Source organism: Nicotiana tabacum, chromosome 23 (genome assembly GCF_000715075.1).
Source record: "Nicotiana tabacum cultivar K326 chromosome 23, ASM71507v2, whole genome shotgun sequence".
Lineage (NCBI taxonomy): Eukaryota > Viridiplantae > Streptophyta > Magnoliopsida > Solanales > Solanaceae > Nicotiana > Nicotiana tabacum.
In genome coordinates this window covers 66,522,942-66,595,030 of record NC_134102.1, presented here as the reverse complement: position 1 = coordinate 66,595,030, position 72,089 = coordinate 66,522,942, and the positions used below count along the sequence as shown (strand labels likewise).

Below are 72,089 nucleotides of genomic sequence, written 5' to 3'. Positions count from 1 at the left end.
ATTTAAAATTTATTTCGCTTTCTTATTTATGTTGTAACTCTATTTAATGACTTAATAAGTGGATTTAATTATTGTTATTGGGTGTTGGCTAGCCTAGTAAGCAGGTTACGATCACGATCATTGGTGTGATTTTAGGTCATAAAGCTAAGTTGTTGCGGAAGTCAAAGGCTAGCATTGAAAATGTACTAGCGTTTATTTGCAAGATACCATTTTGTTCATGGTAGTTTAGTACTTGTTGTTACGACCCAAAATCCCACAGGAGTCGTGATGACACCTAAGATAGTTTGCTAGGCAAGCTATCAATCAATAAGCAGAAACAAACTTAACTAAGAATATTGAATAGTCTCATCAACGGAATAATCATAAATAACTAAAGTCAATAGCAACAATACAACTAAAATCATCCCATAATCTGGTATCATCGAGTACATGAGCTCTATAGAATACATAAATACAAGGTCTAAATCAAATAGAACACTGTCTGAAAGACTAAACAATGTTAACATGAATAAGGCAAGTGACTTGAAGGCCTGCGAATGGAACAACAGTGCTACCTCGAGATATCTAACTAATCTTGATCTGGCTGATGGGCAACTACCACGATCAACAACACCTGGATCTATACACAAAGTACATAATGTAGTATGAGTACAACAAAGCCCATATACTTAGTAAGTAGCAAGCCTAACCTCGGGCTAAAAGCAGCGACGAGTTTGGCAAGGTCTAATGCTCACTTTTGTCCCGACCCGCTAGATTGTATTGGGTATTTGCATTCAGTTAGGTGGTTTGAGGTCTTGAGTAATTTCATATTGTGTATTATGACTTTTCTGTATCATCGCTTTTGGTTTTCGAATGGTTTGGGATTGATTTGGACAATGATTATTATTTTAGAAGCTTTAAGTTTGAAGAGTTGACCAAGTTTGACTTTTGTATATTTCACCTCAGATTGGAGTTTTAATGGTTCTGTCAGATCCTGATGGTGATTTTGTACTTGGGCGTATGACCGAATTTGTATTTAGATGTTTCTATAAGGTTTCGGCTCTATTTGGTGAAAGTTGGCAATTTGAATGTTTTGAAAATTTCATAGGTTTGACCAGGAGTTGACTTCGATGTTAGCAAGTTCGAATTGTTGTTCCGTAAGTTGGAATATATTCGTTATGTCATTTGAAACTTGTGTGAAAATTTTTGTTATGATCCGAGTTGGTTAGGCATGAATCGGACACTTGGTTAAAAGTTTACAAGTTTATGAACTTAAGAGAGTTTAACATGTGATTTGGACTTTGATTTTTTGATGTGATGTTTCCGTATGCATCTTGAGAAGTTGGATAGGTCCAGATAATGGTTATGGACTTGCTGGAATGATAGGACGGGGTCCCGAGAGGTTCGGGTGAGTTTTGAACAAGTTTGAGAATTTTGGCACTTTGATGATGTTTTGGAGCTGTAGGAGTGCTACTGAGGCAAAGTCTCAAGTTCTGCAACAAACCCCTGAGTGAGGAGGCAATAGCCAAAGTGCGGACCGTGCTGAGGGCCACAACAGGAAATCTTCAGGTTTGTTGGTCTGACTTCGGAAGCTCATATCTCTCAATCCATGAGGAATTTGGGGATGATCCAAAGACCAAAGTTGTATTCCTTGATGTCTAGTTTCCAAAAAATTAAACCGTTTATCATTTGGATATTTGTACAGAAAGTTATGGTCAATTTATGGAAGATAACTAGTGCAATTACTGCTGGAGTGCGACCGCACAATATGGATAATGGCCACAAAACTTGGGAGTGCGGACCACACTAGGAAAAGTGTGGTCAACACTGGGAGTCCGAGAGTCTAGGTGTTTGTATACAAATGAGACTTTTGGGCTTTTATTTTATTCTTCACCACTTTAGAGACTTGGGAGCTTGAGTTTGAAGGGTTTCAACCTAGACCTTCATCTACAAGCTTGAGGTAAGTGATTATAACATATATCTATGAGATTTACATTGATCCATCACTGGATTTAACATCAAAATATGTGAATTAATAAGAGAAATTGAGAGTTTTTGTCTAAACTTTTCTAAATTGAATAATTGAGTTTTGAATATCAATTTGGAGTCGGAATTGGATGATTTTGGTATGGTTGGACTCGTATTTGAATGGGTGTTCAGAATTTGTGAGTTTTATTGGGTTCCAGGGTGCAGGCCCAAAGTTGACCTTTTGATTTTCATTAAAGGTCGAAGCCTTATTATTTGGAATCATTTCCTATGACTTTTATTTTTGATATTAAGTTATTTTTGCTAGATTCGGGTCGTCCGGAGGTGGATTTGCGGAGGAAGGGCTTATTACTGGATTGATTTAGCTTGTTTGAGGTAAGTATCTTCTATTGTTGAGTTTATTCTCATTTGTATTTGGTTGAAGTTATTATTACACATTATATCTTTCATTGTTGACTTTATCCTTATTTGCATTTTGTTTAAGTTGTTATTACATGTTATATCCTTCATTGTTGAGTTTATTCTTATATATATTTATTTGAAGTTGTCATTACATGGAATATCTTTCAGTGTTAAATTATTCTTCCGTTTGTTGTGTTGTTGTTGAGACTCTTGTATGCTTTGTTGTTGAGCCGTGGGCTATGCGTTGTTATGATATTGGTATTGTTATTTTGGCAATGTTATGGCTTATGGGCACGTGTGGTGCAAGTTGCTATGTTGTGTTGTTGTGATTTTGGCACATGTGGTCTTGTTGAGATGATTGTCGGGATGTTTGCATGAGGTTCTTCCGTACTATTGTTATTATTGATATTGCACATGCAGTGAGACAAGGCGGGATATATATATATATATATATATATATATATATATATATATATATATATATGGTTTGCGTATGTGGCGAGACAAGGCAGGAATTTACTTTATTGTTGCACACGCGGCGAGATAAGTGGGCTTATGTCAAGGATGATATGTGATAGCCTGGGGGCATAATCTTAATGATATTCATGTGGTGGTGTGACTTCCTTGTATGTTTTATGCATATTACGTGATTTGTTGTGTTGTTTCCGATGTGCTACTCGGTGTCTCTAATGTTACTTGTTAACTTGAGCTGTGATAGTACACTTGCATATGCATACACTGTAATGTGTTATTTATACTAGTCCAGAAGTATGAAACTTGATGTTCATGGATCATGTACATATATTCTTGTATATCTGCTTTCTCTGCAATAAGGTTGGACTGGTAGCTCGTGACTATGGCGGACTGATTGGGATATTGAGCCTGTGACTATGCCGGGTGGATTGGGATATTGAGTCTGCGACCATGCCGAGCAGATTCTGATTTTGAGCCTGTGACCATGTCGGACGGATTGTGATATTGGCACGTGAGTTATCCGTGCAGCACGTGAGTTGTCCGTGTGGTTGTGATTGTTAATGTTGGCACGAGGCACCGTGTGTATATAATTCATAATTTGGTATTCGTTACTTATGATTATGAGGTGTGGTACATGTGTATATGATTCATGATTTGGGATTTGTGACATATGATTATGTGGGGTGGTACCTCGGGGTGATTCTTCCTATACATCTTGTGTCGGAACGGTTTGATGATTAAAAATGTTGTTATTTTTCCTTAATTTCCTTCACTTGTTTATTATTTGTGCTTTGATTATTTTACTGTTTTATCACATGATTACCCTTTATTGCCTTTTATTTACTTTGCTTTCCCGTTGTTAACTTTATATTGATATTCCGCACATGTTATTTGAATAGTAAGCGTCTTGACTTGAACCTCGTCACTACTCTATTGAGGTTAGTCTTGATACTTACTGGGTACTATTGTGGTATACTCATACTACGCTTCTGTATATTTTTGTGCAAATTCAGGTACCTCAGAGCGTGTCGGACGTTAGTTAGCTATTGTGTTGTACTGCAGAGACTTCAAGGTAGACCTGCCATTTGCGTTCGCAGGCCTCAGAGTCATGTCTGTTGCCTTTCATCATTACTTTTTATTTCCATTTCAGAACAGTATCGTATTTAGTGATTTCAATTATACTCAGTATAACTTATGACTCTGTACTACAAATTTTGAGAAATATACAACTATTGATCGTTTTTAGCTATGTATGTCATTACCGGTTTTTATTTAATGATTGAGTAGTTTAAATCTATTAATAACTCAATATGTGTTAGGCTTACCTAATCCTATGGACTAGGTGCCATCACGATCCTTAAGGTGGGATTTTGGGTCGTGATAACTTTCCACAGCCAACAATAGCAATAATAGTAGAATAATAAGTAAAATAGCTCAAATAATAACAGGCTCCGCTTAACACAATATGAGGAGATAGACATGCTTTCAGATATACAGTCAAGGCATCCACTTCCACAGAATTCACTTAGACAGATATTAACAAGATTAAACTGTAATATCAAGCTCTATCAGGACCCCGTCTGAACATAAAAATAAGTCTTAAAACATAACACAAACCTAGCCGAGGTCTCAAATCACTCACAATAATATTGAAATCAAGAATTGCACCTCAAATCAAACTTAATAAATTTTGGAACTTTCAACTTACAAAATTCATGCCGAACCATATCAAATCAACTCGGAATGACCTCAAATTTTGCATACAAGTTCCAAATAACATAACAAACCTATGAAAACTCCCAGAACAACAATTCGAACCCGATATTATCAAAATCAACTATCAGACAAATTTATGAACATTCCAAACCTTCAATTTTTAACTTTCGCCAAATAGTGCCAAAACCTTTTAGAAACATCTAAATGCAAATCTGGGCATACGTCCAAGTCCAAAATTACTATCTGGAACTAACGGAACCATAAAAACTCCGATCTAAGGCCAAATACACAAAAGTCAAACTTGGTCAACTCTTCCAACTTAAAGCTTCCTAGTTGAGAATCATTATTCCAAATCAATTCTGAATCACCTGAAAACTAAAACCGACGATTCAAACTTTTCATAATTCATCATATGAAGCTAATCAAAACTTTAAAATAGCTGAATGAAATGCAAGTGCTTAAAACGACCGGTTGGGCCGTTATAGTACTTCGCGGTTATATAAGATCCGAGTAGATCTTAGGTTATTATATGCCTTGTTTCCTATCATGCTTCTTTGATATCATATTTCTCCATTTGTATGACTATGTGAGTGATTATTCATGCTAGAAATCATGGCTAGCTATTTGCTTATTTGTTTGAGACATGATAGGGCTATTTTTGCTATGTTGAGCTATTTGCTTTAGTCGTAGTAATACTATTCTATCATGATATTATATCCGTATATTATATCTCTATCTCGGTGCACTTTTTATATATTATATTATATGTTGTTAGTGTCCATATGCATGACTTGAGTTTGAGTTGAATTGTAATATGTTGGCTTATTCCGTGTGGTATATTAAATAATGTTTCTGTGAGATGTTGGCATATAGTGACTTGAGCGGATAGATAACTGATCGTGGGCCATAGAGTCATGGTGGTTTCGATAGTCAGGTGACGCATGCGCTAGACCTTATGTTGGGGATGAGTAGTAATGATATTTAGGTGACGCGTGCGCCAGGCTCCATGTTGGGCTAAGTGATATTGATCGTTGACTTAGATCCGATCAGTACTTGGGCAAGGACCCACCCCTTCGGGGTCATGTTTTAACCGTGGGTACAGGTGCATGGTCATATACGTGCTTGGTGAGGGACTTGTGTCAGGACCGTTAGCGTGTGTATGCATGTGTATGTGTGTGTGAAGGTCCATGAGCTTTAAGCCACGAACCGTGAGCATGCTTAGAGTATGATTGAGGGGTACTTTGTACCAGGCACTATGAATGTGATGAGATTATATATACTTGATATTTAACCTGTGATTCTTTATTGATTTGGCATGTATAACTGACATGCAAGCATAATGTTGTATTAACCCTCATGCTAATTGGTATTTGATGACTCTACTTGATGGTTTGGGGCTAGGGTGAGTTTCGGACGAATTTGGATAATCTTTGGAACATGTTGGTTATGCTGGTTTGGGTGAGACCTGGTGTGAACGCACTTGCGAAATTTTGGGCGCAGGTGCAGAGCCTCAGAAGCGGAAGAGCTGGTGTAGAAGCGCATTTTGGGAAGGTCAGGTATGTCCGCAAATGTGGAGAAAGGGTCTCATCTGCGGAGCTGCAGAAGCAGAAGCAGAAGATAAGGCGTAAAAGCGGAAGGGCTGCCTGGTTAGGAGTTTTGTAGAAGCGAAAGTTTATCACACCTGCGCTATCGCAAAAGAGGGATTTTGTCTGCGTGTGTGAGTGGTCGGAGTATTAGTGATCTTCGCAGAACCGAGAAATTTTTTGCAAAAGCGACGCTGCATAAGCAGCCATTTGTTCGCACATGCAAAACGGCAGGTAGAATCCTATTTAATCGACAGGTTTGTTCATTTTTGAGTTATGGAGCTTGGATTTGGGCACTTTTTGAGGGGATGTTCACCACATGGATTGGGGTAAGTATTTTTTACTCGATTTTGATTATATTCCTTGATTTCATCTTTGATTTTGACATTTTATTAGTGATTTCAAAAGAGAAATTGGGGTTTTTTGTCTAAAGTTTCCTAAAGTGATTAATTGAGTTTTTAACATCGATTTGGAGTCGGATTTGAGTGAAATTAGTGTGGTTGGACTCGTAACTGAATGGGTTTGTCAGAATTTGTAAGTTCTGTTGGGTTTTGAAGTGCGAGCTCAGGTTTGACTTTTTGGGTTGATTTTGAGTTTGATTAAAGATTCGACCTTTATCACCTGGGTTTGTTTTCTAAGGAATTATTTGATGTTTTTGAGTTAATGTTGGCTAGTTTCAAGACGTTCGGATGTTGATTTGCGTGAGATGACATTTCTAGAGTATCGATTGGCATGCTCGGTATTTGATTTGGCTTGCTTGTAGTAAGTATCTTATCTAAACTTGGCTGAGGCACTATTTTCCTGAGTTATTTTTGATAGTTACATTCTATGGGTACGCATATGTGTGGGGTTTGAGCACATGTGCGAGCACCAGGGTATTTATCCATACTCGGGGTAGTGCTTAGGCTATGATATATTTTGAATTGATTGTTAAGCTTTAAGCTGTGACATTTCTCATACTTGTAATCCCGTTGTGAGCTATTTGATTCTTGTTTTGAGGTTATATAGAAGCTAAATTTCCTGATTGAAACTAATATTTGTTATTCTCGTGATGAAATTGCCGATTTGAGATATGATAGCAGACCTTGCACATGTTTACACTTTAGCATGTCACTTATACCAGTCTAGGAGCAAGAAATTAGATATTCATTGATCATATACATGTGTTGTTGTATATTTGCTTCTATGTAATATGATTTGGATTGGATGCCTGTGACCACGCCAGGCGGGTTGTACTATTATGCCTCTGACTTCACTAGGAGGTTTGTATTACTGTGCCTGTAACCACGCCGGGCGGATTGTATCGTTATGCTTGTGACCACGCCGGGCGGTTTGCATTATTATGCTTGTGACCATGCATGGCGGATTGTATTGTTATGTATGTGACCACGCCGGGCGGTTTGTATTGTTGTGCATGTGACCACGCCGAGCAGATTGTATTGTTATGCCTGTGACCATGCCGGGCGAATTGTATTGTTATGCCTGTGGCCACGCCGGGCGGATCCGTTATATTGAGTCTGTAATCACGCCGGTCGGATTATCATATTGAGCCTGTGATCACGCCGGGCTAGTAGCACGTTGAATTGGCCACTCTTACGTGTGGATATGGATCCATCTCCATTGGGTCACCCTCTCATGTTTCTCTCTTTATGTTTTACACGGGGATTATGAGAAACCATCGAGTTTCTAGTTGATGTGAGCTCTGGAAGAGAAGGTTACTATTATTTGAATCGGGTTACACACTACAACAGGACTTATTGGCATATTGTTATTTGGATCAGGCTGCGCGCTACAACATGCTGATATTTTGTTATTGCATTTCATCTTTACTTGCAATTTCCTTGACTGTTTACCTGATTTACTTGCATATCTTCCTTATATGTTGGATTTGACTGAGCAAAATATTTTAAAGTAAAGAATTATGAGCACCAATGTGGTTTTACTTGGGATTTCCTGATTTGATCATATATCTATTCTATAATTATTAAAATTATGAACTGTACAGGTGATAGCGAGTATCATTTATAATTCTTGCTTCTTTTACCTCGCCGGGGTTAGCTATGATATTAATTGAGTATATGAGGTCAGTTGTACTCATACTACACTTCTGCACCTTGCGTGCAGATCTTGGAGCCAATGTTACTGAGAATGGAGAAGCTGGCATTGGAGACATACCTGACCTCCAGACATAGCTATCACTTGTTTTGGTAGTTTAGATTTGAGTCCTGTTTATGTATATTTCAAACAGATGTTGTAAATATTATTTCATACTAGATTTGTAAATCTAAAATCTTAGTGGCTCATGACTTGCACTACCAATCTTTGGAGAGTTGTATAAAATTCAGTTATTTCACTTTCGACTCTTATCTTTATCATTAAATTGTGGTTATTGTTATTAGACTTACTTAGCGGGTGGGGATATGTGCCATCACGACTGGTTGGATTTTGGGTCCGGCATTTTCGCAAATACACTCATCACCTCATATATATGTCACCCCCAACATATAACAAATATCACAACTAATGGGGAAATTACCATCAAACCAAGCTTAGGCAAGATACTTACCTCATCCGGGCTAGTCTTCAACCTCAAATCGCATCAAAACTTTGATCTAGCCCTCCAGTCGCGTAAATCCAAGCCAAACATCTTCCAAGGAAGTCAAAACTTCCATAGGAAACAATGCCAATCTATAAAGCTTCGATCTTTTAAGAATTATTTAAAAGTCAACCCGAGTCCATGTACCCGAAATCCAAAACCAATATCAAAATCTGATGATGCATAACCTGCCGAGTCCAAATATGTAATTAGTTTCAAAAATTGAGTTCAAATAGGTACTCGAATCCCCAAACTACACATCTTAAAGTGTAGACAAAAACACAATTGTTTCAAAATTCCAAGCTTTGGGTGTAAGAAACCATGGGTAATCAAGATATCATGCCAAATCTAAGTAAAAATTTCTTACCTCCAATGTATTAGTAAAATTGCTCTTCAAAATCTCCTCTTCTCGAAGTCTAGGTCTCAAAATATGAAATAATGGGCAAAGTACCGAATTGGCAACTTAAATGCACTGCCCAGCAGTGCCCTACAAGATCGTAGTAGTACCCTCGCAATCGTGAAGGTCATACTGCCTCCTACCTCCAACTATGCTTCGCGAATGCGGAGCCTCCTATGCAAATGCAAAGGTCCACACTGCTGAGGCCCACACGAACGCGACACTGCCCACGCGAACGTGATGACCAAAATCCCGTCTGACAACAAAGCTACATGAATGCGGACACTTCATCGCGAACACGATGAATAATTCACTAGTCAGCCAAAACCTTCTAGGCGAACGTGACACGTTGAACGCGAATGGGAAGAATATTGAAACACCAAAAGATCGCTATGCCAAACATAACCGAAATGGTCTGAAACTATCCCGAAACTCACTCGAGCTCTACGGGGCCCCGTCCAATCTAACCAACAAGTTTCAATACATTTTTCAAACTTATCCAAAGGCTCCAAACACTGTAATTAATAGCAAAACCAAGACTCATCGATCAAGATCAATCTCTTAATTTCAGAAACTTTTAACTTCAAACCAAGCGCTCGATTCAAGTCTAACCAATCCCAAATGAACCCAAACTTTGCACACAAGTCCCAAATGATAAAACAAACCTATTCCAATTCTCGAAAAAACAATCCGACCTCGATAGCCTCAAGGTAAACTCCTGGTCAAACTTTGGAATATTTTTATTTTTTAAATTGCCAACTTTCGCCAAATAAAGCCAAAACCTTCTAGGAACATCCAAATTCAAATTTGAACATACGCCTAAGTCCAAAATTACCATATGAACCTATTGAGACCATCAAAATACGAATTAGAGATCATTTACTCCAAAGACAAATCTCGGTCAACTCTTCCAACTTAAAGCTTCCCAATTAAGAATTACTCTCCCAATTCAACTTCGAAGATCTCAGAAATTGAAACCAACCATATACGCGAGTTATAATGCGTAATGTGAAGTTACTCAATTTCTCAACCGTCGCACGAAGTACTAAAGCTCAAAACGGTCGGTTGGATAGTTACACTTGTATTTCTATTTATGTATATTCAAACAGATGATGTATTATTTTTTATGTCAATGTTGGAATCCTAATTGTAGTCGCTCATGACTGGTATTACCAGTACATGGGATAGTTTGTTTATTTTTTTGCGCTCATGACTTATGTTACTAGTACTTGGGATAGTTTTGTATAATTATTTTGCGCACTTACATTATTATTTATTTGATGATCTTCATCTTGAGTTGTGTTTATGCTGGTTGGCTTGCCTAGCATATTAGGTTAGGGGCCATCACGATCCCGGTAGAAGTTGGGCCGTGACATCAACTCTCAAAAGTCAACAAAAGGCCAACCCGGACTCACATGGTTACAACTCGAGTCTAAGGTCATATCCCATTGATACATAGCCCCACGAGTCCAAATATGTCATTATTTTCTAAATTCGAGTCCGAATTAGTATTTAAAACCTCAAAATACGCTCTCTTAAGTTATATACAAAAATCTCAAATTTCATTCTTTGATTGCATATTTTAGGTGTTAAAATCCATAGGGAATCAAGATATATGATCAAATCCAAATAAGGGTCAAATCTCCTCTTCCCGTTTTTCAAAACTCAAAAATAGTAAAAATACCGAAATTTGGATAAAATATACCCTTGGGGCCAAAATGTGCATCACGATCGCGACCCAATGTCCATGAGTTAAAGAACATCAACTACGCAAACACCTATGCGACCGCAACCATAGACCATGGACCGCGAAGAAGGCCTATGAATAAACCTATGCGATCGCAACCCTCTACACGTGACTGCAAAGAGCAAAACCCTTGGCCCTCAAATCCTTTGACATGATCACGAGATTCAGCTCTGCGATCACGATTCATTGCTGGACACCAGAAAATCAGCAATTATAACTCAGCCTGAAATCACTTCGAAACTCACCCAAGTCTTCTAGGGCCCTGTCCAACAATCTAACAAGTCTGTATACCCTATAAAACTTGTTCTAAGGCTTAAAACACTAATAACAATATCAAAACCAAGAATCTCAAATTCTCTTATGTTCAAAATTCTAACTTTCAGCTAGAACTGCCAAATCAATTCGGGCCACCTGAGACACAAACCGAATATACGTTCAAATCCAAAATCACCATACGAACATATTGAAACTTGAAATTACCAATCATGGGCGTTTACTCATAATATTGAGTTTGATCAACTCTTTCAACCTTAAGCTTCTAGTTAGGAACTAAGTATTTCAAATTACTCTCGAACCCCTCGGGAATCAAGCCATTCATAACTACAAGTCATAAAATATCAAAGCAATCTATGAAAAGCATGAAATAGGAGAATGAGATTCTAAAACTCAAAGCGATCGATTGGGTCGTTACAAGGAAGATCCAAGAGGAGCTTGCCTGAAGTTACCTAAAGATGGGGACCCTTTAGTTTATTTTAGGTCCTCTTTGTATTTCTTGTGGTCAGTAATAATGTATGAACACTCTGTAATAGTGAAGAGGGGGATGCTGGGATGGGGAAATATGTGCTAATTGCTATTTGTGCGTTTTATTACTTGTCTTTATGTTTTGTGGTATGCTTAGATATTTATTTTCGTTTAAAACCATTAGATACAATGAAGGACTACTTAATAAACAATCAGATTTCCTATGTGCCAACTACATGGTAATAGAACTGGTTAAATTCTTGATCCCAAGTAGCAATGTAGACTTCCCAAAGTATTTTAGATTTCTAGAATTTAATACCTGAATTCTCACAAGTACTATTTTAGTCTATTTGGGTTCTATTCTAGCGCTGAACTATTTTGCAAGTACTTGAGTCTATTTTTTAAAAAACATTTGTAAGGATTTGAACTTATACTGGTTCTCACTTTATTTCTTTTTTTGCAAGCATTTTAACGCTATTTTCCAAGTTTTCAATTTGAAATTCTCTTTACAACGTTTTGGATCAAATAGTCTAACGACACTTTGAAATCAGCTTTTACAATCATTTTGACGATTTGGATTTTTAAAATTGTTTTGATCAATATTATGATTCATTTGCTACCATTTTATATTTTTTACTTTGCAAATAGGTCTTATTTATAATCTGAAAATTTTCTTTAATAGAATATTGGGTTCTATTTTTATCAACTACAGCATTCGTCTCTTGAATATTATGCTTTAGGCTTTGAATATTTTTCAGATCTTTTGGTCTACCTTAGCCCATTGATTATTTACTATTTCAAACCTTACCTTCTTTTTATACTTTCTCATCGAATGGGTGGCGTAAAGTTAGTAAGCTTAGTATATTCAAGGAGCTTGGGTGACTGTAATGATCCAACGGTTATTTTGAGCTTTAACATTTTATTCGGTGATTTGAGACTTTGAGTACTTCATATGATGTATTATGACTTGCGTGTATAGTCGGTTTTGGTTTTCAAGAAGTTCAGGATTGATTTGGAAGAATGACTCTTGATTTGGAAGCTTTAAGTTGAAGGAGTTGACCAAAGTTTGACTTTTGGGTAAACGGACTCGTGTCACGACCCGAAAATCCCACCTAAGGCAGTTGTGATGGCACCTAGTCACTAAGACTAGGTAAGCCTAACATTCATGAATAACTTAACAGAAATAACGAACTAAGATAATAAAATAAACCGATAAAACTCATAATAACTCCAAGCGGAACAAGAGAAATAAGATTCCCAGAACCGGTGGAACTGAGTCATAAACTCTGCAGAAATGTACTAAAATATCTAATACAACAATGTCTGATAAAATGATAAGCAACAGTAAAGGAAATAACAGAAGGTGACTACGAGGCTTGTGGACGTCGAGCAGGTATACCTTAAAGTCTCCAGAGAAATAACTGAATGATCACTGGCATCCAACACGAGCAGATCTATCTGGATCTGCATAAAAATGCGCAGAAGCATAGCATGAGTATACCACAACGGTACCCAGTAAGTATCAAATCTAACCTCAGTACAATAGTGACGAGGCCAGGTCGAGCGTCACGACCCAAAATCCAACTAGTCATGATGGCACCTAACCCAACCCGCTAGGTAAGCCAAATAACAGTAAACACAATTAAATAATAAAAGTAAGAGTCAAAAGCAAAATAACTGAATCTTTAAACAACTCTCCAAGGACTGGTAGTACAAGTCATGAGTCACTAGGACTTAGATTTACAAAATCAAATGAAAAATTATATAACATATGTTTGAAATGTATATAAACAGAATCTCAAATCTAGAACTACCAAGAACTAGTTGTAGCGAAAATTGGAATGCAGGTGCATCTTCAATGTCAGCTCCCTCCATACACAACAACATCAACTCCAAGATCTGCACGCAAGGTGTAGTATGAGTACAACCGACCCCATATACTCAATAAGTATCCTAACTAACCTCGGCGAGGTAAAAGAAGCAAGAACTATAAATGATACTCACTAACACCTGTACAGTTCATAATTTCGACAAGTATAGATCAGATATATGATCAAATCAGGAAATCTAAGGTAAAACCACCTTGATGCTCACAATAAATAAATCAGGAAAGCAGTCAAAGATATTACAAGTAAATATGAAATGCAATAACCAAATATCAGTCTGTTGTGGCACGCAACCAGATCAATTAACCATAAGCCAATAAGGCCGGTTGCGGCATGCAACCCAATCCAATAATAGTAACCAGCTCTCCTAGAGCTCACATCAGCCAGAAATCATCAGTTTTTCACAATCCGCGGGTACACCATCAAGAGAGAAACATGAGAGCGTGACCCTAGGGGGGATGGATCCTTATCAACACGCAAGCACGGCCAATTCAATGTGCTACCAGCCCGGCGTGGTCACAGGCTTAATATCATAATCCGCCCGGCGTGGTCACAGGCATATCAATACAATTCGCTCGGCGTGGTCACAGGCATATCAACACAATCCGTCCGGCATGGTCACAGGCATAACAACATAATCTGCCCCGACTGATCACAGGCATAACAACACAATCCGCCTGGCGTGATCACATGCATAACAAAATAATCTACCTGGCATGGTCACAGGCTTAACAACACAATCCTCCTGGCATGGTCACAGGCATAACAACATATTCGTCTGGCGTGGTCACAGATATCCAGTCCAAATCATATCACACAGAAGCAAGTATACAAGAACACATATATATGATGAATAATTATCAGATTTCATGCTTTTGGACTAGTATAATAACATGCTAAAGTGTAGGCATGTGCAAAGTGTGCTATCATAGCTCAAATCGGTAATTTTATCACAGAAATAGCAATTACCAAGTTTATTCAGAAAATTAGGCTCTTCGTAATCTTAAACATGGCTCAAATAGTTCTCAATAATGATACAAATATGAGAAACATTATAGATTAAAGCTTAACAGTCAAATCTAGGCATATCATAGCCTAAGTAGTACCCTGATCAGGGAAAAATACCCCGCTGCTCGCACATGGGCTAAACCCCACACATATGCACACCCATAGCACGTAGCTATCACAAATAATCCAGGCAACTAGTGCCTCAACCATGTTTTGATAAGATACTTAACTCAAATGAGCCAAAACAAATACCGAGCAAGCCAAACAATACTCTATTAATGCCATCCTGCGCATATCAAACTCTGAACGGCTCGAAACTAGCCAAAAACAACTCAAAACATCAAATAATGCCTTAGAAAACAAACCTAAGGGGTAAAGGTCGAATCTTTAATCAATTACTCAAAGTCAACCAAAAAGTAAAACCCGAGCACGCACCTCGGAAGCCAACCAAACTCATAAATTCTGACAACCCATTCAATTATGAGTCCAAGCATACCAAATTTTACTCAAATCCGACTCCAAATAGATGTTCGAAACTCAAAAATCCCTATTTCTCTGTTAAATTCATAATCCAAATGCCAAAATCGAAGATAGATTTATGAAACATAATTAAAACTGAGTAGAAAACACTTATCTCAGTCCATGTGGTGAAAACCACCTCCAAAATCGCCCAAATCCGAGCTCCATAGCTCAAAATATGATAAAATGACCAAGACCTTAGAAATAGAGTACTTTATGCACTGCTCCAGAGGTACCCTTCATGACTGCGGTTCCAAAATTTTCCAACACAGTTTTTACCCTGCGATCGCGGTCATTTCCCTACAAGCGCGATGAACAAATTTCCATTAACCCTTCCCAAACTCTTCTCAGGCAGCCTAAAGTGTATCAGCAATAACATTTTGCACATAAATCTAAATGACAAACTGTTTAACTTTAAGAAAACTAGAAACAAAGGGCTACAAGTTTCACTTTTAAATCATATCAAAATTCCTTATAGATTGCAAGATATAAGCTTCTGAAGTCAGGTTAGTGACAACATAATTTCTTCTTCGCAAACACGAAGCTCCCTCCGCGAACGCGATTCACAGCTCCATTTTGTCCATTTTTCTCTCCGCGATCACGACCAATTCTCAGCTATAGCGATGTACGCCCCTGTAGCCAAAAATCAGCAGTTGAAAATGGACTAAAAATGGCTTACTCGAGGCCTCAAATCACGCATAACAATATCAAAACCACGAATCGCACCTTAAATCAAACTTAATGAACTTTTGAACTTTCAACTTCCAAAACTCGTGTCAAACCATATCAAATCAACTCGGAATGACCTTAAATTTTGCACATGAGTCCCAAATGACATAACGAAGCTATTCCAATTCCCGGAACCACAATCTGTACATAGTATCATCAAGATCAACTCCCGGTCAAACTTATGAACATTCCAAACCTTCAAATTTTCATCTTTCACCAAATAGTATCGAAACCTTCTAGAAACATCCAAATGCATATCCGGGAATACGCCCAAGTATAAAATCACTATCTGGACCTAACGGAACAGTTATTACTTCGATCCAAGGTCAAATGCACAAAAGTCATACTTGGTTAACTCTTCCAACTTAAGAGTTCCTCGTTGAGAATCATTCTTCCAAACCAATGCTAAACCACTTGAAAACCAAAACGGATGATACAAATAAGTCATAATACATCATATGTAGGACCTCATGCTCTAGAATCACCAAATGGAATGCAAATGCTCAAAATGACTAGTCGAAGCATTACATTCTCCACTACTTAAACATGCGTTCGTCCTCGAACATGCCAAGAGTCGTTCATAAGCCACCAATTCATAGTATAAAATCACGATGCACATACCCACGGGTGATCCCACGTCACCCCAATCCATATAAGTATGTCACCTCAACATAACCCAAGATTCTTCCTTCAACCTTAGCCTATAAACCTTGGAACCCAATTTCCAATATCTGAAATTTCTTAAAAGAAATAAAATCTCACATCTACACACTGTATAAGTCTGAAAAAGCTGTATCAAGCCATAAGCATAACCCAAGAAGTAATTACATGATATACCACATAACTCGCATACTCGTAGAAATAATTCCCGATCACAAGAGCTACTCAAAAACTAACCCGGTACCGATAATAAAATCTCATATCAAATAAAACCTTGTTCAAAACCTCGGCACACTGTCGAAGATGAAAGAAACACACATAGACTCATAACCATCCCTCAAATCAACAAGTCGTTGATATCTCTCGCCAAACAAGAACCTAGCCCCAATTCTAAGCTAACTAGCGACATCATCACATCTCCAAACATACCTTACTCAATCTCGATAGAGCTTACTCTAGATTCAATAACCTCATCTCACTCAGTACAAATGCTCAACCAGCATGCTACACCAATAACACCTAGAGCCACATACCATACAACCTGTGCACCAATAAGCAACAACTCAAATGCACCTAAACATGGAAAATGATTAAAATGAGAGAACTGCACCGCAAGCTCAACAAGTACCACCACAAACGCAATGCTATGAACCCATCACACATAGTAGAACCAAGACACATGAATATATAACAAAGGATCATATCCCAATATAACCCCGCTGCAATGCGTGACCCTTCCAAACACCGGTCCATATGAAATACCTCAAGCCATAATGCTCAAAGTCAACAACCACGCGCAATTCGATATCAAGTACACAAATTGTATGACCATAACCATAGAGAATCAAATAACACAATATACCACAGCCCGAAAAGACCATAACCAAGGCACAATCAATTATTCAACACCCAGATAACCATCTTGCTTGAATTTTGCCTCAAGGCCCAAACAGAAACACATCTAGTATGTAAATAACCAATAGATCACAACCCATTGTAGCATAGAAGAGTAACACATGGAACATATGGAAGCACGAACATGCTTAAGTCCAATTGAATGACATATCCCTCAACAATAACGGTGATGAGTCAACAAATCCGATCCGGTGTATAATACACATCCTCATTGGGCTTACCAATTGGTCCCCAAATCAACTCCGATCACACACAATAAGATAAATAACCCCTGAAATTCCACAATAACCTAACCATAAAACATACTATAAGCTGTCTAACTTTGGCTATACATTCACAGTCCGCAACCAAGGAACAATCTGCCTCTGAGAAATCTCCGTCTCCAAATCCCTAGAAAACCAGAATCACCATATCCGATCGCAACTCGACCACTCAAGTGACTAATACATCCTTCATACACAATCATTCCACGAGAAATACATCAATAATTCTTTCATGCCACAAAGCAAATTCTAAACACTAGCAGTCGATCAACCATGCGCAATAATAATGAAGCATCCGTAAGTCAAAACACAATGCACCTTCTGAAATGCGCGCCTTCTCAGGTAATACCAAGTAGTAATAGCATTCATCTAAACATTTGGTACCGTCCATGCTGTCTAAAAATTCATGACCTTCCTTTCAAAACTGAACCACGACCTTGTACATGCAAATCTCAATCACACACAATGCACCACATCTATCGTGCCATCATATGAAAACATAAGAACCACATTATCAACCATTAGTCATAAGTAGAATAAATACTCGATTAGTTAGAAACCTTCTACTTGATCCCATCCAGGATAAAATTACAATATGCAACATACTCCTCATGCCGGTAGAAAATATCCATCTCAAACCGTGGTGGAAATCATCTAGAACTCAACGAAGCCCATTTGCACATAACCAAGCCATCAGAACTGAATTCCTCTAACTCAACCAAGTCACGCAGGTCGCCAAAACTTAAGAATATTGCCACAAAACATCGGTAAAGCCCCACCACATTATAAGAACCAAAAGAACTGATCATATCACTACTATACTGATCCAACCTACTACTAAGCTGTCATATTTTCTCTAAGTTCCTTCTGATTTGCTTCAAGGTAACACTCCTCCTTGCCAAAACACCACGATCCTCAACTAAAGCTTTCCACAAAAGATCCTAGCATCAAACCACGTCATCCTAAGACCATAAGCCATTGTATTCCCACTTCAAAATCCAATAGTACCATAACCAAAATGTCCCACTTTGGAGAGACTTTATGTAAATCAAACGAAGTTTCCTTAACCTCTTTGATACTAAAATGTAGAACCTATAACGATATAGAAATATTGCGAGTCCTAACAACATCCAATGCAATCTCATATCTTAGCCTTTTACAGATCCAAAAATTCCTCAAATACCATATTTGAATATTGAACTCGTCAGAACCTTGGGGAGACTCATCCACCCTATTCAAATCTCAATGCACCACCAAAATGAGCTGAACGACCCGTGCCCCATTCGCATACCAACACCCAAAGAAGTAACCCCTCGCCTTAAGGCAACCGAATAAATCCTTACTCCATGCACACTACATCCATCATGAATAACAAACCCAATTTATCTTATGATTTTCACTTACCCGTAAAGTGTAATATATCATGTATCCAAATATTTCCTTACTCGAGTCATCCTTGCAATCTGCCTCTTCAAGTCATAACGATCCACAAGTATGCCTCAGACCAGAACTAATATATAACCATGCAATCCAATTGTCGATAGTAGACTCCCCCACTTGGCTCGAAGCCATAGAACAAAACATCTGATAACCCATAATAACCATACTCTATTACTGCCATAATCTCGCACTGAAATTCAACTAAATCCTTCATAAGCTCATGTAACACAAATCATAAAATACCTCAAATCATCTGCTAAGCTCGTACTCATCTTCGTGACAATCAAGTCAACTTTATCAACCGATCCAAACTGAAATCGCAACACATGTAACCCGCTGGTAGAAAGAAACTCACCAAATAATATCATTAGGATCACACATCCGTAAATTACCCTGCAGGTGATAACCCACCTGCTTAGCCTCAAATTGACATCTCTCTATACCCTTTCACGGCCACAACTACTACGCAGTCACTTAATCTTCCCGAGTCTAAACTCGTCAGGAAGACATGAGAATCTACATCGTCCCACAAATGACAAACATGAAAGAATCCCTCAAAACAATCATAACTCAAGATTGTGTAACACATCCACATAAATCGAGCATTTATAGTCCTTTCACATCCCAAGCAAAATATTCCCATCATATCAAAACCATCCGAACACATCTCACAATAACAGCATACACATTATATAGCTACCCAACCACGCACCGAGCAGTAATTTCCAATTTTGGAACACCACCGGACATATGAGTCCAACAAGTGCATACTCGTACAACTGAAACCACCGTGCCCAAGCTACGGTCAAACCCGGCCTCAAGTCCTCCAGACTGGCCTATTACCAAAACATAAAAAACACATCTTTCACCTCACCCATGGAATTGCACACCGTCGATGCACAACCGATACTGAGTGCTCACATAGCACACGAGTGAGTGGAAGGAATTCAAAGAGATACACTTCAAGCAGAATCAACGTTGAGGAAAGAAAGATGGGAAGTTTTTCCTAGATGCCCTGTAGCCTCTCGAAGATAGGTATGGACGTCATCATACCGACCCGCAAGACTCTACTAGACATTTGCTCATGACTCGTAGAAGCTATGAACCTAGAGCTCTAACTAGTCGTGGTAGCAAAAATAGTAAACACAATTTAATAATAAAATTGTGAGTTAAAAGAGAAATAACGGAATCTTTAAACAACTCCCCAAGGGATGGTTGTACAAGTCATGAGCCACTAGGTTTTAGATTTACAAACTGAGATATAACATCTATTTGAATTGTACATGAACAGAATCTCAAATCTATAACAACCAAGAACTAGTGGTAGCAAAAACTGGAACGCGGGTGCATCTTCAATGCCAGCTCCCCCCATACACTGAAGAATCAACTCCAAGATCTGCACGCAAGGTGCAGAAGTGTAGTATAAGTACAATCGACTCCATGTACTCAATAAGTATCCTAACTAACCTCGGCAAGGTAGAAGAAGCAAGAACTATAAATGCTACTCACTAATACATGTACAATTCATAATTTCAACAAGTACAGAATAAATATATGATCAAATCAGGAAATCTCTGGTAAAACCACTTTGATACTCACAATTCTTTGTTATAAAGTGTTCTACTACGTCAACAATCCAGCTTTTAAAGAAGATATGCAAATAAATCAGGTAAACAATCAAAGAAATTGCAAGTAAATATGAAATGCAATAATCAAATAGTAGTCTGTTGCAGCATGCAATTAGACCAATTAACCATAAGCCAATAAGGCCTGTTGCGACGTGCAACCCAATCCAATAATATTAACCAGCTCTTCCAGAGCTCACATCACCCAAAGACCCCGTCGGTTTCTCATAATCCGTATGTACACCATCAAGAGAGAAACATGAGAGGGTGACCCTAGGGAGATGGATCCTTATTGTCACGAACCAACTGGAGGGTCATGACTAGCACCCGGGCCATACTTGCCGAGCACCAACGTACATTTTATCTAATCTTTCTTATTATCTTTAAGGGCCGACAAGACCAATATAAATGGTAGACATGGATCATGAACATCCAACAATGAAAGATAATGTCATGAACATACGTAACATGGGACGACAAGACTGTCAAGAAACTATATATAAGGTACGAGCTACCATGGTGCCATGAAAGACTATACAACAAAAATCAGCCGACAAGGCATTCCAAACCATACATGAGTCGACACCTGTCTATGAGCCTCTAAAAGAACATAAGTGCTACAACATTGCCGGAACAGGGCCCCGACATACCCATAATGTCTATAACAAAAATGCATACCAAGACCACGGCAAGTCCGGAGAAGGGATCTCGCCAATAACTGCTGAACTGGACAGCCTACTGTGGTGGGGGAGCTACGTCTACCTGTCTATCAGGACCTGCAGCACGACATGCAGCGTCCACAAATAAAAAGGACGTCAGTACGAATAAAGTACTGAGTATGTGAGGCAAGAAAGCATAAGTAAGAACAGTAATGTAAACAGGGATAGAGAATATACAACCTGTGACATCTGGGTACCTCTGAGGGCTACTGACATGAAATACATGATACATACATATATATACATAAACTTTTAAAACATACACCTTTGTGGGCATCACCATCATCATATCGTACTGGGCCATAATAGGCTTGGTAAAATGTACCCGGCCATCATAGGGCTCGGTAGAATCGTACCCGGCCACGTGGAGCTTGGTAAAACCCAACTGATCAGCGGTAGCACAATAGGTGCCATACCCGGCCGACTATAGCGCGGCTCGGTAGAGTAAAATAGATACATATATATGATGCATGCTGGACTCATTGGAATCACATTTTGAACCTTTCGGAGTGATATAAGGTTGGTATCCTTCGTACACGTTATTAGGATTAACTCTTCATCAAGAATCTTATAAGAATCAGGAACTACCAACAACATTGATAATATAAGAATAAGAGAAGTAACATCAATATCAATCGTTTCATAAGAAGGGCAGCAATGTAAGTACTGCTAGCTTCTAAGAGTAGAGTATCTTTGGGAGCTCGTTCATTACATTATGTACAATCGGAGTCGTGCAAAAGAATGAAGGGGATAGCCTCACATACCTTGTATATACTGCCCAACCTCAAGCTATGCAAATGTCACGACTCCTTAGTCTACAATAAGACAAATGACACTATCATTATCGTTTAAGCGTCGTAACTATTATGTATCGACCACAACCTATTTTACGATGAAACGGACAGCACTTCCTCTATTTATATGACTTCCCACAAGTCAATACAATCACCAAACAGCCCAAACAACATCATTAATAATCATATTGAGCCTCCAAAACAGTCCACCAACCAACAACATTACTACCAAGCCTTTCGATATATATTTCACAAGTTCTAGCTTCAACGACTTAGCTGAAACTTGGATAATCTTAAATATATATAGAGTAAGAGGTTCCTTACCTTTAAAAATAAAGAACAACTCCAATTTGACCTTAATTTTCCACGAAATATCCCTTCAATTCTGCCACAAGAACAAGGAAGCGAAACTAGCAATTAATTCGGGTTTTTCGGCACTAGAATTACTTTAGAAGACTTGAAATCACCTAGGGTTGATATTAAAAACTTGAAGGTGTATTTACAGGACATAAAACACTTAAAACAACCTCCCACACGAGCTGCAACAACACAAAAATCAGCAACAACATGAAGAACAAGAAACTTACTAGCGCCACGGGATTACCGACATTTGATTTGTGTTGTTTGCCCTTTGTTTGGGTCTTGGATCATGAGAGAACCTTGAGAGACTGTTTTTAGGGTTATAAGGTCTGAATATACTGAAAAATAATGACTTAAAATGGGGTTGAGGTATCTTATATATGTCCATATGTCTTAAACCGCCTTTGTGGGCCCCATAGAGAGCAGCTTGGCGTACTCTCGCGAAAATGCGAATATCTCTCTATTCCCAGATCGTATCGACGAACGGTTTAATGCGTTGGAAAGTAGACTCATAGATATTCAATTTGATAGGTAGATCACCCCATAATTCCAAGCACATTGGGAGAAAAATGCAGTAACATTTGACCTAAAGTTTAAGTAAAATTATAAACCTAAGTTGCGACAACTTTTATCGACTTTTGTTTCATAACTCGCTTGACTTCAAGACTTATGATGCGGATATTATATGATTCAAATACATTAAAACAAGACCTCTTGGGACAATTAATCACCTCTAGTGTTACCCAAAAATACGGGTTACAACATCCTTGATTCGTTTAACTTCAAATACTTGTTAACCACTCTTATACACCCTTGTATCGTTTAAGACCAATAGGATTAACTTCTTATCATCTCAAAGATAATCTCTTCTTGGATTTACGTTGACTAACTTACGGCGTGATCTATGGTATGCGAATTTGGGTTGTAACACCCTCTCCCCCTTAGGAACATTCGTCCTCGAATGTTAGGGTTTATGGGGTGTCTAACTCATTGTGGATTCCGACGGAGATTTCCGGCTGAGTTTCCCCTATAAAATGGACACTAGCCAAACTTACAAGCAGTTAGACCTAACCTATGGCCTTACAAGACTATAAAAAGCATTATGGATATGTATATTATCTGCATATTACCATTTTGTATTAAAAAAAAGAGTATTCACAAGCTATTGCTTAACTCATAGAGCCGTTTCACCTTATAATGCGTCCTTTCCCCCGGCATCCTCGTTATCTTCACTCTGGAATATGTAAGGGTATTTAGACTTCATCTCCTCTTTTGCTTCCCATGTCATTTCTTCTATATTCTTGTTCCTCCATAATACTTTCACGGAAGCTACATCCTTTGTTCTCAGCTTGCGGACTTGTCGATCTAATATAACAACTGGCACTTCATCATATGATAGATCCTTTGTAACTTGTACATCTTTGATAGGGACGACCCGAGAAGGGTCTCCAATACATTTCCTCAACATAGATACATGGAATACCGGGTGGACAAATTCCAATTCAGATGGCAATTCTAACTCGTAAGCAACCTGTCCAATTCGTCGAAGAATTTTGTACAGCCCAATATACCGCGGACTCAACTTACCCTTCTTCCCAAAACGTATAACACACTTCATCGGCGAGATCTTCAGGAAAACCCAATCACCAACCTCAAATTCCAGATCACGACGCCGGACATCGGAATAAGACTTTTTCCTGCTTTGTGCCGTCCTCAGTCGCTCTTATATCACTTTCACCTTCTCAATGGCTTGGTGAATCAAATCTGGCCCATATAATTCTGTCTCACCGACTTCAAACCATCTAACTGGTGATCTACATCTCCTCCCGTACAGTGCCTCATATGGGGCCATTTTAATACTGGAATGGTAGCTATTATTGTAGGCAAATTCTATAAGTGCCAGATGGCCATCCCAATTCCCCTTGAAATCTAGAACACATGCTCGTAGCATATCTTTAAGCATCTGGATGGTACGTTCAGCCTATCCGTCAGTCTGCAGATGGAATGCAGTGCTGAGATTTACTTGTGTGCCTAAACCCTTCTGAAAGACCTCCAAAAGTTAGCTGTAAATTGAGCTCCTCGGTCTGATATAATAGATACCAGCACACCATAAAGCCTAACAATCTCCTTGATATACAACTTCGCATAATCTTCAGCCGTGTAAGTTGTCTTAACTGGTAGAAAATGGGCAGATTTTGTAAGTCGATCAACTATCACCCAGATGGAGTCAAACTTATGATAAGAGCGAGGTAATCCAATAATGAAGTCCATATTAATCACCTCCCATTTCCAGGTCGAAATCTCTATATTCTGAATTAATCCACTGGGTTTCTGATGCTCAATCTTTACTTGTTGACAATTAGGACACTGGGCTACAAATTCTACAATAGACTTCTTCATGTTATCCCACCAATACTGCTCCTTAATGTCATGATACATCTTTGTTGAGCCAGGATGGATAGAATATCGGGACTGATGAATCTCAATCATAATCTTCTCTCGCAACCCTGCCACACTAGGCATACATAATCGGCCCTGGTATCTTAGTGTCCCATCTCCTCCGATCTTGAAAGCTGTAATCTTACACTGCTGAATTCCCTCTCTCAATCTTACTAAGGTAGGATCTTCATATTGCCGTTCTTTTACCTCGGCTACCAAAGATGATTCTGCTGTATTCTGTACAGTAACACCTCCGTCATCAGAGTCCAACAATCTGATTCTCATATTGGCCAGCTGGTGAAGCTCTTTGGTCAACCCTTGTCTACCTGCCTCAATATGTATTAAGCTTCCCATTGACTTACGGCTGAGAGCGTCTGCCACAACATTGGCTTTACCGGGATGGTACAATATCTCGACGTCATAGTCTTTCAGTAATTCAAGCCACCTACGCTGCCTCAAATTCAACTCCTTCTGCTTGAAGATGTATTGTAAACTCTTGTGATCTGTGTAGATGTCAACATAGATGCCGTATAAGTAGTGCCTCCATATCTTCAAAGCATATATTACTGCAGCCAATTCCAAATCATGAGTCGGGTAATTCTTTTCATGCTTCTTCAATTGTCTTGATGCATAAGCAATCACCTTCCCACGTTGCATCAATACGCACCCCAAACCTATACCTGAGGCATCACAATATACCACATAACCTTCTGTTCCTTCTGGAAGAGTGAGCACTGGCGCAGATGTCAATCGATTCTTTAGATCCTAAAAACTATGTTCACAAGCATCAGACCACTGGAACTTGGTAGCTTTCTATGTTAACTTAGTCAATGGTTCTGATATAGAGGAAAACCCTTCTACAAACTGCCTATAGTATCCTGCTAGCCCCAGGAAGCTGCGGACTTCTGACGGTGTTGTAGGTCTCGGCCAATTCTTCACTGCATCGATCTTCTGAGTGTCGACACTAATACCCTCATCAGATATCACATGGCCTTGGAATGCTACTGAGTTCAGCCAGAATTAACATTTAGAGAGCTTAGCATATAACTTATGATCCTAAAGGGTCTGTAATACTATCCGCAAGTGGCCCGCATGTTCCGCCTCTGAACGAGAATACACCAGAATGTCATCAATGAATACGATCACGAACACATCAAGATAGGGCTTGAATACACTATTCATGAGATCCATAAAAGCTGCTGGGGCATTTGTTAGCCCGAACGACATCACCAAGAACTCAAAATGCCCATATCTTGTCCGGAAGGCCGTCTTTGGAATGTCCTTCTCCTTAACCCTCACCTGATGATACCCTGAATGCAAGTCAATCTTGGAGAAATACTTGGCACCCTGGAGTTGGTCAAACAGGTCATCAATTCTTGGAAGTGGATACTTGTTCTTTATTGTAAACTTATTCAACTGTCGATAATCGATACACATCCTTAACGACCCATCTTTCTTCCGCACGAACAAGACTGGCGCACCCCAAGGTGAAGTGCTAGGCCTAATAAAACCCTTATCCAGCAAGTCCTTCAACTGTGCCTTCAACTCTCGCAACTCTGCCGGGGCCATCCTGTATGGAGGGATAGAGATCGGTTGAGTGTCAGGCAACGCATCAATGCTAATCTCAATCTCCCTTTCAGGAGGAAGGCCTGGGAGTTCATCTGGGAAAACATCTGGAAATTCATTGACCACGGGGATTAATTGTAGAGTAGGCGGCTTCACCTCCGCATCCCTAACGCGAACAAGATGATAAATGTAACATTTTGAGATCATCTTCCTTGCCTTAAGATAGGAAATAAACCTACCTTTCGGCATAGCAATGTTCCCCTTCCATTCAATGGCGGGTTTACCAGGAAATTGAAACCTAACCATTTTCGTACGACAGTCAACATTTGCATAGCATGAGGCCAACCAATCCATTCCCATTATCACATAGAAATCAACCATTTCTAACTCAAATAAATTTGCCGAGGTTTGACGACTACAAATCATCACAGTGCAACCTTTATATACCCTTCTAGCAATCACAGAATCTCCTATCGGAGTGGATACTGCAAGTGGTTTACTTATCAATTCAGGTTCAATGCCAAACTTATTAGCCACAAAGGGTGTAACATATGATAAGGTAGATCCTGGATCAATTAGCGCATATACATCATAAGAAAACACAGACAATATACCTGTAACAACATCCGGAGATGACTCGAGATCTTGTCGACCTACTAGAGCATAGGTTCGATTTTGAGCACCACTCGAACTCGGCACTGAACCTCTACCTCTACCACGACCTGTCGACTGTTGAAAACCTTGTGCTGGAGGTCGAACTGATGAGGAAGAACCAGACACAGATCCAGTCGGCTGAGCCATACCACCACCTCCTCTGTTAGGACAATCCCGCATCATATGGCCAGGCTGTCCGCAAGAATAGCACGCATCGGAACCTCGACGGCACAGTCCAAAGTGGGCCTTGCTGCACTGATCACAACGAGGTGTTGGGGGTCTCGTCTGACTAGTATCTCTATGAAATTGTGAGCCTGATGCCCTTGAATTCTGACCTGAACCAGAATAGGTAAATCGATCATACCGAGGCCTCTGAAACTGTGGAGGAGCACTAGCTACAGGTGGCGCCGAACTCCTCGAAGATTGGGGCCTGATACTGCCTCTGAACTCATCAGAATACCCTGCAAATCTCGCCCTCTTAGGCTGGCCCCTATCCTGCTCCCTATCTGCCCTTTACTGGCGCTTACGATCCTCTAGGGTCTGGGCATAAGCCTGAATACGGGAAATATCCATGCCCTCTACCAAGGAGGCTGTTGTGCACTCATTTATCAGATGTGGTCCCAACCCGTTCACGAACAGATGCACCCTATCACTCATCTCGGACACCATATGGGGAGCATACCTTGCTAAAGAATCAAACTGTATACTATACTCTCGTACACTCATATTACCCTGTCGAAGGTTCAAGAACTTATCAGCTCTAGCTCGTCGTATCTCAACTGGCAAGTAGTGACGAAGAAAGGCCTCAGAAAATTCCTTCCACACGGCTGGAGGAGCATTCGGACCCCTAGATCTCTCCCAACTATCATACCAAAAAATCGCTAAATCCCGTAACCGATAAGAAGTCAACTCTACTGTCTCCGTATCACTAGCATGCATAACCCACAATGTGCGATGAACCTGATTAATAAATGTTTGTGGGTCCTCCTTGGGGTCTGATCCGATAAACACTGGAGGGTCTAGATTAATAAAATCACGAACTCTTGCACTAACCGGTTTATCAGCAGCACCGGTATTCTGCCTCTGAGCCTGAGCAGCTACCAAGCTAGTCAACAATTGCACCGCACTGCGCATATCGTGGTCTGTAGTGCTAGACGGAGGAACTGGATGTACTGGGTGCCTCCTAATATCCTCTGGAGGAGACGGAGAGGTATGAGACGGCATCTCACTCTGAGCCTCACTTTGGCCTGCTCTGGCTGGAGGCACCTGAATGTTACCCTCTCCCACAGCTGTATCAAGCCGTTTACTAATTGCTTGCTTCCTAGTCAAAGGCATCGCTGAAAGAAAACAAGGTGAATATTAGATATGAACACTTACTACTCAACTCTACGCACGATCTAGATTCAGGAAGAAGGTAACAACCCTAGATGTCACGTAGCCTCCTGATTATAAATGTGGCGCGCTACACATCCATAATCAAAACTCTACTAGACACGGCTCATAGACATCCCCTAGGATAAAGTGTGGAATATAATGTCACGACCCAACTGGAGGGTCATGACTAGCACCCGGGCCATACTTGCCGAGCACCAACGTACATTTTATCTAATCTTTCTTATTATCTTTAAGGGCCGACAAGACCAATATAAATGGTAGACATGGATCATGAACATCCAACAATGAAAGATAATGTCATGAACATACGTAACATGGGACGACAAGACTGTCAAGAAACTATATATAAGGTACGAGCTACCATGGTGCCATGAAAGACTATGCAACAAAAACTAGCCGACAAGGCATTCCAAACCATACATAAGTCGACACCTGTCTATGAGCCTCTAAAGGAACATAAGTGCTACAACATTGCCGGAACAGGGCCCCGACATACCCATAATGTCTATAACAAAAATGCATACCAAGACCACGGCAAGTCCGGAGAAGGGATCTCGCCAATAACCACTGAACTGGACAGCCTACTGTGGTGGGGGAGCTACGTCTACCTGTCTATCAGGACCTGCAGCACGACATGCAGCGTCCACAAATAAAAAGGACGTCAGTACGAATAAAGTACTGAGTATGTGAGGCAAGAAAGCATAAGTAAGAACAGTAATATAAACAGGGATAGAGAATATACAACCTGTGACATCTGGGTACCTCTGAGGGCTACTGACATGAAATACATGATACATACATATATATACATAAACTTTTAAAACATACGCCTTTGTGGGCATCACCATCATCATATCGTACCCGGCCATAATAGGCTTGGTAAAATGTACCCGGCCATCATAGGGCTCGGTAGAATCGTACCCGGCCACGTGGAGCTCGGTAAAACCCAACTGATCAGTGGTTGCACAATAGGTTCCATACCCGGCCGACTATAGCGCGGCTCGGTAGAGTAAAATAGATACATATATATGATGCATGCTGGACTCATTGGAATCACATTTTGAACCTTTCGGAGTGACATAAGGTTGGTATCCTTCGTACACGTTATTAGGATTAACTCTTCATCAAGAATCTTATAAGAATCAGGAACTACCAACAACATTGATAATATAAGAATAAGAGAAGTAACATCAATATCAATCGTTTCATAAGAAGGGCAGCAATGTAAGTACTGCTAGCTTCTAAGAGTAGAGTATCTTTGGGAGCTCGTTCATTACATTATGTACAATCGGAGTCGTGCAAAAGAATGAAGGGGATAGCCTCACATACCTTGTATATACTGCCCAACCTCAAGCTATGCAAATGTCACGACTCCTTAGTCTACAATAAGACAAATGACACTATCATTATCGTTTAAGCGTCGTAACTATTATGTATCGACCACAACCTATTTTACGATGAAACGGACAGCACCTCCTCTATTTATATGACTTCCCACAAGTCAATACAATCACCAAACAGCCCAAACAACATCATTAATAATCATATTGAGCCTCCAAAACAGTCCACCAACCAACAACATTACTACCAAGCCTTTCGATATATATTTCACAAGTTCTAGCTTCAACGACTTAGCTGCAACTTGGATAATCTTAAATATATATATAGAGTAAGAGGTTCCTTACCTTTAAACATAAAGAACAACTCCAATTTGACCTTAATTTTCCACGAAATATCCCTTCAATTCTGCCACAAGAACAAGGAAGCGAAACTAGCAATTAATTCGCTGTTTTTCGGCACTAGAATTACTTTAGAAGACTTGAAATCACCTAGGGTTGATATTAAAAACTTGAAGGTGTATTTACAGGACATAAAACACTTAAAACAACCTCCCACACGAGCTGGAACAACACAAAAATCCGCAACAACAAGAAGAACAAGAAACTTACTAGCGCCACGGGATTCCCGACATTTGATTTGTGTTGTTTGCCCTTTGTTTGGGTCTTGGATCATGAGAGAACCTTGAGAGACTGTTTTTAGGGTTATAAGGTCTGAATATACTGAAAAATAATGACTTAAAACGGGTTTGAGGTATCTTATATATGTCCATATGTCTTAAACCGCCTTTGTGGGCCCCATAGAGAGCAGCTTGGCGCACTCTCGCGAAAATGTGAATATCTCTCTATTCCTAGATTGTATCGATGAACGGTTTAATGCGTTGGAAAGTAGACTCATAGATCTTCAATTTGATAGGTAGATCACCCCATAATTCCAAGCACATTGGGAGAAAAATGCAGTAACATTTGACCTAAAGTTTAAGTAAAATTATAAACCTAAGTTGCGACAACTTTTATCGACTTTTGTTTCATAACTCGCTTGACTTCAAGACTTATGATGCGGATATTATATGATTCAAATACATTAAAACAAGACCTCTTGGGACAATTAATCACCTCTAGTGTTACCCGAAAATATGGGTTACAACATCCTTGATTCGTTTAACTTCAAATACTTGTTAACCACTCTTATACACCCTTGTATCGTTTAAGACCAATAGGATTAACTTCTTATCATCTCAAAGATAATCTCTTCTTGGATTTACGTCGACTAACTTACGGCGTGATCTATGGTATGCGAATTTGGGTTGTAACACTTATCCACATGCAAGCACGACCAATTCAATGTGCTACCAGCCCGGCGTGGTCACAGGCATAACAACACAATCTGCCCGGCGTGTTCACAGGCATAACAACAAAATCCGGCTCGCATGGTCATAGGCATAACAACACAATCCACCCGGCGTGGTCAAAGGCAAAACAACATAATCTACTGAGTGTGCTCACGGGCATAACAACATAATCCGCCCGGCGTGGTCACATGCATAATAACAAAATCCACCCCGTGTGGTCATAGGCATAACAACACAATCCACTCGGCGTGGTCACAGGCATAACAACACAATCTACCTAGCGTGGTCACGGGCATAACAACACAATCCTCCTGGTATGGTCACGGGCATAACAACAAAATCTGCCCCGCATGGTCACAGGCATAACAGCACAATCTGCCCGTCGTGGTCACAGGCATAACACAAAATCCACCCTGCATGGTCATAGGCATAATAACACAATCTACCCGGCGTGGTCACATGCATAACAACACAATCTACCCAGCGTGGTCACGGGCAAAACAACACAATCCGCCAGGCGTGGTCACAGGAATGACAACACAATCCGCCCGGCGTGGTCACAGGCATCCAGTCCAAATCGTATCACACAGAAGCAAGTATACAAGAACACATGTATATGATAAATAATTATCAGATTTCATGCTTCTGGACTGGTATAATAACATGCTAAAGTGTAGGCATGTGGTAAAGTGTGCTATCATAGCTCAAATCAGCAATTTAATCACAGAAATAACAATTACCAAGTTTATTCAGGAAATTAGCCTCTTCTTAATCTCAAACATGACTCAAATGGTTCACAACAATGATACAAATATGAGAAACATAATTGATTAAAGCTTAACAGTCAACTATAGGAATATTATAGACTAAGCAATACCCCGGGCATGGAAAAATACCCCGCTTCTCGCACATGGGCGCAACCCCACACATATGTGCACCCATAGCATGTAGCTATCACAAATAATTCAGGCAACTAGTGCCTCAACCAAGTGTTGATAAGATACTTACCTCAAACAAGCCAAAACAAATACCGAGCAAGCCAAACAACACCCTATAAATGCCATCCCGTGCGTATCAACCTCCGAACGGCTTGAAACTAGCCAAAAGTAAGTCAAAACATCAAATAATGTGTTAGAAAACAAACAGAAGCGATAAAAGTCGAATCTTTAATCAATTACTCAAAGTCAACCAAAAAGTCAAACCCGGCCTTGCACCTAAAACCTTACCAAACTCATAAATTTTGATAACCCATTCAATTATGAGTCCAAGCATACCAAATTCACTCAAATCCGACTCCAAATCGATGTTCAAAACTCGAATAATCACTTTAGGAAAGTTTAGAAAAAACCTCAATTTCTCTTTAAAATTCATAATACAAATGCCAAAATTGAATATAGATTCATGAAATATAATCAAAACCGAGTAGAAAACACTTTCCCCAGTCCATGTGGTGAAAATCGCCTCCAAAATCGCCCAAATCCGAGCTCCATAGCGCAAAATATGATAAAATGACCAAGACCTTCAAAATAGAGTACTTTATACATTGCTCCCAGAGTACCCTTCGCGATCGCAGTTCCAAAATTTTCTAGCACAATTTTTACTCTATGCGATCGAGGCCATTTCCCCGCGATCGCGATGAAAACATTTCCATTAACCCTTCCCAAACTCTTCTCAGATAGCCTGAAGTGTATCAGCCATAACATTATGTAAATAATTTCAATTGATAAATGATTTATCTTTCTGAAAACTAGTAACAAAGGGCTACAACTTTCATTTTTAAATCATCTCAAAATTCCTTATAGATTACAAGATATAAGCTTCCGAAGTTAGCTCAGTAACAGCAAAATTTCTTCTTCACGAATGCGAAGCTCCCTTCGCGAACGCGATTCATAGGTCCATTTATTTCCATTTTACTCTTCGCGATCGCGATGTACACCCCTATAGCCAAAAACCAACAGTTTAAAATGGCCTAAAAATGGTCTGAAATCAATCTGAAACACACCCGAGCACCTCGGGACTCTATCCGAACATACCAACGAGTCCTATAACTTAACACGGACTTACTTGAGGCCTCGAATCACGTATAACAACTTCAAAATAACAAATCGCACCTTATATCGAACTTAATGAACTTTTGAACTTTCAACTTCCAAAACTCGTGCCGACTATATCAAATCAAATCGGAATGACCTCAAATTTGGCACATACATCCCAAATGATATAACGAATATATTCCGATGCCCAGAACCACAATCCGAACCTGATATCATCAAGGTCAACTCCCGGTCAAACTTATGAATACTCCAAACGTTCAAATTGCTAACTTTCGTCAAATAGTGTCGCAACCTTTTAGAAAGATCCAAATGCAAATCCAGGCATATCCCCAAGTCCAAAATCACCATCCGGACGTAACGGAACCCTCAAAACTCTGATACGAGGTCAAATACTCAAAAGACAAACTTGGTCAACTCTTCCAACTTAAAGCTTCCTAGTTGAGAATCATTCTTCCGAATCAATCCCGAATCACCTGAAAACCAAAACCGACGATTCAAACAACTCATAATACATCATATGAAGCTAATCAAGACTTCAAACAACTGAATAGAATGCAAATGCTCAAAACAACCGGCTTGGTCGTTACATTCTCCCCCACTAAAACATATGTTTGACCATGATCGTGCCAAGAGTCATCCCAAATCCATCAAATCACTATGTATGCTAACTAGTGACATCATCACATCTCCAAACATACCTTACTCACTCCCGATAGTGCTTATTCTCGGTTCAATAACCTCATCTCACTCAGTAGAAGGTGCTCGACCGACATGCCACACCAATAACACCTAGAGCCACATACCATACAATCCGTGCACCAATAAGCAACAACTCAAATACACCCAAACATGGAAAATGACTCAAATGAGTGGACCGCCACGTAAGCTCAACAAGTACCACCACAAACGCAATGTTATGAACCCATCACACATAGTAGAACCAAGACACACGAATCTATCACAAAGGATCATATCCCAACATAACCCCCCTACAATGCATAACCCATCCAACCACCAGTTCATATGAATACCTCAAGCCAAAATGCTCAAATTAATAACCACACACAATTCGACATTAATTACACGAAGTGCATGACCATAACCATGGAGAAGCGAATAACACAATATACCATGGCCTGGAAAGACCATAACCAAGGCTCAATCAACCATTCAACACCCCGATAACCATCTCGCACGAATTTTGCCTAGAGGCCCAAACATAAATGCATCTAGTGTGCAAATAACCAATAGATCACAAACCATTGTAGCATAGAAGAGTAACACATAGAACATATCGAAACACGAACATGCTAAACTCCAATTGAATGACACACCCCTCAACAATAATAGTGATGAGTCAACAAATCCGACCCTGTGTAGAATACACATCCACATTAGGCCAACCAATGGGCCCCCAAATCAACTCCGGTCACCCACAATTAGATAAATAATCCCCCAAAAGTCCACAATAACCTAACCATAACACATACTATTGGATGTCTAACTTTGTCTATACCTTCACAATATGCAACCAAGGAACAATCTACCTTTGAGAACTCCCCATCTCCAAATCCCTAGAATACCAGAATAAATATATTCGATCCCAACTCGACCACTCAAGTGACTGACACATCCTTCATACACAATCATTCCATGAGAAATACTTGCATAATTCTTTCGTGCCACAAAGCAAAGTCTGAACACTAGCAGTCGATCAACCAGGTGAGTACCGCAATACCAATGAAGCATCCGTAAGTCAAAACACAGTGCGCCTTCTCAAATACGCGCCCTTCTTAGGTAATACCAAGTAGTACTAGCATTTATCTAAACATTTGGAACCCTCCATGCTGTCTAAGAATTCGTGATCGTCCCTTCAAATTTGAACCACAACCTTGTACATGCAAATCTCAATCCCACACAATGCACCGAATCTATCATTCCATCATATGAAAACACGAGAACCACATTATGAACCATGATTCATAAGTAGAATATATACTCGATCAGTCATAAATCTTCCACTTGATCCCATCCCGGAGAAAATTATAATACGCAAAACACTCCTCATGCCGGTAGAAAATATCCATCTCAAACCATTTTAGAAATCATCTAGAACTCTACGAAACCCATTTGCACATAACCAAGCCATCAGAACTGAATTTCTCTAACTCAACCAAGTCACACAGGTGCCAAAACTCAAGAACATTACCACAAAACACTGGTAAAGCCTAACCACATCATAAGACCCAAAAGAACCGATTGTATCATTACCATACTAATCCAACATACTACTAAGCTGTCCTATTTTCTCTGAGTTCCTTCTGAGTTGCTTCAAGTTAACACTCCTACTTGCCAAAACACCACGATCCTCAATCAAAGCTTGCCACAAGAGATCCTAGCATAGAACCACATCGTCCTAAGCCCATAAGCCATTGTATTCCTTCTTCAGAATCCAATAGTACCATAACCAAAATTCCCACTTTGGAGAGACATTATGTGAATCAAATGATGTTTCCTCAAATACCACATATGAATCTTGAACTCGTCAGAACCTTCTGAAGAGTCATCCACCCTATTCAAATATCAATGCACCACCAAAATGAGCCTAATGGCCCGTGCCCCATTCGCATACCAGCACCCAAAGTGGTAACACCCACCTTAACGCAATCGAGTAAATCCTTACTCCATGCACACTACATCCATCATGAATAACAAACCCAATTCATCCTATGATTTTCACTTACCCTTAAAGTGTAATATATCATGTATCGAGAAATTACCTTACTCGAGTCATCCTCGAAATCTACCTCTTCAAGTCATAACCGATCTACAAGTATGCCTCAAACCAAAACTAATATAATACATAACCATGCAATCCAATCGTTGATAGAAGTCTCCCCCACTTGGCTCGAAACTATAGAACAAAACATCTGATAACCCCGTAATAACCATACTCTATTACTATCATAATCTCGTACTGAAATTCAACTGAATCCTTCATAAGCTCATGTAACACAAACCATAAAGTACCTCAAATCATCTAATAAGCTCGCACTCATCCTCGTGACAGTTAAGTCAACTCTCTCAACCGATCCAAACTGAAATCGCAACACATATAACCCACTGGTAGAAAGAAACTCTTCAAATAACATCATAAGGATCACACATCCGTAGATTACCCGGAAGGTGATAACCCACCTACTTAGCCTCAAATTGACATCGCTCTATACCCTTTCACAACCACAACTACTATGCAATCACTTAATCTTCATGTGTCTGAACTCGTCAACGAAACATAAGAATCTACTTCGTTCCACAAATGAATAACATGGAAGAATCCCTCAAAACACTCATAACTCAAGAATGTATAACACATCCACAAAAATCAAGAATTCATAGTCCTTTCACATCCCCAGCAAAAGTCCACAATAACCTAACCATAACACATACTATTGGCTGTCTAACTTTTGTTATACCTTCACAATTCGCAACCAAGGAACAATCTGCCTCTAAGAACTCCCCGTCTCCAAATCCCTAGAATACTAGAGCACTCAAGTGACTGACACATCCTTTATACACAATCATTCCACGAGAAATACATCCATAATTCTTTCGCGCCACAAAGCAAATTCTGAACACTAGCAGTAGATCAACCAGGCGAGTACTGCAATACCAATGAAGCATCCGTAAGTCAAAATACAGTGCGCCTTCTGAAATACATGCCATTCTCAAGTACTACCAAGTAGTAATAACATTCATCTAAGCATTTGGAACCATCTATATTGTCTAAGAATTCGTGACCTTTCCTTCAAAACTTAACCACGGTCGTGTACTTGCAAATCTCAATCCCACACCACGCACCACATTTATCATGTCATCATATGAAAACATGAGAACTACATTATCAACCATGATTCATAAGTAGAATACATACTCGATAAGTCAGAAACCTTCCACTTGATCCCATCTAGGAGAAAATTACAATATACAACATACTCCTCATGCAGGTAGAAAATATCCATCTCAAACCGTAGTAGAAATCATCTAGAACTCTACGAAACCCATTTGCACATAACCAAGCCATCATAACTGAATTTCTCTAACTCAACCAAGTCCCGCAGGTCACCAAAACTCAAGAATATTGCCACAAAACACCGGTAAATCCTCACCACAACATAAGAACCAAAAGTACTGATCAAATCATTACCATACTGATCCAACCTACTACTAAGCTGTCATATTTTCTCTGAGTTGCTTCAAGTTAACACTCCTCCTTGCCAAAACACCACGATCCTCAACCAAAGCTCGCCAAAAGAGTTCCTAGCATGGAACCACGTCGTCCTAAGCCCATAATCCATTGTATTCCCTCTTCAAAATCCAATAGTAACGTGACCAAAATGCCCACTTTGGACAGAATTTATGTGAATCAAACTTTGTTTCCTTAACCTTTCTAATACTAAAATGTAGAACCCATAATAATATAGAAATACCGCGACTCACAACACCATCAAATGCAATATTAGATCTTAGCCTTTTACAAATCCGAAAATTCCTCAAATACCCACATATGAATCTTGAACTCGTCAAAACTTTCACGAGAGTCATCCACCCTATTCAAATCTCAATGCACCACCAAAACGAGCTGAACGACCCGTGCGCCATTCGCACACCAACACCCAAAGATGTAACCCCTGCCTTAAGGTAACCGAGTAAATCCTTACTCCATGCACATTACATCTATCACAAATAACAAACCCAATTCATCCTATGATTTTCACTTACTCGTAAAGTGTAATATATCATGTATCCAGAAATTTTCATACTCGAGTCATCCTTGAAATTTTCCTCTTCAAGTCATAAACGATCCACAAGTATGCCTCAAACCAAAACTAATATAATACATAACCATGCAATCCAATCGTCAATAGCAGACTCCCCCACTTGGCTCGAATCCGTAGAACAAAATATTTGATAAACCACAATAACCATACTCTATTACTGCCATAATCTCGCATAGAAATTCAACTAAATCCTTCATAAGCTCATGTAACACAAACCATAAAATACCTCTAATCATCAGCTAAGCTAGCACTCATCTTCGTTACAGTCAAGTCAACTTTCTCAACCGATCCAAACTCAAATCACAACACATATAACCCACTGGTAGAAAGTAACACTCCAAACAACATCATAAGGATCACACATCCGTAGATTACTCCGCAGTTGATAACCCACATGATTAGCCTCAAATTGACATCTCTCTATACCCTTTCACGACCACAACTACTAAGCAATCACTCAATCTTCCCGAGTCTGAACTCGTCAACAAGACATGTGAATCTACTTCGTCCCACAAATGAATAACATAAGAGAATCCCTCAAAACAATCATAACTCAAGATTGTATAATACATCCACAGAAATCGAGCATTTATAGTCCTTTCACATCCCAAGCAAAATCTTTCCATCATATCAAAACCATCTGAACACATCTCGCAATCACATCATACATATTATATAGCTACCCAAATACGCATCGAGCCGTAAATGCCAATATTGGAACACTGCCAGATATATGTGTCCAACAAGCGCATACTCATACAACTAAAACCAATGTGCCCAAGCTGTCATCAAACCTGGCCTCGAGTCCTCCAGACAGGCCCATCACCAAAACATAGAAAACACAACTCGCACCTCACCCATGAAATTGCACATCGTCGATGCACAGTCGATACCGAGCGCTCACATAACATACGAATGAGTGGAAAGAATTCAAATAGATACGCTTCAAGCTGAATCAATGTTGAGGAAAGAAAGATGGGAAGTTTTTCCTAGATGCCTTGTAGCCTCTCGAAGATAGGTATGGATGCCATCATACCGATCCGCAAGACTCTACTAGACATTTTCTCATGACTCATAGAACCTATGAACCTAGAGCTCTGATACCAACATGTCACGACCCAAAACCTGAACCGTCGTGATGGCACCTAACCCAACCCACTAGGTAAGCCAAATAACAGTAAACACAATTTAATAATAAAATTAAGAGTCAAAAGAGAAATAACTGAATCTTTAAACGACTCCCAAAGGACTAGTAGTATAAGTCATGAGTCACTAGGACTTAGATTTACAAACTGAAATGAAAAATGATACAACATCTATTGGAAATGTACATGAACGAAATCTCAAATCTAGAACTACCAAGAACTAGTGGTAGCAAAAACTGGAATGCGGGTGCATCTTCAATGCCAGCTCCCACCATACATATCGACATCAACTCCAAGATCTACACACAATGTGTAGAAGAGTAGTATGATTACAACCGACCTCATGTACTCAATAAGTATCCTAACTAACCTCGGCGAGGTAGAAGAAGCAATAACTATAAATGATACTAATTAATTCATGTATAGTTCATAATTTCAACAAGTACATAGTAGATATATGATCAAATCAGGAAATCTCAGGTAAAACCACTTTGATACTCACAATTCCTTGTTTTAAAGTGTTCCACTCCATCAACAATCCAGCTTTAAAGAAGATATGCAAATAAATCAAGTAAACAATCAAAGAAATTGCAAGTAAATGTGAAATGCAATAATAAAACATCAGTTTGTTGCGGCGCGTAACCCAATCAATTAACCATAAGCCAATAAGGCCTGTTGCGGCGTGCAAACCAATCCAATAATAGAAATCAGCTCTCCCAAATCTCACAACAACTAGAAACCAGTGGGTTTCTCAAAATCCGCGTGTACACCATCAAGAGAGAAACATGAGATGGTCACCCTGGGGGGTAGATCCTATTACACACACAAGCACAACCAATTCAATATGCTACCAGGCCGGCGTGGTCAGAGGCATAACAATACAATCCTTCCGGCGTGGTCACAAGCATAACAACACAAATCTGCCATGCATGGTCATTGGCATAACAACACAATCTGCCCGGTGTGGTCACAGGCATAACAACACAATCTACCCAGCGTGGTGACAGGCATAACAACACAATCTGTCCGGCCTGGTCACAGGAATAACAACAAAATCCGCTCGGTGTGGTCACAAGCATCTAGTCCAAATCATATCACACAAAAGCAAGTATGCAAGAACACATGTATATGATGAATAATTATCAGATTTCATGATTTTGGACTGGTATAATAACATGCTAAAGTGTAGGTATGTGCAAAGTGTGCAATCATATCTCAAATCGACAATTTTATCACAGAAATAGCAATTACCAAGTTTATTCAGGAAATTAGCCTCTTCTTAATCTCAAACATTACTCAAATAGTTCACAACAATGATACAAATATGATAAACATTATAGATTAATGCTTAACAATCAAATCTAAGCATATCATAGCCTAAGCAATACCCCGAGCATGGAAAAATACCCCGCTGCTCGCACATGGGCTAAACCCCACACATATGCGCACCCATAGCACGTAGCTATCACAAATAATTCAGGCAACTAGTGCCTCAACCAAGTTTTGATAAGATATTTACCTCAAATGAGCCAAAACAAATATCGAGCAAGCCAAACAACGCTTTGTAAATACCATCCCGTGCGTATCAACCTGCGAACGTCTCGAAACTTGCCAAAAGTAACTCAAAACATCAAATAATGCCTTAGAAAACAAACCCATGTGATAAAAGTCGAATCTTTAATCAATTACTCAAAGTCAGCTAAAAATTCAAACCCGGACCCATACCTCGGAACCCGACCAATTTATAAATTTGATAACCCATTCAATTATGAGTTCGAGCATACCAAATTCACTCAAATTCGACTCCAAATCGATGTTTAAAACTCAAATAGTCACTTTAGGAAATTTAGACAAAACCCCCAATATATCTTTAAAATTCATAATGCAAATGCCAAAATCAAAGATATATTCATGAAATATAATTGAAACCGAGTAGAAAACACTTACCCTAGTCCATGTGGTGAAACTCGCATCCAAAATCGCCCAAATTCGAGCTCCATAGCTCAAAATATGATGAAATGACCAAGATCTTCGAAATAGAGTACTTTATACACTGCTCCAGGGTACCCTTCGCGATCGCGGTTCTAAATTTTTCCAACATATTTTTTACCCTATGCGATCGAGACTACCTGTTCGAAACATCTTGAACAAAGATTAGAAGAAATATGTATCTCTCAAAGCCTTTTCCTTCTAATGCTCTCATCTCTCTTGCCTTATTCCATTCAAAGAAACTCTTGGTCGTTAATCTTTAGATTTATTAATAAACCTTACTAGTCACAACCCTTAGTGATAAGAATATAGAGTTAGAAAAAGAAAAGTGAAGGACCAAACCTAGGAAGAAAAGGAATTGGTTAGTAGGAAAAAAAGGAAGGAATTTAAGCAACCCAAAACCCATAAGAATAAGGAAAGAAGTTACCTTAATCTTCAAGAATAAGGATCCCCTCTTCGTGTTCCCTTTCTTGACTTGGAAACCAAATAATACTTGAATTATAAAAATAATAATGAGCAATAACACTTTTTTTTGGGCTGATTTTTTTTTTTTTTGGTTTTTTTTTTTTTTTTGCTCAAGAACCTCCAAAGATTATCAAGATTGAAATCTTGATTAGCCTATGCTCCGATACCACTTGATAACAACACGATATGGTCCAAGAACAACTAAAGAAAATAATAAAATCAAGAAACGTGCGGAAGCTAAAAGAAGGTAAAGAAACAAAAAAAGAAGATAGAAATTAAAGATAGATTGAATCCAAAAAATAGTTTCTTGAATTCAAGAAGTCTATTCTTGAAGTTGAATCCTAACAACAACAATTAGCTAACGAAGAACTAATCGCCTTTGATAGAGAATTAAAAATAAGAGATAGATTGTGAAACCTGACCCTTTAGAATAACAAGAACAATAATAAGCCTAAACTTATCACCTTTCTTGAATACCTAGAAGTGATCTAAGATTTCGAAAAGGGTTTAATCTTACCACCTTAAGTTGAGTCTTGAAGGTTGAAGAATAAATCCAAGAGTAGCCACACACAAGAGTGCAAGAAAATCTCACAATTTTTATTGATAATAGTCTGCAATAATCTATCTCTAAAAAAAAAAAGAATACACTCATTTATATAGGTAAGGTGTAATGAAATTGAGCCTAAAAACAAGGAAATAAAGTCCTAAACTACTTTGGACAACAAGTCCAACTACCTTAGGAAAAGACAAATACTAGGAAGCAAAAACCAAGTCATTCTTGGAAAGTAATTCCAAAAATCTTAGGAAAAGGAAAACACAACCTTAAATAACTAGTAAAATAATAAATATAGTCCCAAAATATATGGAAATAAGTCCCAAACCAATCTTGGATAGAATTTTGGAAATCTTGAAAATCTTGAAGGAAATTTGCAAGCAACTTGGCACCAACTTGCACTCAACATCTAGCACGCCTATTATACCCTTATTGGAAACCAAGTAAGTTCTTTTAATGTTATAAAAACGTGGCTTTATGTAGGACTTCATGGGTTGCAAGTTTGGACACATTTTAGGTGCCAAATTGGTCCAAAAGCGGACTGACTAGGACTTTCTTCAAAGGATGTCTCTTGGGATCCAATCCTCCTCTTCTTGGACATAAATTTGGTCCATAAGTTTATCAGTAGTCTATCCAGTGTTCCATGTGTCCATGCTCCGGAAGTATCACGGCGATCCGTCCCATGTGTTTGATTTCAGCTCAGTACAATTGGATAAGGATTTGACTTATGAGGACGAGCTGGTGTCCATTCTAGCCCGGCTAGTCTGGAAGTTGAGGTCTACGAATTATCCTTCAGTTCGAGTGTAGTGGAGAGGTCAGTCGATCGAGGCAGCCACGTGGGAGTCCAAGTTAGACATGCGAAGTAGATATCCATGAGAATGAACGTTTATTTTATAGGTGGAGAATGTGATGACCTAGTATGTCAGTTTGAGTTTTAGCCTTTATTTCTGTGTTTCGAGACCTCGAATAGCTCTGTTTCTCCTTCCTCGATTTGCGTGCATAGTTCGTATCTTTTTTCAGAAAATTTATATGTGAAATATTGAAGAAAATGTAAAATTTAGCCTTGAAAATTATTTGAGTTGACTACGGTCAACTCTTTTTGCAAACGTACCCGAATCAGTGTTTTGACGGTCCCCATGGGTCCGTATTGTGATTTGGGACTTGGGCACATGCCCGGAATCAAATTCAGAAGTCTCTAACTTGATTAAATGTGATTTGTTGAAACTAGTAATTTGAAGGCATAAAGAATTCTCAAGTTTTACTGTAGGTTGACTTTGTTGCTACCGAGATTGGATGTTAGTTCTGGAACTTGGAATAGGTTCATTTTACCATTTATGACTTGTCTGCAAAATTTGGTGCAAAACGGAGTTGATTTGATATGATTCGGACGTCCGGTTGTAAATTTACAAGTTTTTGAATTTCTTTGAAAATTTCATACATTTTGATGTCCCATTCGTAGTTCTAGGTGTTATTTTGGTGTTTTGATCATGCGAGCAAGTTCGTATAATATTTTATGACTTGTGTTGGTGTTTTGTTTGGAGCCCTGAGGGCTCGGGTGAGTTTCGAACGCGTTTCGGAGAGTTTGGGAGAGTTTTGGTGTTGCTGGTGTGATCTGGTGTGCAGGTCTTGCAAATGCGAGATTAGAAGTCTCATTTGCGACGTAAGGCCTAGTCTGTTATAGTCGCATTTGCAGATACTTTGTACGCAATTGCGAAGGTGGCCTGGGATCAACAAATATCGCATTTGCGAACTAGGCGTCGCAATTGCGATGACAGTAGAGATGTGGGGAGTTTGCTTTTGCGATGACTTCTTCGCATTTGCGGGGTTCGCATTTGCGGATGCGAACCCCAGGACGCATTTGTGACATCTTTCAATAGACAAAAAGGTGAGGGGCGGGATTTTTAGCCTTATTTTCATATTTTGGAACCCTAGGCTCGGTAGGAGGGGATTTTGAAACGGGAATTTCATCTACAAACTTTGGGTGTGTGATTCTAATCCATTTCTAATCATATTCCATCAACTTATCTTAGATTTTAACATCCAAATTATATGAATCAAAGTGAAAATTTGTGAAACCTTGTCAAGTTTTTGAAAAATAAGAAATTGAGTTTTCAGATTCGATTTGGACTCGAATTTTGAAACTAATCACATATATGAACTCGTGGGGTCATGGGTAGTCAGAATCTACCATTAGACCCGGATTTTGATCGGGTGAGCTCCAGGTTGACTTTCGTTGACTTTTTTAGAAAAGTCTAAAAATCTCATCTTTATCTATTGTTATTGATTTCCCTAGCATTATTTTTTATGATATTCAATCGATTTTTGTTAGATTCAATTGGTTTGGAGGAAAAGTTTAGAGGAAAAGCCCCGGTTGAGCTTTGATTTGATTGCGGAGTGAGGTAAGTATTGGGTCTAACCTTGATTTGAGAGAATTAGGAACCCTTGAGCTATATGTTATGTGAAAGTTGCTTGTGAAACAGCGTATATGTGAGGTGACGAGTGTATATACGCCGTCAAAATAATTATTTCCATGCCTTCTCGTATTTCATGAATTATCTCATTCCATGCCTTAATTGTTACATGCTTTAATTACTTTCTATGCCATAATTTGTTACTTTTCATTAATTATTCTTGTATCATCCCTTCCATGACTCCGTGATTAACTGCTATTTACCTTAATTGTCTTACTTGCACCCCTTAATTATCACGTACTTAACTTGTCTTGTTGCTATCACATTATTTGTAGCATTCCTTTGATTAGTACATGGTTCCTTATTGCTTTTCTTTAACATTCTTTAATCGTATAGATTCTTGTAAATTGAACTATTGGATTGATTCCATTTATTGAAACTGTTTATGGATCGGGTTGCACGCCGTAACGGTTGTGATATGGTGGAATAAGGGAGGATTTTGATGTTGATTATAATGATATGGTGGGATCAGGTTGTGCGCCTCGAGGGTTGTGTGCGTAATACCTGATATTGATAATTTGTGACATGGTGAAATAAGGGAGGCTTATGACATTGATTGTGATGATATGGTGGGATCGGGTTGCGTGCCGCAACAGAATGTATACGTGGTTCTTGATATTGAAAAATGAAGTTAAGGTGAAATAAGGGAGGATTGTGTGTATATGGTGGGATCAGGTTGCGCGCCGCAACGGATTGTGTGTGTTGTACTCCTTGTTGTTATTGTGTTAGTTTTCAGCTTTTTTATATGATATTTTGAGGTATGATAATCTAGATTCTCTGATCGGGAGGATTGAGTTCATTTTCATTCATTAATTGCCTTACTTTCATTTCTTGTTTTCCTTCTCTGTTATTATTATTATCACTCCGTACACGCTATTGTAAGTGACTCACCTTAGCCTTGTCACTACTTCATCGAGGTTAGGCTCGGCACTTATAGAGTGCATGGGGTCGGTTGTATTCATACTACACTCTGCACTTTTTGTGTAGATTTTGGAATTGGTCCTAGCGGCGTTCAGTAGATTTGCTCGGATCCAGTGCTCGATGGAGGCTTGAGGTACAGCTGCACAGCATTCGTAGCCCTGGATTCCCCTTCTACATTACCTTAGTTGTTTATTTCGATTCAGACTGTTACGCTTTTATTCAGACTATTATTTGTAGTACTCTAGACGCTCGTGTATCCATGACACCGGTTTTGGGATTTGTATTTGGATATCGCTGTTTATAAATTACTCTATCTCAGTTTATTTAACTTATTAGTTTTCATTTGATTGGAATTGTTAAAAATGGTTAATAACTATATCTAAACATTGGCTTGCCTAGCAACTGAAATGTTAGGCGCCATCACGATCTCGAGGGTGGGAATTCCGGGACGTGACACCTTCATTGACCAAATGCTTTACAAGTTATCCGTACAGGAATACTATTGCTTCCTCGATGGATATTCGGGGTAAAATCAAATTGCTATTGCCCCGGAAGATCAAGAAAAAACCACTTTTACATGCCCTTATGGAACTTATGCATTTAAAGGATTATAATGTCTATCTTTACTTATATGGTGGAACAGTTCATAGAGGTCTTTATGCATAATTATTCTGTGTTTGGTCCCTCTTTTGATGAATGCCTAACCAATCTTGCTAAAGTGCTTGCATGGTGCGAGGAGACTAATCTTGTGTTAAATTGGAAAAAGTGTCATTTTATGGTCCGTGAAGGCATAGTGTTGGGACACAAGGTGTCCAAAGATGGACTAGAAGTTGATAAAGCTAAGGTGGAAGCAATTGAAAAGTTTCCGACACCAATTTCAGTGAAAGGAGTTCGAATTTTGCTGGGACATGCGGGTTTTTATTGCTGATTCATTAAGGATTTCTCAAACATTTCCTCTCCATTGTGCAGGTTGTTAGAAAAGGATATTCCATTCATGTTCGACGATGATTGTCTGAACGCATTCAAGGAACTAAAACTGAAGTTAGTGAGTGCGCCAATTATAGTGGCTCCTGACTGGAATGAGCCATTCGAGTTGATGTCTGACGCCAGCGATGGTACAATAGGGGCCATATTGGGCCAAAAGAAGGAACAAAGTGTTTCACTCTATTTACTATGCAAGAAAGACTCTTACTCATGCTCAAATAAAGTTTACGAAGATAGAAAAGGCATTTCTTGTTGTAGTTTGGGCGTTCGATAAATTTCGGGATTACTTGGTTGGCACCAAAGTCATTGTCTACATAGACCATTCAGCCATCAGGTATTTGCTCGAAAAGAAAGATTCTAAACCAAGGCTAATCAGTTGGGCTTTACTCTTGCAGGAATTTGACTCGGAGATAGATCCGAGACCGTAAAGGAATAGAGAATCAAGTGGACAATCATTTGTGATAGCATCCATGGCAGCTCAACGTCATTAAAGGAGAAGGATGAAGCTCTGGAGGCTCCAAGAAGGCCCATGAAAAGGTCTCAAACAGAGAAATTTCAAGAGAAGCTTAATGAGCTTCAATTGGCAATTAAAAAGTGTCTTATAATAGAAGAAGAGCTCCGGCACAAGGAGGATCTTTGGTCCAAGTCTTACAACTATTTGGAGTCCCAAATTAAAGTCCAAGAGGAGATGGAATGAGGCCTAAATATGCCCCAAAAAGAGAAATTTTCAGCAGCCCAAATAAGCCCAAAATATAGTTTCTAGAATATATATTTAATAGTTGTTTTACTCTATGTTGACTTGCATTGGCCTATGTGTATGTTGACTACATTGGTCTTAGTATGGGTAGTCTTCTATGCTTCTAGGGAATATAATTCTCATTTATTGAAGTCTTGACTAGCTCCTTCTTTACTACTATATACAGGGGTGCTTGTCTTTCATGGTAGAGAAGAACATTGAAGATTAATATTATTATTGTGAGTTCTTTTGAATCTTTGTGAACTTTACTTTGAGATTTATCTTGCCACCCTAACTAGTTTATAGCTTAAGGTAGTAAGATAATTTTCTTTCTTGTGATATCTTTGGTTTCTTTTGATATTCTTCAAAGGCGAATAGTTTCTTTTACTAGTTGTTGTCGTAAGTTATTCAAACTAGAAGTCAAGATCCGAATCTAGTTATTGATTAGCTTATCTCTAGTGAAGACAATTGGTTTCATAACTAACTTGTTGTCATTAGGATCTTTTCAAAATCTAGATAAACATAATCTCGGGGTTCTTGGATCTTTCCTTAAATTTCGATATATCTAGTTTATTTTTCTTGCTTTTCTCAATTCAATTCCATTTCTTTACTGCCTCTGTATTTCTTCAACTTATTTTTTTAAGTTCTTGGATCTCCCAACCTTTGTGTTATCAAGTGGTATCAGAGCGTTGTATCAAGATTCCATTCTTGATAAATCTTGGGCATTTCTTGAATAAAGGAGCAAAAAAACAAAGAAAAAATAAAAAAGAAGAAGTTATTGTAGCAGTGAATAGTACACTATACAAAAAGGTTAAAAAAACGAAAAAAATCTTTCAAAAAAAAGGGAGAATCATGTTGCTCTTCAAGAAATCTGATTTTATTTGTGATTTTTTCCAAAGTCAAGAAAGAAAACAAGAAGAGGGGATCATAGATCTTTAAGGATAAGAAAGAAAATTAATTTTTCTTACTCCTTTGATCTTGTTCTAAATATCCTTTCCTTTGTTCGAGTTTTGTTTCAACTAAATCCTACTCTTTCTAGGGTTGGTTCTTCACTTTCTTTAGTGCCCCAAAATTCCTTATTTTATTACTAAGGGTTTTAATACGAGTTGGGTTTAATTATAAATCCATAAGGTATTTTCCAAAGGTTAATTGAGGGGGAAAAGGCAAGAGTGGGTAGAGCCAAAGTTTGAGTGATAACTATTTATTTTTAAAGATGTCTCATACAGGTGCTAGTGATAATGAACAGAGGTGTAACGACCCGACTGGTTATTTTGAGCTCTAGCACATCGTTCGGCGGTTTGAGGCCATGAGCAGCTTTACTTCAGGTATTATGACTTGTAGGCTTGGTCGGAATTTAATTTCAGAAAGTACGGAGTTGATTTGGAAAGAAATTTTTAATTTCAGAAGCTTTAAATTAGAGAAATTGACTAAAGTGTATTTTTGAGTATACGACCTTGGAATCGGGATTTGAAGGTTCCAACAGGTTTGTATGATAATTTTGGAATTAGGCATATATCCGGATCGGGTTTTGGATGATCCGGGAGCATTTCGACACCTATTATGGAAGGTTGGCGTTTGGAAGAATTTCATAAATTTGGGTTAAAGTGCATTTCAATAATATCGACGTCTGTTTGGTATTTTGAATCTAGGAATAGCTCCGTATGGTGATTCTGGTGTTGAGAGCGCGTCCGGTTGTGGATTTGGAGGTCCGTAGGTCATTTTGGGGTCATTTGGCGAAAGTTAAAAATTTGAAGGCTTTTGAGAAGTTTGATCGGGAGTGAACTTTTTGATATCAGTCGGATTCTGATTCCAGAAGTTAGAGTAGGTCCATAATGTCGAATGTGACTTGTGTACAAAATTTGAGGTCAATCGGACGTGATTTGATAGGTTCCGGCATCGAATATAGAAGTTTGAAGTTCTAAAGTTATTTAAGCTTGAATTGGGGTACGATTCGTGATTTCGATATTGTTCAATGCGATTTGAGGCCTCGATCAAGTTTGTAATGTGGTATGGGACTGGTTGGTATGATTGGTTGAGGTCCCGGGAGCCTCGGGTATGTTTCGGGGTGGTTTCGGATCATTTGGAGCTGTTTTGGAACTGCTGATTCTGGTGTCCGGTTTCCTTCTTCGCGAACGCGAAGGAAGTCCCACATTCGCGTAGAAGAAATTTTGGGGGTGCTGGATTTGGCCTTTGTGAACGTGACGCAGTTGATGCAAATGCGAGGCAAGGTCAGGTCAAGCTTACGCGAACGTGACGCAGTGGTCGCAAACGCGAAGAAGGAAGGGGAGCTGGGACCTTGAGCCATTAAGCCTTCACGAACGTGAAGCTTAGACTGCGAACGCGAAGAAGGAGGGCAGTTGGCTACCGCGAACGCGAGAGATTGAACGCGAACGCGAGAGCTTGAACGCGAATGCGATGCTGCGCATGGTCAGGCCTTCGCGAACGCGACACTGGTCATGCGAACGCCAAGAAGAACGGTTTTGGGCAGATTGGATTTAATACGGGATTTGGCCTATTCTCTCTCATTTTTCACTGGGATGGACGATTTTTGGAGAGCTTCAAGGGGAGATTTTCGTCATCTATGTCAAGGTAAGTGATTCCCACCTATTGCAAGTTAAATATTTGGATTATATACAAATTTAGACATGAAAATTTATAGAAATTTGGGATTTTGAAGAAAAATCTAGAAATTGGTATTCTTGGATTTTGATCATGAATTGGGCATGAAATTGAGAATAAATTATATATTTGAGTTCGTGAAGCTATGGGTAATGGTTATCTTCAAAAAAAATTGGAATCCGGGCACGTGGGCCCAGGGTACTTTTATCGACTTTTCGAGCGGAGTTGGAAATTATTGTAAATTGATTAATTATGAGTATTAGAGTATATTTTGATTGGGTTGCATCTTATTTGACTAGTTTTGGAGAGATGGCCATCGGTATGAGTTGTTGGAGTGGCTTGGAGCCGGTTATAGAATTACGGAGCGAGGTAAGTCTCCTTTCTAACCTTGTAAGAGAGAATTTACCCCATAGGTGAACTAAATCCAGATGTGCTCCTATTTGTGGGGGGCAACATACGCACGAGGTGACGAGAGTCCGTGCGTAGCAACTATTATGCTTAAGTCCGGGTAGTTTAGGACCCCAAAAGCATGCCATGCTTGTGATAATTGTGACCTCATTGTCAATTTAAATTGCTTAAATTATATCGAACTTGGTAAATAAATTTCTAAAAGGATTAAACTTGTTTTCTTGACCATTAAAAGAAGAGTGACATTTTCCTTGGGTAATTGCTCCTTAATGAAATTCTTGAGTGATTGTTTGATTGTGTTTACTTTTGTGGAATGGGCCAAACGCCTCGGCAGATTAAATAGATGCATCTATGGTTCGCATCGTTCGACCCTCCGGCAGTGCACAATTTTAATATTATGTTGGATTGAGTCGTACGACCTCGGCATGATTTGTGCATGACGTAATTGATTGTTTTGGAATTATTGATAATTGATATGGCCTCATTGGCCGGAGATATAAATTATTAAAAGATGAAAATAAATCTCGAAATTTTCTTATGAACAAAAGAATTGTCTACTTATTTCACGACATTGAGCTTACAGCCGTCCTACGTAACCCATGCTTATTTATATCATTGATGTTTTATCTATAGCCCATAGTAAGTATCAGAGACGGCCCCTCATCACTACTTCTTCGAGGTTAGGCGGGATACTTACTGGGTACACGTTGATTTATGTACTCATACTATACTTGCTGCACATTTTTGTGCAGGTGCATACATGCCTAGTGGCCTTATGGGAGCAGAGGCGCGGTTATTTGCGGGGACTCAGGTGAGCTGCATTCCACATTACGAGTCCGCAGCTAGCAGAGTCTCTTTCAGAGTATTTATATTTTTCCTGTCCAATTTATATTTCGGACAGATGTTGTATTTTATTTTACATTCTTAGTTGAGGCTCATGCACTTGTGACACTGGGTTCTGGGGTGATTTTGGGTGATTCAGTATGGAGATTGTTAAAAACATTATTATTTACTTTGAAATTTTTTTTATCTTCTATTATTTAATTGAAGAAAATATGATTTCAAAATATTAAAATGAGAATTTACTAATTATTGGTGTTGGCTTACCTGACAGTAGTGTCCGGTGCCATCACGCCCTTTCAAGGATTTTGGTCGTGACAACATGGTATCAGAGCACTAGGTTCACTTAGGTCTCACGAGTCATGAGCGAATCTAGTAGAGTCTTGCGGATTGGTACGGAGACGTCTGTATTTATCTTCGAGAGGCTACAGGGCTGTCAGGAGAACTTCCCTTCTTGATTCCTCATCATGCGATTTGATTCTTTTAAGGCTTATGCCTTCATTCCCTTCCTATTCAGCCTTATGCGACGTGAAGCACTTGTTATAAATTGGGAATTGATGAATTGTAATGGTACTACAGATGTGGTGCGGGATGTTTCTCCCTGCGTAGTTGATTGGGCTATTGTCGTCGCCTTGTGGAAGGATATTCTGTCATTTCAGCTTAGTAGCTGTACTTCTGAGAGCTTTGAGGCTATGCACAGGTTGCTATTATGCTCATGAGTTGTTATCGCACAATATTGATGTTATGGTAGGATGCTTGCCTATGTCTCGGGGTAGTGAATGACTTGAAGGAGGTTTACTCAGTGCACGATTCAGAGATTTGGTATTGTACTTCCAACGAAGGACAGGCAATCAAACTAAGAGTGTTCAAACATGGGTTGATGGAGTAGCGGGACTCGATATTTTCGAGCGTGGTGGAATCTTCACCTGTGATGTGGCGTCATCGTCCTCGATTGGTTATAATGAGTTAAGTTCGTCGGTGTTATGGTTTCCTTCAATTTGCCTCGGTTCAGAGTATTATAAATGGTGCCGGGAAAGCGGCTGTCAGAGGTCGCAATGTGCAGTGGTTCGGGATCGAATCGGCATTCCTGGTATTGATGGCTCGAGAAAGATGATTTCTGGAAAGGTTTAAAGTTGGTAGCGATCTATCGGTTCAAGTGCTACAGAGGTAGATCTTGATTTAAGGCAACAACTGGCAGCAAAGGATGAGGAAGGACAAGTGGGAGGTGCCTTGCGGTGGATAAACTCATAGAAGGCCAAGGGTGAGAAACAGGAGTCGGGTAGTTACTTAAAGAAGTGAGTTTGATCAAAGTGGGAGAGTGGCAGAGTAGCATGTGGGTTTTGTGATAGGATAGCTACAAGCCTTGAGGAAAGTTTAGAGTGATTTGGTATTCATGGTGGACAGTGACTAGGTCTACGGGCTTAATTTGGAATATTGGCTGCTATATTGAGGAAGATTGGGTGTGACAGGAGGGAGTGGCTTGATATGAAGGAGGATACAACATGACTTTGGATTGGAATGTATTGTCGCACCTTTAGTTGATGTCCATGAGGAGTGAACGGACTTGTACATCTGGTGAACGAGCATGGGCTCAGGATGGTTTATTGGCTTTATGGTAATTGTACTCGGTGCAGCGTTGTTGGAGGATGTCAGCATGGAATTTTCACAGGTGGGTTATCTCCTGGGAGCAGGTTAGCGGTCGCGTAGTGTTGATGAAGCTTATGCGAAGAATTCTACTGGCTACCCGGTAAGAGATTGAATATGTGACTGTGGCTAGTGGTTCGGAGTGTTCATTAAAGGTTAATAGAAGGATTTCGAGAAATTTGGCGGGGTGATTGTGCAAGATCATGTCAATAGGAGATAAGGAACCTTAGTGGGTTCCAGGGTCATGCAATAGTAGCTTCAGGCTAAGTGGGAGAGCCCCACCGTCTATGATTGAATTGTGTAGTTGTCAACTAGTGCGGTTTCTGGTTATCGGTGTACTGGTGGGTTGCCATGACTAAAGAAAGAGAACATCAGTGGTAGTTCAGGCAAAAGATTTTGAGGAATACGGGCTATATTTGGCCTTATCAACTTGTGTTCAGGTTTGGGGAAGACTCAGAGCCTATGCTTCGTGTAGAAGTGGTGTATAAGAAAAAAATTCAGCCGGTTGCTTTTTTTAGAGGGTGTTCATGCGCTAACAGGGCCTTGGAGTTTCATTATATTCGGGAAAAAGTCAGAGTGGGTGACTGTCAACAATGATCCTAGTAGGTTAAAAGTTTAAGTGCGGTGCCTAAGGATTTTGAGCCAGTAGTATGGTTAAGTATTGAGCTTTTGCAGAGGATTATTAAAAGTGTCTTGGAGTGTTCTATGCTATCTTTGGTATGCGGTGTAGCAATGGAAGAATGGGAGAAAATAACTTCGGAATCGTAAAGGAAATATCATAATGGGTGTACCAGTTGAAGATGCGGATGTGCGCACAAGGAGGGTGTGAGATGGTTTGTGGGTTTTGGAGACAATGTGGTCTCGTGAAATGGGGTCACTCAGGATGAGTGCGGATTGAGTTCGTTATATTGATAAAGGAGTTGTTGTTATTTCTAAGGAAGATCCAGAGTAAATTAGGAGAAGTCGGGTTCGGTTAGCAATGGTTGAATTGGCATGATGATGGCAATGATCAGCTCCTTCAGCGTGTTGAGTTGTACATGTGATTTGTGGCGGTACGTGTGAGGCTTGACGACCGCCGTAATTTATTTTATTTGGGGGCATTCGAGCCCTGTTATGTGTAGATGGAACCTGGAAGAATTATGATGGTTTAGACCACTACTCGAGGTTGTATTTTGCTGCGGTTTGAGGATTTAGTTACGTGTTGCATTGGTTCTTCTGGAATGAGCTAAGTAGAAATGTTCTATATGATGAACTGTGTACCTATTGGTGGTTCGAGAGTTATGATGGAATTCTGGTACTCTCACGTATTGGCATGTTAGGTGCAGTAAGTGGCATGGGAAATTGGAAGCTGGGGACTAAGGTTGCGGTTCGGTGTTTGACAAGAATGTCACGAGCTCGAACGAGCAGGAAACGAATTTAGATATTTAGAGTAGGCTGGTATTGTCTTCAGTGTCACCTAAGATCGGTGTCTTATGTAAGAAGCTTTAAGTATTGATTTGCAGATCCTTGATTCACTTCACAGCATTAGCGCGGTCGACTGTATGAATGTACAGACTTGTTACCTGATGCGGAAGGTCATGGGAGCATATCCCACAGGAAGATTGTATAAGTGTGATGTGTAGTCACTTGGTTAATTGAAGAATGGTAACCAAGTATGAAGATTGTGGCAATATCGATGATTTGGGAATTTGTGCCTAGAGGATGCTCGGTTCATTTGGTGGTGGACTGTAGAAGTTTGTTCCGGTTTTGATGGTTGTTCTTATGTGTTATGGGAAAGATGGGTTATTATGGACCCTTGAAAGGTTATTAGCCTAGTGCGGTGCGATCAGAATCGGCTTGAGGTCCGTGGATGGATCTAATATATGAATGTGGGCTCTATCTCAGGCCGGATGTATTCATCTCAGCATAGCGCTCCTTATGAAGGAGTATTCGGACGTTGGATGTTATTTCATCGTTAGCTATTGTATGTAATACTATATTGTGCCGTGTGAGTTGTGAAATGGCTTGATAAATTTCACATGTGCTGAGGTTCCGCGTAGCGATGATGTTATGTGAGCAGGATGGCTCTCGAGATTCAGATCATATATCGCACCTTAGTTGTGCTTGATTTTGCAGCGCATAGCACTATCTGTCTCCCTAGGATGGTATTATGCACTTAGCGTGCTTGTGGCCGATATTCGAGTATTTTGTAATAATGAGCATTCTCGCTCGGTAAGTATCTCCTTATATAGATTTTATGTGTGGATCGGGTGGCACGTCGCCACGGGTATCATGTGTGGATCAGGTTGCACGCCGCAACAGTGTGATGTTGAGTACAGTTCCCTATATCTATTCTTGTGTGTTTTGCTTCTCATTTTCTGAGGAAGGTTCATAACGCCTTTTCGGTTGTTTAATTAGTTACGTGGGTTGAGTGGTTCTTTCCAGAGTTCAATTCCTTATGTATCACATTCGAGTCCGTAGCTTGTTAGCACGTTGTGGCATCATATGAGGCTTTTGCAGTGTCTAAGGTGGCTTATTGTCTGAGCAGCTTGTACTGGGGTGAGACGCAATTTTTGGACCTGGGATCAGTGCGAACAAATTTATATGAAGCATACTAAAGAGTAAATATTGTTATTCAGTCCAGAATGAGGTAATGGTTCTTGTCGGGAGGAGAGACTCCATAAATTGTAATTCGGTAGGTGGCTATGAGTTCTACACATCTTCTCTGTCGTGGCAGTATTGCGAGAGTTTAAGCAAGGCTTAATTGGTCATGAGGTACACTACGGGCTTCAGTCAGTGGAAATTTTAGCTGATGTGCTTTAGAAAGATTGCCTTGGGCAAGTGAGTTACGTGGTGTATGGTAAAAATTCAGTGAGAGTATACAATCATGTATTGGTACATCGTGTGGTGATTGAAACAGTGTTTGTATGATGGAAGCAGGCCTAGTAGAGAATTTCGGACGTTGGAATTTGGCCCTAAGGCTTATTTACCTAAATAAAGGGGAGGATCTTCAGATTTGCTCGAACTAACGTGCTCAGCTGGGTTGTGGTAGCACGGGCAGGTGCACGAGGTGTTAAACAGTGATTTCAGACAACTCCAGAACAGTTCTTAGCAAGTTCGAGGGTGAACGTATGTTTAAGTGGGAGAGAATGTAACGACCCGACCAGTTGTTTTGAGATCTAGCACGTCGTTCGGTGGTTTGAGGCCATGAGCAGCTTCACTTCAGGTATTATGACTTGTACGCATGGTCGGAATTTAATTTTGGAAAGTTCGGAGTTAATTTGGAAAGAAAATTTTAATTTCAGAAGCTTTAAGTTGGTGAAATTGACTAAAGTGTGATTTTTGAGTAGACGGCCTCAGAATCGGAATTTGAAGGTTCCAATAGGTTCGTATGATGATTTTGGACTTAGGTGTATGTCCGGATTGGGTTTTGGATGACCTGGGAGCGTTTCGGCGCCTATTGTGGAAGGTTAGCGTTTGGAAGAATTCCATAAATTTGGGTTGAAGTGCATTTCAATGATATCGACATCTGTTTGGGATTCCAAGACTGGGAATAGCTCCGTATGGTGATTCTGGTGTTGGGAGCGTGTCCGGACGTGATTTGATAGGTTCCGACATCGAGTATAGAAGTTTGAAGTTCTAAAGTTCTTTAAGCTTGAATTGGGGTACGATTCGTGATTTCGATGTTGTTCGATGCGATTTGAGGCCTCGAGCAAGTTCGTAATGTGTTATGGGATTGGTTGGTATGATTGGTTGAGGTCCCTAGGGCATTGGGTGTGTTTCGGGGTGATTTCAGATCATTTGTAGCTGTTTTGGAACTGTTGATTCTGGCGTCTGGTTTCCTTCTTCGCGAACGCGAAGGAAGTCCCGTGTTCGCGAAAAAGAAATTTTGGGGGTGCTGGATTTGGCCTTCGCGAACACGACACAGTGGATGTGAACGTGAGGAAAGGTCTGGTCAAGCTTATGCGAACGCGACGCAGTGGTCGCGAACGCAAAGAAGGAAGGGGAGCCGGGACCCTGAGCCATTAAGCTTTCGCGAACGCGAAGAAGGAGGGCAGTTGGCTACCGCGAACGCGAGAGCTTGAATGCGAACGCGATGATGTGCATGGTCAGGCCTTCGCGAACGCAACACTGGTCACGCGAACGCGAAGAAGAACGGTTCTGGGCAGATTGGATTTAATATGGGATTTGGCCCATTCTCTCTCATTTTTCACTGGGATGGACGAGTTTTGGAGAGTTTCAAGGGGAGATTTTAGTCATCTATGTCAAGGTAAGTGATTCCCACCTATTGCAAGTTAAATATTTGGATTATATACGGATTTAGACATGAAAATTTGTAGAAACTTGGGATTTTGAAGAAAAATCTGGAAATTGGTATTCTTGGATTTTGATCACGAATTGGGCATGAAATTGAGAATAAATTATATATTTGAGTTCGTGAAGCTATAGGTAATGGTTATCTTCAAAAAAATTTGGAATCCGGGCACGTAGGCCCGAGGGTGCTTTTATCGACTTTTCGAGTGGAGTTGAAAATTATTGTAAATTGATTAATTATGAGTATTTGAGCATATTTTGATTGGGTTGCATCTTATTTGACTAGTTTTGGAGCGACGGGCATCGGTTTGAGTTGTTGGAGCAGCTTGGAGCTGGTTATAGAATTGCGGAGCGAGGTAAGTCTCCTTTCTAACCTTGTAAGAGGGAATTTACCCCATAGGTGAACTAAATCAATATGTGCTCCTATTTGTGGGGGGCAACGTACGCACGAGGTGATGAGAGTCCGTGCGTAGCAACTACTATGCTTAAGTCCGGGTAGTTTAGGACCCCAAAAGCATGCCATACTTGTGATAATTGTGACCTCATTGTCAATTTAAATTGCTTAAATTATATCGAACTTGGTAAATAAATTTCTAAAAGGATTAAACTTGTTTTCTTGACCGTTAAAAGAAGAGTGACATTTTCCTTGGGTAATTGCTCCTTAATGAAATTCTTGAGTGATTTTTTGATTGTGTTTACTTTTGTGGAACAGGCCAAACGCCTCGGCAAATTAAATAGAGGAATCTATGTTTCGCGCCGTTCGACCCTTCGGTAATGCACAGTTTTAATATTAGGTTGGATCGGGTCGTACGACCTAGGCATGATTTGCGCATGACGTAATTGATTGTTTTGAAATTATTGATAATTGATATGGCCTCATTGGTCGGAGATATAACATGTTAAAAGATGAAAATAAATCTGAAAATTTTCTTATGAACAAAAGAATTGTCTACTTATTTCACGACATTAAGCTTACAGTCGTCCTACGTAACCCATGCTTATTTATATCATTGACATTTTATCTATAGCCCGTAGTAAGTATCGGAGCCGGCCCCTCGTCACTACTTCTTCGAGGTTAGGCGGGATACTTACTGGGTACACATTGATTTATGTACTCATACTATACTTGTTGCACATTTTTGTGCAGGTGCATACATGCCTATGGCCTTATGGGCGCAGAGGCGCAGTTATTTGCGGGGACTCAGGTGAGCTGCATTCTATGTTACGAGTCCGCAACTAGCAGAGTCTCCTTTAGAGTATTTATATTTTTCCTATCCAATTTGTATTTCGGACAGATGTTGTATTTTATTTTACATTCTTAGTTGAGGCTCATGCACTTGTGACACCGGGTTCTGGGGTGATTTTGGGTTATTCAGTATGGAGATTGTTAAAAACATTATTATTTACTTTGAATTTTTTTTATCTTCTACTGTTTAATTGAAGGAAATATGATTTCAAAATATTAAAATAAGAATTTACTAATTATTGGTGTTGGCTTGCCTGACAGTAGTGTCCGGCTCCATCACGACCTTTCAAGGATTTGGGTCGTGACAAGAGGGCTCTTCAGGAAGCCGAAATCTGAGCAAGAAAATAATTTCACTCTACATACTATGCATCAACAATTCGAGAGATGGAACTTGCATTTCCAAGAGATAAGGAATACTATTGCTGAACAAAATGAGACAATAGCTGCACTTAGGAGGGCAAATCAACCTAATGTACAACCTCAAAATAATCCTAGGCCTCATAATAGAAGAAATATACCCCATGCCCCCATTGTAAATCAAGAAAATCCTATAGATAATTTTGTTGATGATCTTGATATAAATCTAGATAGGGTGGGAAGAGATAGGAGGAGACAATGAGGTGGAGTAGAAGATGATAATATTAGAAGCATAAAAATGAAGATGCCATCTTTCAAGGGAACAAGAGACCCATACTTGTACCTTGATTAGGAGCGGAAAGTTGAGGCCATCTTTGACTGTCATAACTACTCTGAAGGTAAGAAGGTTAAGTTGTTGAATTTTTTTATTATACTTCTATTAGGTGGAAAACTCTTACAAGGGACAGACAACAAGATAGAGAACCACCCATTGCTACTTGGACCGAGATGAAGAGAGTCATGAGGAAGAGGTTTGTGCCCTCCCACTTTCAAAGATACCTACAACTACGTCTTCAGACCTTGAAACAAGGAACCATGACTGTTGATGAATACTTTAAAGCTATGGATATGGCTATGATCCAAGCTAATTGTAAGGAAGAAGAAGAGGCCACTATGGCTAGATTTCTTAATGGTTTAAATATAGAAATAGCTGATGTAGTAGAGATACAACAATATGTAACTATAGATGAGTTAGTAGATTTGGTTGTAAAAATAAAAAAGCAAAATAAATATAGGCAGCAAGCTAGCTCATGGATAAGTCGGCCAAACACCAATTCCAAGAAGCCATGGCCAAAATAAGAAGTGATTTCTAGACCTCAAGAAAACAAGGTGAAAGGTAAAGTTGATGAGAAAGAGGGAGGTAAAGCTTTCAATTATAGATCCCCTAAACCTTCTAGTTCCATTCAATGTCACAAATATCATGGAAAAGGCCATATGATGCATGAATATCCAAATAGAAAAAATATTCTTTTGAGAGAAGATGGAGGATATGAGAGTAAAAAAGTGAGGAAGAAGAGAGAGGAGTAAGTGAAGATGATGTAGAACTTCCTAATGATGGTTTGGTTTGGGTAGTTAGGAGGACTATAGATGGAGAATATGAGGGAGAAAATAGTGAGGAAGATGAAGAAGAGGAAGGTGTGAGTGAAGATGATGTAGAGTTGCCTTTTAATGATGGTTTGGTTAAGGTAGTTAGGAGGATTATGACTATTAATTTAGGAATCAATAGTGAAGAACAAAGGGAGAATATATTTCATATTAGGTGTGGAATAAAGAAAAAAATTTGTTCTATGATTATTGATAGTGGTAGTTGTGCTAATGTAGTGAGTTCACACTTGGTGAACATTTTAGAGCTTGCATACATGAAGTACCCTAAACCCTATAGACTCCAATGGTTGAATGATAGTGGTGAACTAAAAGTAAACAAATAATGCATGATTTCCTTCAATGTTGGTAGGTATGTGGATGATGTTCTTTGTGATGTGGTTCATATGCAAGCTTGTCACATCTTGTTAGGTCGTCTGTGAAAATATGATAGGAATATTTTTCATGATGGAAGAAAGAATAGATATTCTCTTGAGCTTAATGGAAAGAAGTATACTCTTGCACCTTTAAGTCCTTCTCAAGTGTTTGAGGATCAAAAGAGATTGAGAGAAATAATGGAAAAACAAAAAGGATGAAAAAAAGTGAGCTTGAGGGAAAAAAAAGAAAGAAGGCTCAGAGCTAGAAAGAAAAGGAGATGACCGAGAGAGAGAGAGAGAGAGAGAGAGAGAGGGAAGCAACTTGAGTAAAGTGGTAAAAGAGGATTTGAGTGATAAAAAGGAAAGTTTTGGTGAGCGGAAAGAGGCAAAGGAAAAGAAAAAGGAGAGTTTGTACATAAAAGCCAAGGAGTGTTTGAATGCAAGAAAAGAGGGGCTGCCCATTATACTACTTACTTATAAAGAAGTTTTGATTAATTCTAAGTTACTAACTTCTTCTTTGCCAAGTAATATTTCTTCTCTTTTGCAGGATTTTGATGATATCTTGCCTGAGGAGGTCCTTAAAGGTCTGCCACCTTTGCTTGGCATTGAGCACCAAATTGACTTTGTGCCTGGAGCACAAATTCCAAATAAGCCTGCTTATAGGAGTAATCCAAAAGATACAAAAGAGCTTCAAAGGCAAATTGAGGAGTTGCTTGAGAAAGGTCTTGTGAGAGAGAGCATGAGCCCTTGCTCTGTTCACGTCCTATTGGTATCCCAAAAAAAATGGAACTTAGAGGATGTGCGTGGATTTTAGAGTAATCAACAAGATAACGGTAAAGTATCGCCATCCTATCCCTCGTCTTGATGACATGTTGGATCAATTGCATGGATCCAAAATCTTTTCTAAAATTGATCTAAAAAGTGGTTACCATCAGATTTGAATGAATCCTAAAGATGAATAGAAAACTACTTTTAAGACCAAATATGAGCTTTATGAGGGGTTAGTTATGCCTTTTGGCTTGACTAATGTATGCAGCACTTTCATGAGATTGATGAATCATCTTTTTAAGGATTTTCATGGGAAATTTGTGGTGGTTTATTTTTATGATATCTTGATTTATTCTAAAAATCTAGATGAGCATGTGGAACATTTAAAATAAGTTTTTGAAGTTCTTAGAAAGCAACACATGTTTGCTAATCTTAAGAAGTGTACTTTTTGTGTGGACCATGTGGTATTCTTGGGTTTTATGGTTAGTTCTAAGGGAGTTGAAGTTGATCAAGAGAAAATCAAGGCAATCAAAGAATGGCCTAAACCTAACATTGTAACTGAAGTTAGAAGTTTTCATGGGCTTGCTAGTTTTTATAGGAGATTTGTTAGAGATTTTAGCACTGTTGCTACTCCTTTAACTGAAGTTACTAAGAAGGATAAGGTTTTTTCATGGGGAAAAGAACAAGATGATGATTTCAACTAGTTGAAAGAAAAATTATGTTTTGCTCCTCTTTTGCAATTACCTGATTTTTCTAAGTCTTTTGAGGTGGAATGTGATGCCTCTGGAAAAGAAATAGGTGTTGTTTTGAGGCAAGACTCGAAGTCCATTGCATACTTTAGTGAAATACTGAGTGGAGCTACATTGAACTACTCAACTTATGACAAAGAGCTATATGCTTTGGTAAGTGCTTTAGCTACATGGCAACAATATTTGTGGCCAATAGAGTTTGTGGTTAAGACTGATTATGGATCCTTGAATATTTGAAAAGCCAAGGTAAGCTTAATCATCGCCATGAAAAATGGGTTTGAATTCATCGAAACTTTCCCATATGTGATTGATCACAAGCAAGGAAAAGAGAATGTGGTTGCTGATGCACTTTCAAGAAAGTATGTCTTGATTTCTTCTCTTACTTCTAAATTGTTGGGTTTTGATCAAATCAAGGGACTTTATTCTAATGATTCTGATTTTGGCAAGGCTTTTGCAGAATGTAAGTTGGGTCCTTATGAGAGGTTTAATCTTCAAAATGGGTTCCTTTTTAAGAAAAATAAATTGCATATTCCTAATTGCTCTTTGCGTGAATTATTTGTTAGGGAAGCACATTGTGGTGGACTCATGGGACACTTTGGAGTGCCCAAAACTTTGGATATACTTGTTGAACATTGTTTTTCACCTAGTATGCGAAATGATGTTGAAAAAGTGTGCACTCAATATCTTAAATGTAAACAAGCCAAATCAAAAGTGTTACCACATGGTTTTATACTCCTTTACTTGTCCCTACTTCTCCTTGGATTGATATTTCTATGAATTTTGTGTTAGGACTTCTTAGAACTAAGTATGGTAAGGATAATATATTTGTGGTGGTAGATAGATTTTTAAAAATGGCTCATTTTATTCCATGCTTGAAGACTAATGATGCATTACATATGGCTGATTTATTTGCGAAGGAAATGGTTAAATTACATGGCATACCTAAAACTATCGTTAGTGATAGGGATGCTAAATTTTTAAGTCACTTTTGGAGAGTTCTTTGGGCAAAGTTGGGAAATAAATTGTTATTTTCTACATCTTATCACCCACAAACTTATGGGAAAACTGAAGTAGTTAATAGGACCTTAGGGAATATGTTGAGAGTTGTTTTAAAAGGAAAATTAACTTCTTGGGAAGAACATTTGCCCATGGTAGAGTTTGCCTATAATAGAATTATCCACTCTTCTACTGGTAAGTCTCCTTTTGAAGTTGTTTATGGATTTAATTCCCTCACTCTCCTTGATTTGTTTCCTTTGCCTACTAATGACATTGTTAATCTTGATGGTAGGAATAAGGCTGAAATGATAAAGAAGACTCATGAACGTACAAGGCTTGCAATTGAACGGAAGAATAAACAAACTGCCTTAAGAAGAAATAAGGGGCGAAAATTTATTATTTTTAAGCTTGGAGATTTAGTTTGGGTGTATTTTAGGAAGGAAAGATTTCATGCCAAACGAAAATCCAAATTAGATCCAAGAGGAGATGGATCATTTGAATTCCTTGAAAGAATTGGAGAGAATGCTTACAAACTTGACCGTCCTAGTGAATATCAAGTTAGTGCTAACTTCAATGTTTCTGATCTTTCCTTGTTTGATGCAGACTCGAATTCGAGGACGAATTCTCTTCGAGAAGAGGGAAATGATAGCATCCATGGAAGCTCAACATCATTAAACGAGAAGGATTAAGCTCTAGAAGCTCCAAGAAGGCCCATGACAAGGTCTCAAACAAAGAAATTTGAAGACAAGCTTAATGGGCTTCAATTGGCAATTAAAAAGTGTCTTATAATAGAAGAAGAGCTCCAGCACAAGGAGGATCTTCGGGCCAAGTCTTATAACTATTTGGAGGCCCAAATTAAAGTCCAAGAAAAGATGGAATGAGGCCCAAATATGCCCCAAAAAGAGAAATTTTCAGCAGCCCAAATAAGCCCCAAAAATAGTTTCCAGAATATATATTTAATAGTTGTTTTAATCTATGTTGACTTGCATTGATGTATGTGTATGTTAACTATATTGGTCTTAGTATGGGTAGTATTCTATGCTTCTAGGGAATATAATTCCCATTTATTGAAGTCTTGACTAGCTCCTTCTTTACTACTATATAAAGGGGTGCTTGTCTTTCATGGTAGAGAAGAACATTGAAGATTAATATTATTATTGTGAGTTCTTTTGATCCTTTGTGAACTTTACTTTGAGATTTATCTTGAAACCCTAGCTAGTTCATAGCTTAAGGTAGTAAGATAATTTTCTTTCTTGTGATATCTTTGGTTTCTTTTGATATTCTTCGAAGGCGAATAGTTTCTTTTAGTAGTTGTTGTCGTAAGTTATTCAAAGTAGAAGTCAAGATCCGAATCTAGTTATTGATTAGCTTATCTCTAGTGAAGGCAATTAGTTTCATAACAAACTTGTTGTCATTAGGATCTTGTCAAAATCTAGATAAACTCGGGGTTCTTGGATATTTTCTTGAACTTTCACATATCTAGTTTATTTTTCTTGCTTTTCTCTATTCAATTGCATTTCTTTACTGCTTATGCATTTCTTCAACTTATTTTCTTTAAGTTCTTGGATCTCCCAACCTTTGTGTTATCAATTTGTCCAGGTTAGAAACTCGAAATCATGTAGCTGAGTGAGATGTCTTCCGGGAAACCTTTCCTGATGAGCAATTATTGGCTATTACTTGTGGGGAGATGTCATAGTATGCGGATTATGTGAATTATCTGGCAAGTAGAGAAATGTCACCTAGCCTCATGCTAAAAAATAATTTCTTGCGAGATGTGAAATCATATGTGTGGGATGAGCCGGTTTTTGTTCAAGTCACGTGTCGATTAGTTGATGAGAAGATGTGTGCCCGAGTCTGAGCTAAATGATATTCTATATGACTGTCATGCATCGCCTTATGGTGGTCACCATGCGGGTGACAAAACGGCAACAAAGGTATTGCAATCTGGTTTCTAATGGCCTAGGTTGTTCAAGGATTCCTATGAGTTCGTGAAGAAGTGTGACAGGTGTCAGAGAACGGAAACAATTACAAGAAGGCATGAGATGCCATTGCATGGTATTATGGAGGTTGAAATTTTTGATGTGTGGGGAATTGACTTTATGGGTCTGTTTTCCTCTTCCAATAGGTACAAATACATTTTGGCGGCCATTGACTATGTGTCGAAGTGGGTGGAGGCCATTGCTATTCCTACCAATGATGCAAAGGTTGTGGTGAACTTCGTAAAAAAGCATATCTTTTCAAAGTTCGGCACCCCGAGAGTGTTGATAAGTGATGGGGCCACTGATTTATGTAACAAGTTGTTGGATAATCTCTTAGCGAAATACGAGGTCAAACATAAGGTTGCGACCGCCTATCATCCTCAGATTAGTGGTCAAGTTAAGGTGTCAAATACAGAGATAAATCAAATTCTTGAGAAAACAGTTAGTGTAAGTAGAAAAGATTGGACTGCAAAGTTTAATGAAGCTCTATGGGCATATCGAACTTCTTACAAAACCCCAATCGGAGCCTCCCCTTTCAAGTTGGTTTATGGGAATGTATGCCATTTACCGGTGGAACTTGAACACAAGGCCTATTGGGCGATAAAGAAGTTGAACCTTGATGCAAAATTGGTGGGTGAAAAATGGTTATTACAGTTGAAAGAGCTTGATGAGTTTTGCTTGCACTCATATGAGAATTCCAAGTTGTACAAAGAATAGACCAAGTGTTAGCATGATAAGCATATTCAAAATCGTGAGTTCGAGCCGGGCCAACTGGTTCTCTTGTTCAATTAGAGATTGAGAATCTTTCCGGGGAAGTTTAAATCGAGATAGTCGGGCCATTTGATGTAGAATGAATCACTCCACATGGTGCATTGAGTTATGAGTCTTAGATGGCGAGAGAACGTTCTTAGTGCACGTACAAAGAGTAAAGCACTACTATGGAGGTGACTTTAATCGTCAGATATCGAAGGTGATACTCGCCAATGATTAGGCGAGAGTCTGCATTGTGTCGTGATGTTAAATCAGGGGTTTCATGAGAGACAACCCATGGTGATGTTGTAATCACCACTCCATGACGTTAACCTAGGCACGTATTTGGGAGACAAGTAATTCTTAGAATAGTTTAGCTTCATTTTATTTTTGTTTTTGATTTTGGGGCACTAATAAATTGGTCTACATAAATTCAGGTTGGTTGCATAGATGCGGGCGCGATACAATTCTAATAATTTGATCGAGAGCAAAAGCGGGAGTTGAAAATAATTAAAAGAGTCAAAAACAAAGTGAAAATTCATAAAATTGCGCCTCGGAGAGTTCCTAGCGAGGTCTAAACCTCGCCATAAAGATGGCTTGGAAAGTCCAGGCAAGAGAAGTTGCTCGTTCTAAGCCTCGCGACACCAGCCCTACTCCGCGCCCCAGGCCTGGCGACGTACTTCCAGGACCATGCTTCTTCTTACGTTACACCAGGCGTCACGCCCCTATTTACTCGCATTAAGTTTTCTGTCGCTTGGCCTAGTGCACGCTCTTCCTCGAGTCTAGCCTTGCGGTGCTAGTAAGTCTTCTTTCTCTTTCTCCTCTTTTTCTTTAAAAAACATATGCACACACATTAAACCCCCATGCCCATCCCCTCTTCCCTATGCTTACAAAACACCATCAGACCCCAAAAACATTCCTCCCTCTCTTTCTCAAGAAGCCTAACCTCTCTTCAAAACACACACAAATCACAAAACCTCCTCCCACTACACACTAATTCAACATCACTCATCATCTCTTCAATATCTAAGGTATGATATCTTCTCTCTCTCTCTCTCTCTCTCTCTCTCTCTCTCTCTCTCTCTCTCTCTCTCTCTCTCCCTCTCTTCTATTTTGGATTACTGGAAGTAGATGAATACATGCAAACTTTGTGAATGTTGTTAATGGTGGAATGTGCAAAACTTGTCCCAACCCCTTGAACCCCTTAATATTGGTAGTGTTCACACTCAATCTCCAAGCCGATTTTGGATGGTGGGGCAATCCCTCATCCACACAATCACTTCCATAGCACTAGTGCGCGCCAAATGTTCGCCAAAATGCCTCAAAGGCAATCTTTGTCCCAATTGGATCTCGAGTCTCTAGGATTGATACACTATCATTATGTAAGTGTGGGGTGGCTCACCAAAGCCAGGAGATGTGGTTAAATTATGGTGATTGTATTGTATTTCCATGTGAAACTAGTTGGCTTGAATCTATAATCATGCTTAAATCCGCAAGGCGAAATGTGAGTAGCCTCGATTTGCTTGAACATCGTGTGCTAAATTCGTAAGTATGGGGTCGTTAGGACCAATTTCTTCTTTGCTTCATGTCTCTACATGTTGATTAATGGTGTTATTTGCAGGTACAAAATGGTCCGTCCAAAGCCAAGTGCACAACCTATGGAAAAAGGTAAGGACAAGGCCACATCCCTCACCAAGGGAAAGAAATCTTCTGCACCGCCACCTAAGAAGCGGAACCAAGGAGAGGCTACCTCTAGTAGTCAACCTAAAGGATTGTAGTGATTGCGGCTATGGTAGCGTCATGACCCAGGCCTAGGGGTGAGCACAAATATGGGCTTAAGAGCATACCCCTATCAGCCAAGCAGTGGTGTAAAATTTGTCGACCAAGGCATATGCATCCAGACTTAGGGGTGGAGAAGCACCAGTTGAGATCTAAGCATCCGGCGATTTGGAAAGCTATTCATGATTTGAGGTTAAGCTATTTCTTTAGGAATTCGGGTAACATCAATGTGAGATTAGTCCGTGAGTTATATGCTAGATGGGATCCAGAAAATGAGGAGCAGTTAGTGCCAATTCGGGGGAGGTTGATAGATATCTCTGCTTCTGCTTTTGTGCTCACTTTGGGGGCACTTGATGTTCCATATGATCCCTTGGAAAACTTCATTGCCCGACCAACTTATCGAGATCTTCGCCACACATTGTGCGGTTCAGTTCTGTTGCTGCTAGGTCTTTGATAAGAGGACTCACCGCCATATAAAGTTCTCAAAGAAGAAGTTGAAACCGGTAACTAAAGTGTGATTGTGGTTGATCAATTATCGGTTATTTCTATGTAATCACGACACCCATATTGGGCATGAGGGAATATGTTTGTTGTACTTCTTGATGACGAGCCAAAAGGTAAATATGGGTCATTTGATACGCCACCAGATGGTGCAAGTGAGGAAAAGTAAGAAGGTGGACAGATTGTTTTTTGGAAATATGTTGACATAATACCTGAGTAAGGAAAAGATAGATGAGGAGTCGAAATTTGACATGATCATTCCCGCAACACTTCGGGGGACCGACATTACTAGCATACGGGATAAGGATGATGATGATGGGTCTGTGCTAACCGATTCTGAGCGTTAGGCTCGTGATGATAGCTTCATGGTCCACTTCGACATTACTAGCATACGGGATAAGGATGATGATGATGGGTCTGTGTTGACCGATTCTGAGCGTCAGGCTCGTGATGATAGTTTCATGGTCCACTTCTTTGGGATGCTCGACCTGCAATTATAGATTGGTGGGTGGTTGACTACTCCAGAGAGGCGAGCAAACTTGAATGAGTGTTATCCGCTCAATGTTCATGCAGAGCATTTGGTTGGGATTGGTGAGGACCAGAGGTTACTTGAGGATGAAGATATGAAAACCCCTAAGCATTCCGAGCCCGAGCCAGAACATCCTGAGGAGAAGGCCTATGACGGTAATGAGGATGATCCTAGAGTTGATGATGATGAGGACTGGGCGGCGGCTGAGAGAGCCTTCTATGATGAGGAGCATGACGAGGAGTGACCAGGGAATTTCTTTACCATCCTTCTTGCTTTTATTTGATTATATATGCACTGAGAATATTGCATGGCTTAAGTGTGGGGTGGGGGATTCTCTTTTATTTGTAAATAGTAAATTAGTATCGTTTAGCTTCTTATTTTCATTTTTTTAGTAGTCTAACTTTAGATTAGATTTTTGTTTTGTTGGTGTTTGCTTAAATAGATAATAACAGGACAAGACAAAAAATATATTAGTGTAGTATTCTTAGTTTATTTTTTTTAACTAGCAAATTATCTACTAGGCGGGCTGCCTAGTAGCTATTTTTCTTCTTAGTTTATATTTGTATTACTTTAATTTAAAAAATACAGAAAATCAGAAAAAAAAAAAAATTAGAAAATATTGGACGTTTCCCGACGATGGATCTCCTAGACAGTTTTCTTGAGGGTTTAAAGGCTAAACAAAAATACAAAATTTTGAAAAATAAAAAAATCCAAAAATATATCTTTTTTTTAGGTAGTAATAATCTCTCGTGGTTTTTCTTAGTGCCTCGGTTCTTTTTCATGGGATGTAGTTTGATCCGGGTAGTAGTTTTTTTTATTTTTAAAATAATTAGGATGTAGGAATAAAAGGATGGAGAATGATGAGATTTTCATGTGTTGTTTAACATGTTTGATAGTAGCATATTTAGGCTTTGGTATGTATAGTAACTTTTCTATATTTTAAAAATTGTCACGATGCCTTGATAAATTGGATAGCATGTGTATTGACGCTTATGTCTCATATTCTTGACTTATATTTACTTTGTGCTTAATGCTTAATATTTGTGGCTCCGTGAATATTTGCATTAGTTTGAGAGCCGGAATTGGACCGTCCTTAGTGAGTCATGTGTCACGTGTGAAGTGAGATTTTTGTGTAGTTCATGCTATTGTATTTGAGTCTAGAACTTGCTCGGCATGTGAATTGAGCCGAAATTTTTGGCGATGCTTGATTTAAAAAATGATTGTAGACTTTCTTTGATCTTCATGAGCATAATGCTTAGAACAAATATAAATTATATCTAGTTAACCCTTTTGAGTCTATAGACTTTTATTTGACACCCACATTACAAGTCTATATCCCTTTTGTTCTTAATTGACATTATTTTAATTCTTTTATCTCTTAAAGTACTTAACTTATAAATTGAGCGCTAGAAGAAGTAAAAGGAAACTTGGTGGCTTTTGAGTGGAACCAATAAAAAAAATAAAGGTGTACTTGTGTTTAAAAAATACACCACTAGCGAAAATTGTAGAAGAAAATATTGTAGTTGAAAAAAAAATAAGATCAAGAAAAGATATGTAAATAAATAAATTGACATCTTGACTTGCTAGTGAGTGTGAGTTAAAGTAGTGCTTAACGAATGTCTTTGGGGTGATTTTATTTGTGAAATTGAAGTTGGGATTGAAAAAATATGCATTTAAAGCTAATTTTGTGATATGTTAAAGTGCTTAGGAGGGTTAGTCACTATTCCTAAATATATCCTACTGTCCCTTAGCCCACATTACAACCATGAAAAAGTCCTAATTGATTTTCAATCGAGCGAGCCTAAATTAGTAGAGGTTTACATAAAGGGCAAGTATATGGTACATGTTACATGCATGTGACTTCATTATGAGTGTGAGCAATTTCTTTGATATATGGGAGTCCTTAAACTATATTTGATCATGAGATTCGAATGTGTGGATTTTACTTATTCTCTTTGATCTTGTTGCGAGGGCACATGGTTTCACAAGGGATAGGCAATGTTATTAGACTTCTCTATGATGTTGGGTGTTCAAGTCATGAGTGCATTGTGACATTGAGTCAGTTTTTTTAGGCTGAAATTATTGAGCATGTTGTCATTGTTTTTTGAATATTTTTTAAGTATGGCATAAGTTAAAGGAAAGTGTGTATTGAGTGTAAATGCTAGAGTCTAATTGTTGCTAACTACCATAGTCATAGGTGTGGTGTGCTTCGGATATTTTAAATCTAAAGTGCTCAAGGTTAGTGTAAATTGTTGGTTTACTCGAGGACGAACAATGTTTAAGTGTGGGTGATTATGTTTGGCTATAATTTTATATTTTTAGTACATTACTTGCCTTACATTTTGGTGCTTTAATGATTAATTGTGCGACTTTTGAGCTTAATTATGTTGTTTTATGTGTAGGATCTTTGGAATATGAAGACGAGTAAAGATTGCACAAAAAACGTGACAAAAGTACAAGAAAAGAGCACGAAAAGATGAAGAATCCAAGCTAGGCGACGCCTGGCTTAAGGCGACCCAAACCTCGCACTAGGCCTGGTCTCACGAGGCTCCAGGCTCGCATTAAATCTGGCCTCGCGAGATCAGGCGCCCAGTGCCCTCAGTCCACGAATTACCAATTTTTCAACCCGATTTTGGATTTGGAGACTCCAACCCTAGCCTGTAAATACTTCCTAAACGTGTTTAGTAAGGGTGGGACATTATTTGGGGGCAAAAACACATTTTGGAAAAACTTCGGAGGGAATAATCATAAAGTTTTTCATCCCTTCATCGTTTCGTTGTAATTTGTTTATGAAAAATACTTGGATAATTGTTACTACAAACATGAGTAGCTAAGCACTCTAGTTTCTAGGGTTGTGGTCTACATGATTATTGGCGTTTATTAATTACATCATCATTAATTCGAATTATCATCTCGTGGTTGTTTCTTTAATTCTAGTTTTAACTTATGAATTATTGTACCTACCGATTCACCCTACTCTTTATGCTATGCTTGGAAAAGACATGTTTAGATTAGAGTAGAATTAAAGAAAGCTTATTTCTGAACCCGTGTCACGGGGAAAGATTTCGTGATTAGGATAGGGATATACCTAACAATCTTGCTTGGTTGAATATTGTGTTTTATTCGTTCATGATAGATTCAATACCATAGGAATATAGGATTGATATATTTTGGATAGATGAATAGTAGTATGAAAATATGCTATTTATATAAACGATTTGATCAACTAGCAATAATAAATAATTCGGATTAACAAGTGTAAACCGACCACAACTCCGAATTTGTCACCTCCTCGGATTAAAATCCAAACAACAAACTCTAGCGTTCTTGTTACTTTAGTTGATTAAAATCCAAACAACAAACTCTAGCGTTCTTGTTAATTTAGTTGATTACTTTGCAATAGTAGATTTATAGAAAATAACATTTTGATTATCTTGGACAGTTAATTAGTTTGAATTAGCCTAGTTAACAATTATTCTAAGTCTCTATGTGTTTGACATCTAACTTTCGAATTACTTTATTACTTGATCACGGCGTATACTTGCGTGTATTTGGGGAAGCAACAGTCCCATCCCATAATAAGTGAAACAACCCCACGTACAAAGCATAAAATCACTGAGTGATTTTTCTTTTTCTTTTTTCTTTTTTCTTTTTGGGCCTGGCTCACTAAATG

General features: G+C 39.1%; 1 pseudogene; it reads left to right on the top strand.

Annotated features, from left to right (window-relative positions):
* The first annotated feature begins 46,334 nt into the window (after nt 1-46,334).
* Nucleotides 46,335-62,659, top strand: LOC142177194 (uncharacterized; annotated as a pseudogene).
* The last annotated feature ends 9,430 nt before the right edge of the window (nt 62,660-72,089 follow it).